Source organism: Hordeum vulgare, chromosome 7H (assembly GCF_904849725.1).
Source record: "Hordeum vulgare subsp. vulgare chromosome 7H, MorexV3_pseudomolecules_assembly, whole genome shotgun sequence".
In the NCBI taxonomy this organism is placed as follows: Eukaryota; Viridiplantae; Streptophyta; class Magnoliopsida; order Poales; family Poaceae; genus Hordeum; species Hordeum vulgare.
Window position 1 is genome coordinate 197,939,891 of NC_058524.1, and position 72,089 is coordinate 198,011,979.

The following is a 72,089-nucleotide window of genomic DNA, read 5'->3' on the forward strand; positions in this document are numbered from 1 at the left end:
GCTACCGTTTAGTGATAAATTAAAGAATTATATAGCGCCTAATCATTGACACGCGGGTCATACAATAATTAAATACAACCCTATGGCTCCTGCCGGTTGCCGTAGCATGGACATACAAGTCGATATTAACTATTACAACATGATCATCTCATGCATCAAATATATATCATCATGTGTTTGGCAATATCATATCACGACATACCCTGCAAAAACAAGTTAGACGTCCTCTAATTTGTTGTTGCATGTTTTACGTGGCTGCTATGGGTATCTAGCAAGAATACTTCTTACCTACGCAAAACCACAACGGTGATATGCAAGTTGCTATTTAACCTTCTACAAGGACCGCCTCTATCGGATCTGATTAACTTAAATTGGGAGAGATAGACACCCCCATCTTTATGCAACAAGTTGTCCGTCACTCGATGGAACCAGTCTCTCGTACGTGGATGAGTAAAGTTGGTCCGGGCCGCTTCATCCCACAATACCACTGAATCAAGAAATGACTGAGGGAAGCAATCTGAATATCACTGCCCACAAACTCCTTTGTGTTCCACTCGTGATGTCATCTACGCATATACCTAGCTCATGATGCAACTATTGGGGAACGTCGCATGGGAAATAAAAAAATTCCTATGCTCACCAAGATCAATCTATGGAGATCAACATCTACGAGAGGGGGAGTGTATCTGCATACCCTTGTAGACCGCTAAGCGGAAGCGTATGTAATGCGGTTGATGTAGTCGAACGTCTTCGTGATCCAATCACGATCCATCCCGCGGTCTCATCATGATGCATCCTATGATCCCATCACGATCCGTCCCGATCTAGTACCGAACGGACGGCACCTCCATGTTCAGCACATGTACATCTCAATGACATTCTCCACCTCCTTGATACAGCAAGCGAGGGTGGAAAGGTAGATGAGTTCTCCGTCAGCACGACGGCATGGCACCGGTGGTGGTGGAGCTGTTCCGGCAGGGCTTCGCAAAGCAATACCGAAACCTATCTAGAGGAAGAAGACGATCTATGGAGGAGAGGGCGGCATGTGGCTTTTCAGGTGGTGGCTACCCTCAAAACCTGCACTATATATAAGAGGAAGAGGTAGGTGGGCTGTCTTGGCCCCACCTCCAAGGAGGAGAGCTTAGGCCGAACCGAAGGGGGAGAGTCCTCCTTCCACAAGGGAGTTGGACTCCCTTGGGAGGACTCCTCCTCCACCTCCTCTCTTGGTCTTGGTGTATGGGCCTCTTGGGGCTGGTTGCCCAAGCCAACCAGGGGCCGATACGCCACCTCCTAGGCCCATGTAGCCCCCGGGGTGGGTGGGCCCCTCCCGGTGGACCCCTGCAACCCTTTCGGTACTCCTCGTACACTACCGGAAACACCCGAAACCTTTCCGAAACCCGAATACCACTTTCCTATATATGAATATTTACTTCTGGACCATTCTAGAGCTCCTCGTGACATACGGGATCTCATCCGGGACTCCGAACAACTTTCATTCACCAACATATATAACTCAACAATACCAAATCGTCATGGAATCTTAAGCATGCAGACCTTGCGGGTTCGAGAACTATGCACACATGACTGAGACACTCACCGATTGATAACCAATAGCAGGACCTAGATGCTCATATTGGCTCCTACATATTCTACAAAGATCTTTGTCGGTCGAACCACGATGTCAAGGATCCAATCAATCCCGTATGTTGTTCCCTTTGTCCATCGGTATGTTACTTGCCCGAGATTCGATCATCGGTATCTCTATACCTAGTTCAGTCTCGTTACTGGCAAGTCTCTTTACTCGTTCCGTAATACAATATCCCATGACTAGCTCCTTAGTCACATTGCTTGCAAGCTCATTATTATGTTGTATTACCGAGTGGGCACTAGAGATACCTCTCCGTCATACGGAGTGACAAATCCTAGTCTAGATTCACGCCAATCCAAAAGACACCTTCGGAGATACCTGTAGAGCACCTTTATAGTCACCCAGTTACGTTGTGACGTTTGATACACACAAGGCATTCCTCCGGTGTGCAGGAGTTGCCTGATCTCATGGTCATAGGAACAGATACTTGACATGCAGAAAGCAGTAGCAATAAACTGAGACGATCATTTGCTACATTCATAGCTTGGGTCTTGTCCATCACATCGTTCTCCTAATGATGGGATCCCAATATATAAAATGACAACTCATGTCTATGCCCAGGAAACCTAGACCATCTTTGATCAACGAGCTAGTCCATTAGAGGCTCACTAGGGACATGGTGTTGTCTATGTACCCACACATGTATTTGTGTTTCCAATCAACAGAATTATAGCATGGATAATAAACGATTATCATGAACGAGGAAATATGATAATAACTAATTTATTATTGCCTCTAGGTCATATTTCCAACAGGGTGGCAGTATCGCTGGAGTGGTACTACCGCTCCCCCAAAGCGGTACTTCCGCTCGAAAAAGAAGAAGGCCCTCCGGATGCTAGAAGAAAAGAATAAGTGGAAGAGAGGCTGGCAGAGGAGGGCGGCAGTACCGCAAGAGCAGTACTACCACTCTGCTCCAATGGTATTTCGTCTTGAGAAATAAAACCTGCCCACAACTAAAACCGCCATAACTTGCGCATACGAGCTCCGAATTGAGCAAACTCAAGCTTGCTTGATTCACGACGACAAGAGCTATCCAACTGAATACCCCCTTGGTCCTCATATAAACTCCTTGAAACCTACACATGGACTTCAAGAAGTGCCTATGGACCAATCCTTCGAATATAACTTAAGGCAACCATTAGTTCATAGGGATTATCATCAATTACCAAAACCACATATGGAGAAATATGCTCTAACAGTCATGGATATGTGATGCATGCCCAGCCATGTGAGAATATGACTCCAAATGCGGGTGGTGTAGCGGCATTGGAAAAGGAGATGGGCGACCGACTCTTGGCATTGCTTACAGAGAGGGCAGGGGCCATAGTAAGCCCAGCCATGACGTAGCAGGTGATCAGAAGTACAAATCCTATTTTGAAGGACTAGCCATGCAAAGAACTTGCACCGTGGGGGGCAAACCTTCCACACTGAGTGAACGAGATCAGACAAAGTTAGTCCCTCAAACTGCGCCTTGTAGGCAGAGGAGGCAGAGTACACCCCATCCTTGGTGAACTTCCAAATGATAGAATCTTCTATGTCCTCGGACAAGGTGATCATGTAAATCCTCTCCCAAAGGTTAGCAAACTGTTGAACATGTGCGAGTGACAAACCAATGGAGGTGTCAATGGAAGAAATCCAGTTGTTGTTGGTAAGGGCTTGCAAAATGGAGGAGTTCTTCCTACGGGAAATGGCAAAGATCCTTGGCGCTAAGTCTCGGGGGAACAAGTTGTTCAGACAAGGCGAGTTCTAGAATTTGGTTGTGCGCCCATTTCCTGTTGTAACCGTTGTTGCAGCCGCAAAAAATTGCGATCATCTTCGGTGCATGGTGATCCCATGCCTATCCAAGGATTGCATTTGTCCACCCATTCGAACCATAGCCATTGTAGGCGTAGGGCCTTGGTGAATTTGTTCAGATTGAGCATGCAGAGACCACCAAATCGGTTAGGCTTGCACACAAGGTCCCGATTAATCTTGCATTTTCTGCCTCAAAAATTTTCCGTACCGGCCCAAAGGTAAGCACGCCGAAGGCTGTCGATTGCGTTCAGGATCTCAATGGGGATATCAAGAGGTGTGAGGTGATAGATCACAATGGCCGTGAGGACTGATTTCATAAGAACCACACGCCCAACACTAGCAACATGTCTTCCTTGCCAAGGGGGGAGTTTGCCAGCGACCTTATCGATGAGGTGTTGAAAGTGAATATTCTTGAGACGTTTTACTAACAGCGGAAGGCCAAGATATCGCAACAGAAACACAGATCACGCCGCTAGGAAGGCATGCAGATTGTTGTCTAGGTTTATGTTATCACATCGAATAGGAGCCACCAGAATTTTTGCACAATTAGTAACCAGGCCGGTCACTTCTCTGAAGGTAGCCAAGGAGGTCGCAAGAAATTGGACGTCTTCTCTCGTGGGTTTGATAAAGATGGTAGCATTGTCTGCATATAACGATGTCCTAATGGTCGACGCTCTTCCACATATTGGGTGTAGCTGCCCTTGCATGGTGACCTTGTTGAGGAGGTGGTGTAGGGGGTCGATTGCTAGGACAAAAAGGAGTGGGGATAGTGAATCTCCCTGCCGGAGACCGCAACCGTGCTTCATTGGGTCACCCACTACCCCATTGATCAAGACCCTCGAGGTGGCCATGGAGAGGAGTGCCAAAACGCCCCCGCATTTTCTCCCAACTAGAATATCTCCCTCGTCTGCAATTGCAAAGGAAACAACAAACTTGGTTCCATGAACTTGAGCAATCTGGAGTCGTGGCTGACATCAAGTTAATACCATGTAGAACGCTTCGTGCCTCGGAGGATCGCATTTCGATGGCAAGGTAGTGTAGTACTGTGTAAGATAAGTATGAAAAAAATGCACAAGTCAGTTCTGTTAGCTGAAACATGTGTGGCTTCCTAACAATGTCCTAAACATTGCTTGGTCAAATCTTGAAATGCTAGCAAGATTTGGACCGGCCTTATGCAATTGGGTTTGTGAGGCCCCCACATTATCCAACCTAGACGACATGGGCGACTATCCCATCTACACCACCTCGGCCTCTGCCGTCTTCTCTTCCCCCTCACCGCTGCTAGAGGTCACCACCGGGCGAAGCCCGTGCGGTGGCGGAGGCGGCGGTGCCTTTCCTTTTTGCTCTGGCGGCAATACAGTGGTTGGTGGCTTCCCACACAGCCGCTAACGGTGTGTCAGCGTGCATCGAATCTTCGGTGCCGGTGCATGGGGAGACCACATCCATCCAAATCGGGACCAAGCAGGACTATTTGTCTGTCCTATGTGCGATCTTGGTGTGTTTCATGAAGCGTTCTAGGAGGCTACGATCCAGGTGAATGGCAATTCTTTCCCTGGGCTCTTTTCTAGATGTGATATGCACTACACCAGGTACGGCTCCTTCGATCCACCTGATTCAGCTCGGCCGACAGGCCACCAGGGTGCTTGCGGTGGGACGCGGAGCGTCCCATACTATGGGCATCTGCGCACCTTCGTGTTGTGTTCGCTTTCCAATCTGGCGAGGTAGGTCGCTGTCTGCGGTGCCTTCCAACTCTCAAGGCACACGTGTGGGCGGTCGGTCCCCTGGTCATGAGGGCGGTGACCGCCTGGCTGCGGCAAATTCTTCTGCCTTGGCTTGGACGGCCATGGAGGCCCTCGATGTGGATGTCATCGGTGCTAGATCTGGTCTCTACTCTATGCGGCGAGCTGGACCATAGATTCGATCTGGTCAACGTGCTGGGCTACTACACACGAGATGTGTGGTGGGCTCGACACAAAAGCAGTCCTCTTTGATCTAGCCATCGAAGAGTTCCGAACTTATTCTTCGAAGGAAAACAAGGACATGTGTATATGACATTTTTTTGGACACTTTGATTGGATAGGGACCAGTCGTGTGCAGTCATAACATCAACATAACCAGCTGCACGGGGCATCACGAAAGCTTTGCTTTTGTTGACACCTTGGGACATGTCTGCAATAAGATTTTCAAGGATTCAACACGTGTGGAGAATGCCATGGCGTGCTTAGAGGACCTAAAAATGGCGAAGGTGGGGTTTTGGATTCGATGAAGACTTTTCTTCACATGCCGTTGTTCAGACTTGGCTTGCGGGATATGTTCCCGTCCAGACTAGGCATGAGTTTCTGTGAGCATGGTGGCACATGGCTTGCAGTAGTAGCCTCCGCAAGTGGGGGCGGCAGCATTGGAGGACTTTTTTGTTGGTGTTATACCTTTACCGAGGCATGATTTCCAGGGTGAAAATCCAAGGTCTAGCCTTTATTGGTTGTGCCTGACAGGGACCTTACTGAAGGCATTATTTCGGAATGTGATCTTTCTTCAGGATGAAAACCTAGGATCTTTGATCAGGCAACGACAATGCTTGTGCATTGTTTTGTTCCTCGAGACATTGCTTTCAAAGAACCTTCTTTCTAGTCCACTTGTTGTCTTTGGTGGTGGTTAGGGTGCTGCTACTGCGGGTGATTGATCATCGTGGTAGGGTTGTTGTTGTTTTGGTTGTATGCATCCTAGATGTTTTGGGGCATTTTGTTGGTGCAGAGACCGGGTGTAATTGATATATTCTTGATATATTCCCCTTTTTAAAAATGGGTTTGTATTACTTAAGTGTATTTCCTTTGATATTTACTTTCCATTGCTATTTTGGATTATTTCTCTTAGGCCCTGCTTGGACTGAGGCCATTCTTTTATGTGCTCTTAAATACCGGAGAAAACACAAAAGTTACACTCAATCCAAGCATGTTGTTTATGTCTTTGAAATTTGTGCACAAACGCATCAAACTAATGTGTTGATGTATCTTTTCCATCCGTGCACGGACTCTACATTTCTATTTCCAGAGCTCCAATGGCACGCACATAATTTCATTTTAGAAGTTAGACATATCAACATATTGAAAACCATTGATATTTCATAAATATTATAAAAATTCATGAACATTTCTGAAATTCTGGGAATGTTTTTTGAAATTTGGAAACATTTTCCGAATTCACAAATATTTTTAAATTTGGAAACATTTTAATAATTTATCAACATTTTGTTTTTCAAATCCACAAAGTTATTCTAAATTCAAAATTTTATTTTTTTATTAAAATCCATGAACATTTTTTCCATAATATTTTAAATATTCTTTCTACATTTTTTAGTTTCCCTTCCTCTACATTTTTTTCTTTGCTTCTATGGATGGGTTGAGGCTCAGTAGGACAACCCGCGAGCGGACTGAAGCGAGCATCTTAGGGAGTGCACTTTTGGTTGTCCTCTTGATATGTCATGGGCTGAATAGGACCTCCCACGCGTGTAGATTACTTTGTTGTCGGGGGGAGGTGTGAACTGGTTTTCTGCTTCGTACATTTCCGAGGGGGTGGTGCTAGCTTGCTAGTTCAACACCGATCGACTTGATCGCCGTTGTCTTCTATTTGTCGTCGGGCTCCTCGGGCGCTGGATTAATGGTGAAAAATCGGCGTCATGTTAGCACTTGGGGAGCTAGAACATAAAGACCATGAGAGGGAGTCCAGGATTCTGGGTTCCTCGGGTGGGCCCATTGGGGCCGTATTGTAGAAGACCGGGCCTTATGACGACCTCTACTCTGGGAGGAATATCCTGAAGATTGGTGTGTACTTGAAGCTTGCAAGAACTAGGTCGGCTCATCTACCACCTTGTGGTAGTCGGTAACTTGTAAACCCTAGGCCCCCTGGTGTCTATATAAACTAGAGGAACTTATCCGTGTAGAGGAGGCTGAATTGTTATAGGGTTTAGCATATACGATCTCGAGGTAGATCTACTATGTAATCATCTTCATCAATATAATCGAGTAGGACGTAGGGTATTACCTCCATAGGAGGGCCCGAACCTGGGTAACACCACTGTGTCCCCTTCTTCCTGCAACCCATCGATCCGAGGTCCACAGTTCGGGACCCCCTACCCGAGATCTGCTGGTTTTGACATGGACATTGGTGCTTTCATTGAGAGTTCCACTGTTGAATCGCTGAAGCGATCGATGGCTCGTGTAATCGTCAACGATAGGATCATCAACAGGGACATCTTCGTCCCCGGACAGGTCCTCTCGTTCGGCAGCATCACGCTGCGTGCAGACTTGACTAGCCACCTTGGCCATATCGGAGGTTTTGCCCCCGACTATCAAGCAAGGCCAGGGAATCTCGAATTCCCAACCAATCCACGGGATGATCTGATCCCTGCAGAAATTCCGGTTTCACGCGATGAGACCAAAGACTCTGAAGCTTTATCTTCAGACTCCGCGTCCGACCAATTCCTCGGATCCCTCTCCCTCGAGGAGTCGGCCTCCAGATAGGACTCAATTTTGCCGCCTGGATCTCAGCCAGAGGCCAGCGCCAAACATGCCTTCCTAGCGGAACCATCTAGCAACTTACCCAGACGAGCCCTCAGTGTTAAATGAGGTGCTCGGACAGATCCAATCGTTGCACATCTCAACCAGTCCGACCTACTCATAGTACGACTTCGAGTCAGAATATGGGGACTTTTACAGCCCGCCCACCACCCAGTTGATAGCCACCATCGAAGACTTAACCGATGCATTGGACTACAGCTCGGACGAGCTTGAGGGCATGGATGACGAGACCAAGGAACCCACCCCCACAAACACAGGGCGATGGACTACAATCGCCTCGTACGATGTCTACATGGTAGACACACCCGGCAATAATGGAGAAATCACCCCCCAACCACACGATAAATCTTTGGAGCCATCAAAGCGCCGAAAGCAGCGTAAGTGTGCCAAGGCAAGAAAATGAAAGAACTTTGCTCACGGTAATGGGGAAAATAAAGCCCGACAAGACCACGATCACCCTGAGGTTCTAGATCACCCTCAAGAAGATCTGGACAAGCCCGAGGAGCAGAGTGACTCCGACGACGCCTTTAAGATGGACGATGATAACTACCCACCTCCCGTCGACAATGATATGGATGACGAGGACTTCGCGGTCCCCGAACACGTCGAAGATCACGAGGAACTTTGGCATCTTCTCTTGGCCACCACACGAAGCCTCAAAGCAAAGGAATGACAACTTAAGGCCAAACAAGATACCATAAATAGTAGGTGGAACAAGGTATTATCCGTCGAAGAACAATACGGCCCCGAGTGGCCGGATCAAAGAAAGATCTAGTCACGTCGCCTGCTACTCCCGCAATTCGATGATGATGCCTTAGATTAGAACCCACATCTCCAAAGCGCTCGGATTTTGACAAACCTGGCCGTCCACCTTGAGGGCGTGACAGAGCGGTTGTGGAGTCCGATTACAACCCCGGACCTCCCCGGGGAAAGGGGAAGGAGAAAGTATACCCCTAGGGTAGACATGACCCGTGGTTTATGCTGGACAACAGGACCCGTAACAGGTCTATCTATGGTTACCGGAAATACTCCCCCGCTAGATGGGACGGAGAAACACCCAGGGTCCCCTACTACAACAGGGACCGGGACTCATACCAGACTCAAGCCAAAGCTGATCTCCTACACAAGCTAGCCCGGACTAGAAGTGCCCCACACCCACTATGCTTCACGGACAAAGTAATGTAGCACCAATTTCCGGAGGGATTCAAACCTGTCAACATAAAACAGTACGACGGGACAACTGATCCCGCCGTGTGGATTCAGGACTTCCTTCTTCACATTCATATGGCAAGAGGAGATTATCTCCACGCCATTAAATACTTACCGCTCGAGTTAAAAGGGTCGGCTCGGCACTAGCTAAGCAGCTTGCCCGAGGACTCAACCGGAAGTTGGGAAGAGCTCGAGGACACCTTCCTATCCAACTTCCAGGGGACCTATGTTCGGCCCCAGGATTCTTCCGGCGCAAGCAACGTCGTCCAAAAAGCAGGGGAATCGGCTAGAGAATTCTGGAAGCGGTTCTTGACAAAGAAAAATCAAATCGTAGACTGCCTGGACACCGAAGCAATAGCCTCTTTTAGGAAAAATAGCTCATCCCGGTCCCAGGGCGGATGAGTGGTTGGCTCGCCAGCTCGGACAGGACAGACCGTGGACCATGTACGCCCTCACTTCCCTCATGACCCACTTGTGCACGGGTGAGGACAATTGGCTATCTTGGCGCAACCATAACTCGGATGACCCTGGAACCTTTGAGGTTTGGGACGGAAATGGCAAGCCGAGGAAAAATAAGAACAAGCGCCACCTCCGTATAGGCGATGTCGAGGACACGGAAGTAAATGTCGGATTCTGCGGCTCCAAACCAGGACAGCAAAAGAAACCCTTCAAAGGGAACAAGGATGGGCCAACTCAATGAGAAAAATAATGGAACGACCGTGTCAAATCCATGGCACCCAAGACAAGCCAACTAATCACACCAACCGTAACTGTTGGGTTTTCAAGCAGGCAAGCAAGGTGGCTAACGAAGACCAGGGCAGGAGCTCTCGAAGCAAAGATGACAAGGAGCCCCGTGGCCCGAACACTATGCCCCAAAAACAGTTCCCTCCCGAGACAAAAACGCTCAACATGATCTACGTGACCCACATACCCAAGAAGGAGCAGAAGCGTGCCCTCCGGGAAGTCTACGTTTTAGAGCCCGTAGCATCAAAGTATATTCCATGGTCGGCTTGCCCGATCACATTCGATCGCAGGGATCACCCGACCAGCATCCGTCACGAAGGGTCGGGTGCTCTCGTTCTACATCCCATCATAGATGGATACCACCTCACCAGAGTCCTCATGGACGGAGGAAGTAGCCTTAATCTGATTTACTCAAATACGATGAAAAAGATGAGTATTGATCCATCAAGAATAAAACCAAGCAACACTACCTTTAAAGGAGTGATTCCAGGTGTTGAAGCCCGCTGCTCGGGCACCATAACTTTGGAAGTAGTGTTCGGGTCGCCCGACAACTTCCGCAACAAAGATTTGATATTCTACATTGTCCCCTTCCGCAGCGGGTACCATGCACAGCTCGATCGCACCGCCTTCGCCCGGTTTAACGTTGTGCCTCACTATGCCTATCTCAAGCTCAAGATGCCCAAACCCCGAGGAGTCATCACCGTCAATGGAATACAGAACACTCTCTCGGGACCGAAGAACACACGGCCGCTCTAGCGGCCAAATGCGAGCACGACAGCGAAGCTCCAAGCTACAAGTCGATCAAGTTGCGACAGGCAAGTAAGCGAGCCCAAGCTCAATCACGCCCCCTGGAGTCTTCCCCGGCTACATGTACATAGGGTTACACCCTCCACAACACATCTCGAACACGCTCAAGGTATGTCCCTTGCGTACACAACTTCATTCTACACATAGCATGGGTGGCTGTGGGGTCCCTCGAATGAGTATCATATGTTTGCCTAGGCGACACCATGGTACCGAACATGTCCTCGGACACAGAAGGGACATCGTAAAGATACTCCCAGGCGTCAAGCCTTACGTTTTCGGTAGCTTCTCATGGCTCTTCTTGAAGACCCGTCTGCCATTCGCAACAACCTTTAGGGGATCGAACACCTCTCCTTTTATTATTGGGAGAATTGCTGCGGCCAGGAGCCAGGTGTACGTCAAGTCACTCGTAAAGGGCCGCAGCGGAGGCGTTACTCAATCATGTTGCTTAGAGTTTTGTAGTTTTTAAAGTCAATAGTTTCCTATACTCAGCGGCCTTGGTGCTAAAGAATTATAAAAATTTCGTGCCCATATCTGTCATAGATACTATTTTTCTTCCACATTACTTATTTTTATGCATGTTCGTTTATTGCGTGGCACTGACAGGACATACCTCTTTTACGCTCACTAAAGTGCGACCGGCTACTAAACCGGGGGCTGGATTAAATTCACCACCCCGAGCACTACACCGACACTATTTATTTTTGTATGTGTTTGGTTTCTCGGGATTTTTCTTTATATGCATCGGTTCCGAATTATGTCTTGGGTATATAGTTGGATTGCTCCGCTCCTGTGCTTACCCCTTTACGTTCCTCTAGTTCTTCTAAAGGGGTAAAAGGGAGAAACAATGCGATTGTATTCCCAGCTTACCTGGTTTTGAAATACCTTAGTGGAGAAAGCAAAAATTGACTGTCATAATGAGCGAGAACTGATCTACAATCCGAGATCATTTAAAGTCAATAGAGGCTATTCTGTGTTGTACGGATGGGTTTGTACTTAGCAAATCCCGCAGTAATCATTCCGACATTCAGGCTTTTCGATTACTGCAAAAATAGGGCTGGGGCTCGTCATGAGCCCCGGTATTAAAACATTCCTAAGGCTAAGTGAAAGTGATAAAGCCCCATAGTCTGATTGCCTCGTTCCCCCTTCCTACACTACCACCCTTGGGTGCCAATTAGTAATTGGATAAAGTGGGTGGCCGTTGGAATACCCCGAGTAGCATCTGCCTGGGGGCTGAAGCCGATGACTGGTAACTTTCAGATTAAAATGGCCAGCAAGGGAATTCAAATAATACAAAATCATACTCAAACTTAGAATTTGCATTCCATAAGACATAAGTTTGTGAGGTACATTAATACAAATTCATTCTAGAATTACATTTTTGAGCATTCGGACGCGGTCTCCCAAGCACCGTCCATAGCAACGATGAAGTACAACTCGGGCCGCATATGCTCCTTTCCAGCGGGCGGTGGATCGGTGGCCATCTTAAGGGGATTTATCCCCGGCAAGTGCACCATCATCCAGGCAAAAGCCATCCAAGCACCCTCTATACATGCAGGTCGCTGCAGCTGCTCAATCCGAGAAGAAGCATGGATGAGCTTCCGCACCAAGGCGTAGTAGCTGTTCGGCAAGGGCTCGGTAGGCCACAGCCGAACACACAAGTCCTTCATTGTGAGCTAAGCCATCCTATGAAGTTCGAGCAGCTGCTTCATCTAGTTTCTCAGACTAGGGTTAGCCTCAGAGTTCTCAAACTAAGCCCAGAAGAGCCGCTGCTCGAAATTCCCATCATGAGTCGCAAAGTATTTAGCGGCATCCGCTGCACTCTATGGGAGGTTGGTGAAGGCACGTGCGAAATGCCACATCCGCGTAAGATAGGCAAACATGTTCCCACCAAAAGCACATTGTAATAAATATGGCTTACCGATTGCCATACGCTTGGCCTGACGCACTTCCTCTTCATAAAACCTTCGCTCCACCCGCTCAGTTTGGAGCTTGGCATACAGCTTCGCTAGCTCAGCCACTTGTTCATTGGTATTTTGCTCCAAGGCCTCGTACTTCAAGCTCGCCTCTTTGTTAGAGCATATATCTCCATATGTGGTTTTGGTAATTGATGACAATTCCTATGGACTAATGGTTGCCTTAAGTTACATTTATAGGATTTGTCCATAGGCACTTCTTGAAGTCCATCTGTTGGGTTCAAGGAGTTTATATGATGACCAAGATGGTATTCAAGGTATTATCCAAAGAATGGTCATAGAGACACATGGTTGATCAAGATCTCAGACAAAGAGTAAATCAAGATGATCAACACACAAAGCGTACAAGATGTACCGAGAGGGATCAAGTGATCCCATGGTATGGTAAGCATTGTCCATTACGTATTTGTGTACTAACCCATGGTCTTCGTGAGAGTTATTTGTGGGGGTTAGGTGTGTTTCCATGGGCTTGCGTCAAAGGGAAGATCTCATACAACCCATGAGCAAAATCAAGATGATCAACACACAAAGCGTACAAGATGTACCGAGAGGGATCAAGTGATCCCATGGTATGGTAAGAATTGTCCATTACGTATTTGTGTACTAACCCATGGTCTTCGTGAGAGTTCTATGTGGGGGTTAGGTGTGTTTCCATGGGCTTGCGTCAAAGGGAAGATCTCATACAACCCATGAAGTATGACGTCAAGTTGTGATCGTCATCAAGATTGCGATGTGCAAGTTCAAGTGGATCAGCACGAAGATATCATGCTTGAAGCTTGCCGTCCATTGTGGTGGCAATGGACTTGTGAAGATATGCTGAAGAGTGGCTCACCCATAGTGAGTATGGGGGAGCAATCAACTAGTCTTCATCAAGCCAACACAATCAAGAAAGGTGGTCCATCTTGAGGAAGCCAAGATCATCATCATCTAGCTCAAGAGGACGAGGTGCAAGGTATAGGTTTGCCCTTGATAGGTTTTCTGTTTAGGATAGATTGTTGTACTATCAAGGGGGCTCTCAAGTGAGTAGCTTGATCGTATCATTCGTTGAGAGCTCAAACCATTTGCATCCTTGCATCATACTTCTTGGTTCTTGTTTGGTGTTTCTCTTTGTGAGTTTTAGATCTTATGGTCATCTTCGTGACAAGCTCGAGTTCATCGAAAACGGAGTCCATATGCATCTACTATGATGTTTTCGATGTTGGAGTTTTTGCCAGTTCTTCATTCATAGAGGACTCACATCTCTATATATTTGGCATTTTCATAACCGCATGGTCTTAAGATTTCCAACATCTGTTTGGATAGCCCTTGTCGTCCTGAATCCAACAAGCTTGGGTTTGCTCGATTCGGAGCTCGTATGCGAAAGTTATGGCTGTTTCAGTGGCGAGCGGTAGTACCTACCGCTGGACCTAGCGGTAGTACCGCTAGAGTTGGCGGTGGTACCGCTGGGCCTAGCGGTAGTACCACTGGCTGGCGGTAGTACCGCCCCTGGTCAGCGGTAGCACCGCTCCAGGAGCTTAGTACCGCCCCCCTAGCGGTTGTTCGTGGACGGACCTTTTTGCGAAGACTTTCTTGGCGGTGGTAGTGCCGTTGCACTACCAGGGGCCCAGCGGTAGTACCGCTGCAGCGAGCGGTAGTACCGCTGGAGCTCGGGCAGAAAGTGGGGGTAACGGTTTGATTCCTTCCCCCACTATATAAAGGGGGTCTTCTTCCCCCTTGGTCTTATCCATCCGTTGAGCTCTTGTTCTACCTCCATTGTTGACATTCTTAGAGCTTGATTACTCTATATCCCTCCAATGATTCTTGCTTGTTCTTGAGGGAAAAGAGAGAGGAGATCTAGATCCACATCTCCACCAATCACTTTCTCCTCTATGTGAGGGGAACCCCTTGGATCTTGATCTTGGAGTTCTTTGTGAGCTCCTTGTTCTTCCTCTCATATTTCTCCATAGCTTTTGTTGTTGTGGAGGGATTTGAGTGTGAGGGACTTGACCACTTCGTGTGTTCTTGCCATTGCATTAGTTGCATCGTTTGAGTTCTCCACGGTGATACGTGGAAGTGAGAAGTTGAGAAGCTTACTACCTTTGGTACTTAGTACCCTTGATATTGTTCTTCGTGGATGCTTTGGCGTCCTAGAAGCTTGGTGGTGTCTCGGAGCTCAATCATTGTGGTGTAAAGCTCCGGGAAGCATCGGGGTCTCCAATTAGGTTGTGGAGATTGCCCCGAGCAATTTGTACGGGTATCGGTGACCCGCCCCCAAGGGTTGCCACGTGTACGGGTTCGGTGACCGCCCCCAAGGGTTGCCATTTGTACGGGTTCGGTGACCGCCCTCAAGGGTCCCTTAGTGGAATCACGGCATCTTGCATTGTGCGAGGGCGTGAGGAGATTACGGTGGCCTTAGTGGCATCTTGGGGAGCATTGTGCCTCCACACCGCTCTAACGGAGATTACCATCCGCAAGGGTGTGAACTTCGGGATACATCATCGTCTCCCCGTGCCTCGGTTATCTCTTACCCGAACCCTTTACTTATGCACTTTACTTTGTGATAGACATATTGTTTATTGTAATATATGTTGCTATCACTTAGTTGTTTATCTTGCTTAGCATAAGTTGTTGGTGCACATAGGTGAGCCTAGTTGTTTGTAGGTTTTGTGCTTGACATATTAAACGTTAGTTTTATTCCGCATTTGTTCAAGCCTAAAACTTAACTATTTTAAAGCGCCTATTCACCCCCCCCCCTCTAGGCGACATCCACGTCCTTTTCACTCTTGAAGCTCTTGCTGGACTTCCTTCACCCTGCCTTCATATCGCCCGCTGACGGTTTTGAGGGTGTCCAGTTCGGCAGCCGCCTTGTGGGAAGCAACCTCTTGTTTGGCCCTCTCCACCTCGGCCCGGAGATTTTAAAGCTCTTTGTCTTGGGCTGCTGATTAAAGATAAAACGACAAAGGTTAGATGGCACTGCAAGGACTTTTCGTCAGATAAGACTAAGGGACAATGCTTTCATGCAAGCTTACCATGTTTCTCATCGAACCGGGCATTGATTTGATCAAGCCCTTTATCGGATACTTCCAGTTTCTGATTTAGTTCGGCTATTTCCAATGCATTAGAATGGGAAGCCGATGACAAGGCCTACAAAGTGCACAATTTGTCAAGCACGAGGTTTTTCCTATTGAGGTAACCCTGATCGGCCAAATTTCTTGAAAACAAACAGACTAATCAAAGTCTTCAGGCAATTTTTCATATATTCCCTTCTTTGAGCCACATGTAAGCTTTCTCAAACTCACCCCTACCTAGGGGGCTATTATACCACTAGAAATATAAGTTCACATATATAAAATAATATGAACAAACATACATGGTTTACCTAAAAACCTGTGAATAAGCCGGTACAGGATTCATTCAATCCGCTGTTAACGGACTGAATGCTTCGCAACACCATACCCATTAAGGTGCAATGTTTGTCAGCAATCGAGACGTTAGATAGGATCTCCTCCATCTTTGCCAACCCCTCGACTCATACCCCCTCTAGTATGGGCGGGGTTGAGGGGGCGCTTCTAGAAAGGCCGGTCTCCTGGGCTATGTCAGCCGGAGAGTTAGCCTTGGCCAGGACCTCCTGGTCTTCAGCAGCATGCACGTCTTTTGTAACCGGGACCTCGTGGTCCTCGGCTTCCGAGGCATTCATCTCGGCCATCACCTCCTCGCTCCTCACATTAAACGAAGCTGGGTGGGAGGCCACCTCAATGGCCTCCTCAAAGGCTTGGGGAAGGGAGGTGCGGGATGCGTTCCCACACTCCGCCAACTCGGTTGGTAGTGAATCTCCCACCGAGACCTGATTTGTTGGTAGATCTCAGACGGGGCTGTCATAAGTAAAAAATGTATATGCCAACCGATTAAAATAGGATTCGGTATAAGTGCACTTAATAAAGTCATCGGAGCTCATACCTTCGAGCCAGGGGTTTAACCCTGGGGGCTCGGAGGGGAACGATCTCAAATTCCCCGATCTCGTCGTCGGAATCCGGACATGTGCCAAGAGAGGCGGCCTTGCCTTTGCAAGGCCTCTTCGGGGCCCTAGGAGGCAGGGCTTCTTTCTCCGCCTCTTGCAGCGCTCTCTTCTTGGACTGGGAGGAATCCATATCCTCCTCCTCTTCGCCTCCTCCACCTCGTGGGTAGAGGAAACATGTGAGTCCTCGGACTTAGTGTCCGGGGGACCCCTAGAACGGAGACCTTCGCGGGTATCCTTATTCTTCGGCTCCGATGACTTGTACGGCTTCGGAACCAACATTGCAGCCAGTAGCTCTGACCTTGGCTCTTCAGGTAGAGGAGCTGGTCCGTTGATGTTCTTGCCCATGTCCAACCACCCCTGTCAAAATCATTTGGGGAGAGGTGAGATCTCTGTAAAGGGGATCAGAACTTTGGGACAGGAATAATATTCGGACGTACCTCGAGTGGAGGAGTCTGGTCATCTAAGCCTCTCTCTCGTCCTCGGCCGACCGCGCTTGTTGGAGCTTGAACAAAGCCCGCCATACGTCCGCATGGGTCGTCCGAAAGAACTCCTTTATGACCTTGGGATCATCGGGCTTGTAAACCCACATCGGATTCGCCCGATGCTGAGACGGTAGGTTGCGCCGATGTAGAGAGACTTGGGTCATTTCTATCAATTGGATGTTTGCATCCACCATTTGCTTGATTCATTTCTGCATCATCTTCACGTCTGTGGAAAACCCCTAATCCATGTTTTTCCTGACCCAAACGGTTAGCCTCTCCAGAGGGCTGGACCTGAAATCGACAGGTGCCGCCCAGTTGCCTCCCATGGTACGGTGATACAAAACCACTCCTTCTGCCAACCCTTGATAGTATCTATCAAGGTGCCATCCAGCCATGTCACCTTGCAGAGCTTGCTTATCACCACCCCACTGCAATCAATGTGCTGGCTGCTTACGGACTTTGGCTTGACGCTGAACGTCTTAAGCCAAAGCCCGAAATGTGGGTGAACCCGCAAGAATGCTTCGCAAAGGATGATGAAGGAGTTGTTGTGCATAATGGAGTTGGGAGGGAGGTCATGGAAATTCAACCCATAATAGAACATAAGGCCCCTAACGAAAGGGTGAAGGGGAAAACCTAGACCTTGGAGGAAATGGGGAATGAACACTACCCGCTCAGCCGGTTTGGGAGTCGGGATCGCCTGGCCTGCCTCCGTTGCCCGGTGGGCAATGTCAGAGGAGAGGTATCCGGAGCCCTTCAGCTCTTGGATGTCAGCGTCAGAGATGGTCGACACCTCCCACTTGCCATGGGAACCGGCCATGGTGCAGGCTTGAAGACGACAACGGAAGAAGAGAGCGAAGAAAGGGTTAGATCTGGGCACTTGAGCTTGGAGGAGGCAAGAGAGAAGCTGAGGATGCAGGTGGTAAAGATCTTTGGATCTTTGTTCCTTTTTATAAGGGACTATAATACCAAGGGTCCCTTTTACTGCGTCGATTGCTCCACCACCAACCTCCAAAAAATTATTGAGTCGTTGTGCGCGTGGGTAAGCCTGTGCAGTTATTCGAATCCCAGTAAATGCGGAGGCATGATCTCCTCCAGAGGACGTGTCCCTTGAAACATGGCCCTGACCCACGGTTCGAGGCGACCATTCATCAGGAAAGTCTGTCAATCGAGGGGCTATTCACACATGGGCGTTTAAATGCCTTTGTTGAAAAGAAAAATATGTCAGTTTTAAAGATGTATAGGTTACTGAAGCGATCAAATCAGAGTCAGCCGATCATGGGTGGAACTTACCTTGCAAGCCAATTACTATCGATATAAGGAGCAGCCGAAGACTGAGAAAACCAGCGTTGAAGGCTAGTTTGGGGGCTACTGAGGGAGTCCAAGATTCTGGGCTCCTCGGGCGGCCAGTTAGTCAGTACCGGGTGGGCCCATTGGGGCCGCATTGTAGAAGACCGAGCCTTATGACGACCTCTACTCTCGAAGGAATATCTCGAAGATTGGTGTGTACTTCAAGCTTGGAAGAACTAGGTAGGCTCATCTACCCCCTGGCGGTAGTCGGTAACTTGTAAACCCTAGGGTCCCTAATGTCTGTATAAACCATAGGACCTTATCCGTGTAGAGGAGGCTGAATCGTTTTAGGGTTTAGGATATACGATCTCAAGGTAGATCTACTATGTAATCATCTTCATCAATATAATCAAGCAGGACATAGGGTATTACCTCCATAGGAGGGCCCGAATCTGGGTAAAACCACTGTGTCCCCTTCTTCCTGCAACCCATCGATCCTAGGTCCACAGTTCGGGATCCCATACCCGAGATCTGCCGGTTTTGACACCGACACCATGCGCGGGAGATTCAACCAACATGAGCACCTATCGGTAAGCCGTTGTAGTTAGACATGTAACAGTAGATTTAACCTCGGGGTTGGAAGGCGACTAGGTTGAGAGATCAGGGTCCTTTTGGCGATGAAACAAGTGTGAGAAGAGTGATTTTGAGAGGCAGGGGCACGAGTGAATTGGGTTGTGTGGGAGGGGTGCAACGTACATGGGCTGAGGGTGATGCCTACACGTGCCAGCAAAGTAGGGAAGTTAGAGAAAAAGGGATCCATTTTGTTGTACATGGTCTAGTGGTCAAGTCAGTTTATGTAGGATGGAAATTGATGGTATGCCCAAACAGAAAACAACTAGTGATGAAGACACCTAACCAAACACCATAAACTGAATAAATCAGAAATATCGATCAGTTCAATTCAATTCAGTTCTTTAGTTTTCAGTATAAATTGCTCACCTCTGACTGTAATAAACAAAAAGGACTTAACTCATAATCACGAGGAATGTTGTGCTAAAGGGCGTATCGCCCTCTATTTGTACATTAAATGTTTGCAAAAGTTGCCTCCAATAATGTGTTTCTTGTGCAACTACCAAATCAATATCACAAAACAAACTTTCATCCACTTTATAGATAAAAATATAACTGTCTAAACGATACATGGTATTGATAAAATCCACACAAGCTGATCAAAGAAAAATACACGACAAAACTAGTTGAGAATCCTAAACCAAATACATGAAGCAAGCCGCTAAGAAGAAGCACATGAGACCCATCGTCATGTTTGAGGGGCCACCACACTCACCGATGACACGCTCGAAAGGTACAAAACGCAAACACCACTACCACTGCGTCAACCGGAGTGGACGAATGTTTTCACCCTCAGTGTCGAAGAATCGGTAGAGTCAAGGCGTCACCCTAAGAGGAGGGAAATACTGAAACATCCCAAACTTTCGAATGTTATATTAATAATTGAATGATTGATTGTTTGAATGAATTTGAGTGAAATTTGAAACTTCTTGAAAATTTTGAATGAGAGGGAATAAAATGACTTTCCCTTTTATTTTGAATTTCAAATTGATCCAATCCAAACCACTGAGAGAAGATAACATGACTTCTTCAAAATAAAGGATTTGGAAATAGGAGGATTTTGAAAATAATCCTTTTGGGGAATCTACTTCATATTTGGTCTTATTTAAAAGTTTGAAGGAATCCGAAGTTCCATTACCCCAAATTCAAAAAAAATCTTGAGAGGAGAAATATGACACTCCAAACCAGGGGCATTGAAATTTTATTTGCACTTATAAAAATTCAGAAGACTATTTTGTGGATATTTCATATTAGGTTTCAAAAACAATTTTTGAAGTGGTTTTTCAAATTTATTTTTCTCCAAAAATAAAATACATGGAAAATAGGGTAAAATGATTCCCTTCAATATAAAAATGGAGAGAAATGAATTTGAATCCATTTTGGTATTTTCAAATTGTTTACTTTGCATTTTATTTAAAAGAGCAACACTGTTTGAATTTTTCTAGTTTGTGAGATTTTCATTTGGCTTCGAAAATATGTTCATCTTGTAGGACATATTTTTTCTACAAATTTTGATATATAATATGTCTATATAAAAGAATTATAGTTTTATTTTATTTAACTTCTTGTTTTTGTTTTGTTTAAAAAAAATCTTTTAATTAGGAAAAGGCCCGGGCCCACTAGCGTCAACGGCCCAGCCCCAGCGTACACCGACCCCGTGCCCCTTCCAACTGGGTGTCTGACCTCTTTCCTTCTCCCTCCCCTCGCTAACGACCCGACCCCACCGACCGCTCCCCCTCTCCACGCGCTCACCTTCCTCCTCGTGCCCCTCTTTCATTCCCTCGTCGGATCCTCGCCGGAGCCCGATCCCCGGGTCAATCCCTTGCCATCTGGACGACCCCGAAGCCGCCTATAAAAGCCGGAGCCACCCCGAACCCCTTTTCCCCTAAAGCCCCCTCGCCCGACGCCCTGCCACGCCACCCCCCCCCATAACCTCGTCGGAGCTCGCCTCCATCCTCGCTTGAGAGCTCCTAGCGCTCAACCGCGCCGCCCCCGACCCCCCCCCCCTGACGCCACCTGCGTGCTCGCCTCGCTCTCGTGCGTCAAGCGGTGCCCTCCGCCGTTGTAGAAGACCACCGGAGCCCCAGCCCCGATCACCGCCGACGACCTCGTCGGAGCTCCACCAACCCCCGTTTTGAGCTCTCTTCCCCCCCCACAACCGCCAGATCTGGATCGAACGATCTAGATTAAAACAAATAAAGCTGAATCGTTTTATGTTAGAAGTCGGTCGTCCACTCGTTTAGCTAACGCACGCACACCTCTCAGCCACTCACGAGACGCCACGTGGCCCTGTCCGTTAGTTAGATTTTTTTTATTTTCTGTTTTCTGTTTTAACAACATAATAGTTTTTGTTTTTCCTTTAACTTTTATGTTTTAACTCCAAATTAGATGATTATTTTTTGCATCATGTCACAAATTTTATGTAGTTTTTGCATATATAAAGTTTGACCATGTTTGAATATTTTAAATTTGAATTCAAACAGATTTGATTCAAATTTTGTTTTGTGAATATCTTGCGTTTAAAAATAGGTTTTGAGTTGATTCTTTTTGCTTCTCGTCACTAGTGATCATATTTATCAGTAGGTATGATTTCGGAATTTTTAGAATATTTTAAATTAGGATTTTAAGTAAAACAAATTATGTTTTAGTTCTTTTTAGGTTTATTGCTATTTCTTTTGTTATAATTGTTTTTAATTTTTTTTCTTTTGTACTTGTGAAAAGTTCTACCTTGTTTTCTGTTAGTTAACACTAGCTTTTCAACAACAACAAAATTTTAGTTTATTTATTTTTATTTGATAGCATGAAATCAATTCTAGTTCTGTAATAATTTGCAAATTGATTTCATTGCTAGTTTGATTTCCTATTTGAAAATACTTTCAAATATTATTGTTTTATAAGTTTTATTTTGTGTTAACTTTAGTTTAGACCAGAAAAATTTGTATTAAAGTTGATTTTTTTTATTTAATTCAAGTTAACCTTGTTTAGTTCATAAGTAGAGTTGGATAAAAGATTTTCCATTAGTTCTTTTGCTAACAAAATTTGATGAAAAATACTTTCTGTTATCTTAGTTGTTTTATATTTTTGTTTTCTCTTATTTTACTATTCTAGTGTTTTTCTTTGCTGTTGAGTTTAATTAGGACAAAAACTATTTTGTGTTGTTGTAGTAGAAGACTCCATAATTTTCTTTGAAGTTTCTTTTGGATTCTTGTTTGATTTTTCTTATTTATTTATTGGATAAATTTTAATTGTTGTTTGTTATATTGATTGTTAGAATGATTGCTAGTATAATTTCTTATGTGAATACTATGTTTGATTATATAGATTTCATCGGAGAGTGACGAATAGTTATATCAAGCTATTTTCTGTGAGCGATATCTACCTTCATCGACCTTACCAGGCAAGTTCGCATTGATCATCTTGTTACCTATGGTTTTATTGCATTAGTTCAACCTCCTCCACCCAGTGCATGCAAAGTAGGTACTTGGAAATTTGGTTCTTGATGTAGTATCATGTGGTAGGCACTCATAAACCCTAGTTACTTTGGCTGGGACGTTATTTTGCTATGCTTCTAGTTGATGGGTTTGGTTGAGTGTTTATCTTGAGTGTTGTGAGAACTTAATAATCAATACCTGAAGACTTCAATACTTTCAAGACCTCATGATACAATACACCTCTGGGTGAAGGACGGTTCAGATGGGCACCCTGGGGAAGCGAGTGGATGACCCGGGATGCATGGAGAAGCGCCATGACATCTTGTGGAAAGCTTCACCCAGGCACAAAGAGATGGATGGATTCTTCAAGACCCGAGGCTTACCTGCACAGCCACAAGTCATTATGGGCTCTGGCTTGGTTGGACATTGTGGTGAGTCTGGACGGGCGGTGCTACGAGATGTAGAAGAACGGTAGGATTGGATGGGCACCGACAGTGTCTCAGAGGAACACTTTGGAAGACCATGTGTCGGGGATATTGTGCACCCTGAAGTGCGAGGACTTCAACGGAGGCGATCAAATCTCATGGGGAACGTGTGCAAAACTCTGCAGAGTACACAAACCTAATCGATTAGCCGTGTCCACAGTCATGGACAACTTGAGCCACAGGACCTGAAGCTATCAGGAATTCTCAATACCAATAACTTAATGATGTGGGTATTATTTATAACTTGGGTATGAGAAATGGTTGGTGGAACCTTCTCATTAACAACCAACTATGTAGTAAATTTTGCTTTTCTCTCTCTCTAGTTGTAGGAAAATATTGCTTTACGCAAAACTTAAACTACAGCCCCACTTGCCATATATGCATATAGTATAGATGATATTTTCACCCTCTATTTTGTGACTTCCCGGCATATTCAATATGCTGACCTACACGGCTGCAACGTCTTATGTTGCAAATATGTTCTACGATGAGTAAGAGTACGATTCAGGGTTACGGTCTACACTCAACCTGCCGTTGGTGTTTATTGGGACTCCACTCCCTTTGACTGTTTCCGCTGAGATTTTGAGGTATATATCAGTTTTACGTTATTTATATGTGATTGCACTTTGATATATACATTGATGTAATGTGTGTGTCAGCATACTGATCCAGGGATGGCACAGAACACACAGAGGCTTGACTCGTTTTGAGTCAGGTCGCTACAAATACCCTCGGGCAACATTGTCACGGTGCAAGGCATAGAGCTTTCACTCGACCTTCCCTACCTCTCATGTCGTGGGATAGGACACCACGACGGGGACCCACCAAGCAGACCAAATCCTTCCAATCCGGCTCAGTACAAGGCTGCCCACCGCTGGCGATAACTTCGCCAAGACCACTCACCACATCACATTTTGCCACCCGCATGGCCAAAGCACACCGCTAACATCTGCTACAACGTTGACCGTCGATGAGCCACGTGTGAAGCCTCACCATCTAGGGTCGTCACTCGTGGATCCAAGATTGATCCACCACCATTGCCATGAAAATAGGTCGTGAAACCACATACATAGACACATACCGCACGTAGGTGTAGCTATCGTGACATAGCATCCCATGTCCAGGACCGACGAACACCGATTCGATCCACGTGTAGAGTAACACGAACATAGGTTCCGGTTCCCACCTAGATCCAGTCCCTACTTCGTCTGAGGGAGCAAATCATCAAGATCAACTAGCATCATCACTAGGTCGACCTTGGATGGGCCACCAACGTCGTTTTACCCTAGCCTTTGGGATGATTAGGCAAGGTAACAGCAGGAAAGCCACATTCTCGACGCCTTTGGATTGTGACTCCATCAAGTTCTAACCTGGGACCATCGGCACATTCCGTCTGGCGATTCAAGTAGAAGAATTCCCAAAAAAGGGAACAGTGGGCTCTATTTCCAAGTATGCTTAGTAGAAAACTTGACATTGGCATCAATTGTTGATTGAGTTGGGCCCCTGGTCTTGAGGGTGAAGATTGTAGAAGTGCAGGGCGTCTCGAAAGAATTTTGATCCAGGGGGAGCAAAACCTCGTTCAAGGTGATCGGTGAAGACCACAACTTCTCCTTCGACGGGCTGCGCACGTACTTCTCCAGCGGCGGCTCGCCATCCGATTACTTCCTTAGGAGAGAAGACTCCTACAATTACACATTCCTGAAGAGAGACGTCAGAAATTTCTAATGGCAGCCACTCACATTTGGAAGGCTTTGACATACTGGAAGGTTCAGGAAGGAAAAGAGTTGCAGGAATATGTTGGCGGGTTATCTGTATGGACAGGATTTGTTTTGAGAAAGCAAGGGACTCGAGAAAGAAAGTAGCCTACAATGTTCAAGTCGCCCTAACATAAATACGGTTTACCTAGATGGCGAGTTACGATCATATCAAAGGAGCTGGTGTGAGCATAAAGGTGGCTTAAAGGGGAATACTGACTTTAGTTTCTGCTAAGTGTGAGACAACCCGATTCCTATTGATGGGCATAAAAATATGGATCTACCAATAGTTTCATAAAAAGGAAAAATTCACTGGCGCTTGGGTGACAGTACAGTACGGAACAACATCAGTTCATTATTTGAGTCCAGATCCCGGAACGCATTTCAGACCAATTACAAGAAATGGATCCCTACATTTACCACAACATAAACAGTTGGGAAAGTTTTCATCAAAGAACTAAGTAAATCTGTAAAGGTGATGAACTCCGACAAACCCTATTAAACCATGGTGGATTCACAAATGAATCTAAGGAAACAGAAAACTTACCTGACAGGCTGATGGCGACGGAGAAGACCCGCGACTCGAAGGAGAAGTCGAATGGCGAAAGACTCCTTGACCAGATCAATTGATGACGGGAGTTCTCCAGCGCCGGCACGGTGAAGGTATGGGCTCGAGCAGGAAGAAGAAGATGGGAGCAAGGTAAAACTAAAAGATGCCCTCGTGAGTATTTAAAGGCCAGAGCTGAAGTGAAAAGGTAGGCGCGTGAATCCAGGAGGCGCAGTAAATTTTAGAATTGATGGCGCCTTGATTTTCGGGCTAAGAAGATAAACCAAGAGATCCGTTGGAATGACGTCATTAAGATCCCTGAAATCTTGGGGTGGGTGACGTCACAGACAAACCAGGGCACGAGCTTCAGGGGATATTTGAAGCCGACATTTCTGCCTTGAAAGGTAAGACCCGGGTTGTATATGAGCCGCCAAGATTAAGGAAAAGTCTATTGACGTGAATAAATTCAAGTCAATCTGGGGCCTAATGTTGGGAATATTATCCCGCCATATGACCCACCCTAAGAGGTCGGGTTAAGATGGTGGCGGCTCAACATCCATACCCAAGATGGGCCCTGACCTACAAAGCGGGAGGCGCAAGGCAGTTTACCAAAGAGAGCTGGTAGCGGCCCAAGACACGAAGATGACGGGCCATGGCCCACAAGGGAGAAGGTCGCCGGGAGTTTTCCTTGCTTAAGGAGCAAGGCGAGTTAGAGACATAACACGTCACGGGTCATAATGTGACCCAAACTCTTGTAAACCTAAGGGTCTCGGCCTGTATATAAAGGCGAGACTCTAGGGCCGTAGACTTAAGTTACAATCAATCGAGAGCTAGGTCAGGCAAAATCGCACCCTTGTAATCGATTTCATCATCAATACACACAAAGCAGGACGTAGGCTTTTACCTTCATCGGAGGGGCCGAACCTGGGTAAACTCGTCTCTCGTTCCCGATCAACCCCTTTGAGTCGCCACATAGTTGCGATGACTTCAGCACTAAGTCCTTTCACGAGGACATCTGTCGTGACAAAACCACCACACATACCCACTACCGCCACCCTACCACCTGGTGGGGGACGCCACAACCAACATCGTCTGCAAGCACCATTGCCGCCAACTGCATCATCCCGACCAGATAGGGCTATGCCCGCCCCACCGCCGTCGGGCCAACCAAGGGCTCGGCGGTGAAGGAGGGGATGGGACTGAGGGTGGCAAGGGTTTCATCCCCATCACTCAAGATTTTTTCCTTGCCGATACGCCACCAAATCAATATCAAAGATTTTTTTTTCGATTTTATGGAACATTTTAAAATGCGATATGGCTGCAATGCACCGGTAGCACGAGATACATTCCCTAACGGTAGAAACTAGCACCAAGCAGCTGGTGTCGAGGATTGCAACAAGAGACACCTCCTGAAAATGGCATTACAAGTCACACCATTAGGTTTATGCAACACGACTGTAAATTCCGGTATTTGGTGCGAGGAGATGATTTCACTAGTTGTTGAGGCCTGCCGTTTCGGGTCGCTTGAGAGGAGGTTGTGTGCACCATACATTCGTCTTGAAATTAAAAATATATATGTACGTCATGTGAACATCACATCCATCCCAAAAATAAAAAATAAACCTAAAAAAACTTTTCTTAAAAAGAAAAAGAAGTCTCACTTTCATGTTGAAAAGAACTCTAAAAAAAATCAAAAACTTTCTCACTGCGGCCAAACAACATGCGCCACGTGGCGTAGCTGACTGGCCATCATTCTAGCGATGCTTAATGTGTTTGATAGTTATCTCGTTCGCCAAAGACCTGTTCTCAAAGCAGTCACTGCAGGACCAGGAAACACCGAAAGAAATTCCATAGTGGGAGCCAGCTCAAAATAGATATCACGACTTCTTATATGATCCATGCCACAATGGTTGCAAAACAGTTCAATTTCCTTGAGCTTCGCACTGGTCATCTACTGAATCCGAATGAATGTGTAGTGGCCCTATATCCGGGACTTCTTCAATACCTTCAGCAGGCTGAGAGCGAGAGAAACTCCGTTATAATCCCATCAATCTCCGGAAAATGAGAAATGCCTAGGTAAAAAAAGTTACCTGCAGGAATTCTAGAAAGCACCACACAAGGTAATTTATGATCATAACGAGGCAAAACAGTTTGCCTGCCCAAGCTCCACATGTAAGGTATCTACACAATTATGGAAACACAACGTCAGTGACTTCCTTTTGTGTTTGCATGCAAATCTGTGGTGGTATTGCCCACACTTTGACAAGTAGAACTAATCATTATACGGAATATAGAAAATATATAGAGAGTTAACACTTTGACAGACAATATATGTAAGGATGGAGATCCAAAGGGAAAAAAACCGATATCTTCAGTTATAACTACTCTGAATGAGTGGTGGAAGATGAATTTACAGTCTATGTTCTGCCTTATACTCACCGGGGAAGACGATTTAGCAAATTAGTGTTTGATGACTGCATTGCACGATCGTAGACAATCTCTGTTCTTTTGGCCACATCATCCCAACTGTAGAGTTTTTTCATCTACAATGCACATTAAATTTGAATAAGCCCAAGAGAACTTGCATGCCAATTTTCTACTAAAGGGAAAGCTGGTGCAGTAAGGTCAGCCAGGTGCATAGAGTTGAAACTCACCCGGCGATGCATAATTTGAGGATCAATACCAGGAAGTATGTCAATAGCTTGCCTAACGGCCCGTACCATATCTTCTGGATCTGGTTCTGCAAGTACTATCATGTCATCTGGTAGAACCTGAAAAGGAGTAATCTGTCTGCAAATTGTCCAACCAGCTGAAATTTATGGCTCTCTACAAAAGAAACTTTGAAATCTTAAAAGTGCATACCTCTGGAACCCCTCCAACTCTAGTGCTTACAGTCAAAAGCCCACAGCTTGCTGCTTCCAGAATGGCTATGCAAAATGCTTCTGTAAGCGAACTACAATAGCAAAGGTTAAGTTTCACGTGTCAGTATTTGTTATAGTTAATTGCACTATGCACCACTGTCATAAACAAGGTTAAGTTATCGACCTTCTAGTTTCCAGATAATATTATGATTATGCAAGTGAAAAAAACCCGAAACCAAAAGCTCTTTTCTTTCTGTTTGCATCAGATCCATGAAATATATAATTTCACAAAGAAATACTCCCACGACATCAGTATGTTTTATCAAATGATATTCTACATGCATGTTGGAAGAACCAGAGGCTCACAGGAACAATTCAATAATCTGGTACAGATATAACCAACAGCAGAAAAGATCCAACAGATCCAAAGCTGCTCAAAACATCTGTTCAAGGAGAGCGCTAATCATTTCAAACATTCCAACACAACAATTTTAGCTACTCTGTTAATGATGGTGATCATTGCTACATAAGCCTCGTGTTTTTAGAATTCAATGGACAGTTTGGTAAAAGCAACTTCCTTTGTCGCAACAAAAAAACTTCAAAATGGAACCTGACAAGATATCTCAACACACCAGAGTATACAATAATCGATGGTAAAGTAGAAATACAGTAAGAACAGAAAAGGTCACATATATAACGAACAGTCTAGATATTTTGAGCACAAAAGAATGAAAACTCAGAAAGGTACCTGTTAAGAAATATATGACCAGATATCAGAACAGATCGTACTTGAGCATGAGGTACAGCCCCTAACATCTCAACTCTATCCTGAAGGGAGAACTTCTCCCTCATCTCTTCAAGTCGCACACGTTTTGGACCATCACCTCCAACAATAAAGCGGACCTGAAAAATCCATAGATTTATTAAATGAGGGACATAATCCACTATAACTCCAAAACAACATGGAGTAAGAAAGTAAAGATGCAAGATGATAACATACAAGCCAAAACATTCTAACAAGCCGAACTTTCAAGCAATTTATTATATGTACCAGAAAGGATCACAGTGATCAAAACAGTATGTCTATATGCTGAATTACGAACTTGTTCGGCCTTTGAACATACATGCAGTTAACCTTTTCTTATTTAATGCATGACTCATGCAAAGAGTGCTGTAGTTATTAGCTATAACCCACCTTTGGAAATAGACGGCATACTTCTGGAATGATTTCAACGAGAAGGTCAGCACCTTTTCGATATACCAATCTACTTATCACAACAATAATAATTTCGTCACAGTTTAAGCGGTTGGAGGAGGGAGTAAACATTGCAGTATCCACTGCATTAGGAACCATGAAAACCTTGTCTGGAGATATCCCTGATCTCAAGACAGTGTTCTCTTTGCTTGTGTGAGACACACATATGGCCTGATCAATATCTGCAAGAGTAAACTGCAGCACCTTATTCATGTGAATGCTCCCAACATCAGCAAAACCATAAAGCGAGTGGTCTGTGAAGACAACTTTGTACCCCATCGTCCTAGCATGCATCAACGCTTCGTGGCACAGTGTTGAAAAGGCCTGATGTCCATGCACAACAGATATCCTCTCACGAATAAGAATGGTCCTTATGATTGGAAATGTCATGAATAATGTAGGTAGCGTATTCTGCATCAGGAATGGCCTCCACGGCACATAATAAACCTTCAAGCCACCAGTAACATATCGTACTCCAGAACGTTTTCCATATGCATGTGTCATGACAACCACCTATAAAACAACAAACTGAATTCGCTCAAAAAGCTTGTACAACCCAGAAATAGTAGCATAAAGTTACTTTGTACAGACTTATGCTCATTGTGTTCAAAAGAAGGTAAGGTCTCCAAAGCAGTACATCCTCAAACAGAAAGTCCAAAAATCCCGTAAAAATGATGCATTCATGCAGAGTGATGAGAGTGGACAAATGAAATGCATACCCAGTAGCTTATCTTACATTCCCGAACCATAAATGATGAAAGCAGTAAACAGTTTATTCGGGAAAGACCTTATGACCAAGCTTAAGGAGGCATTGCGATAGATAATAGATGTGGCTTTCCACACCGCCAAAGTTTGGGAAGAAAAAGTCGGACACCATCAAAATCCTGTGCTTTCTGCTTTGCCCATCCATTGCGTGTGAGATCTGAAATAGCAAAAGCCGTGTAGAGTACCATATAACCGATTCAATAATGGAAAAGAGAGTATACACAACGCAAGCCAGTGAACTTTAAATCAGACTCATATTGTCCATAACGACACACCAGCCTCCTTTTTTGACACACCACACCTAATCACTGGCGTAATTGGGAAAAAATGAACATGAAAAGGTTTTAAATTACAATAATTTTGAACATGAAAAGGTTTTAAATTACAATAATTTATTTATTTTATTTTATTTTTATTTTTTTCGAAAGATCCAGCTGATGGCTGGCATATATTGAGATAGCAGATAGCATGGCGAGAATACAAAAAGTGGGGTTGATCAGTAGATCAAAAGACATAACAGGAAAATCATCCGAAAAAGAGGTGGAAAAAAAGGTAGCCTGGCACAGGCGCCGGACTCCTCACGTAATTTCCCTAAACGGGTGCTCAAGAAAAACTGCTCCTGCTTGCCTCCAAAACTCAAGAGCTGTTGTGATGGAGGTGGATATGTTTGCTGCTCTTGCTGTTTTGTTTCTAAAAGTGCACTCGTTTCTTTCCTTCCAGATTTCTGACAGGATCAGCACGATCATTGTTCTGGTTCCTTTTTTGTACTCTGGTCTTGCCTTGCTTATCATCTTGGAGATGATCTCTCTGGTTGATCTTTTGTGAGTCCAAATTGTTGGGCTTAGTGAGGCGCATCCGATGCGAGATGCCGCCTCGATCCATACTGTTGTTGCCACGTTGCATTCCCAGAAAAGATGAGTTGCTGATTCTAGATTTCTGAGGCATAGCTGGCAGAAGTAGCTGTTTTGCCATCCCCTCCTCTGCAATCTGTCGTTGCACCAGAGCCTATTTTTTGTCAGCAGCCATATGAATATCTTGAGCCTTTGCGGTGCCCAAGTTTTCCATATAAACTTGCTGATTTCCGATGCTGTCCGTCCTAGGAATTGAGCTTTGTATGCTGAGTTGGCAGTGTAAATCCCCGAGGCCTCATGTCTCCATTTGATTTGGTCACTTGATTGCTCTATGAGCTGGACGTCCGCGTCCTAAATCCATCTATGCAGGCGGAGGACGTCCGCCCAAAGGTGCGTTGTATCTCCATGCGCGAGCTCGGCTATCCATGTGTTGCCTTGTAGCGCCTCTTTCACAGACCTATTTTTTCTACGTGAGTGCCTGAACAGCGTCGGGTATGCCGTCTTTAGCGCCCCCGAACCCGTCCAGGGGCATTTCCAGAAGGAGGCCGTGGCCCCATCCCCCAGGGTGACTGTCGTGGAGGCGCTGAAAAGAGCTCTGTCATCGGCATCGCATGGCAGCTGCATGCCGTTCCATGGCCTTTGCGGACTTGTCCATGACAGCCATAGCCATCTTAGCCGGAGCGCTCTGGAGAAGCGATGCATATCCAGCACCCCTAGCCCACCGCTCTCCGTTGGGGAGCATACTATTGGCCAGCTAACTTTGCATTTCCCTCCGCTGATATCTTCTTCGTGTGCCCATAGGAAACAGCGCCTAACCTTGTCAATCTCGTCGAGGAATTTTTTGGGCGCTCGCAGGACAGCTAGGGCGAAAGTTGGCAGCGCGGTGAGTACGCTGCGAACCAGGACCCGTCTCCCTGCGATGTTCATTAGCTTCCCTTTCCATCCTGCTAGCTTAGCCCTAATCCTATCTAGGATGAATTGAATGTGTACCAAACGGATCCTGTTAAGGGTGAGTGGTAGTCCTAGATACTTTATTGGGAAGCCTACCCTCTCCCCTCCGAAGGCTGCAAGCACAGCGTCGAGGTCTAGGTCTTCACAGCGTATTGCCGAGACAGTAGACTTGGCAGGGTTGATATGCAGACCCGTGGCATTTCCGAAGTCTCTTAGGATGCCCATAATCAAGTCGATTTCTTCCTGTATGGGGTTTGCGAAGATCACGGCATCATCCGCATAGAGGCTAAGCCGTAGCGAGATATCTCTGCCCGGCAGTGGCTGGAACATGTTCATCTCAGTGGCCCTACACAGGAGCCTGTGCATGGTGTCGATGGCTAGGATGAATAAGAGGGGGGACAGCGGGTCTCCCTGTCGCAGGCCCCTTTTGTGCCAGATAGGTCTACCCGCGGAGCCATTTAGCATTACCGTAGACGATGCAGAGCTAAGGAGTAGTGCTATCCAATCCCGCCATCTTGCTGGAAACCCTAGATGCTGCAGTAGTTCTAAGAGGTATTCCCAGGAGACGTTGTCGAAGGCTCTTGCGATGTCTAGCTTCAGCAGTAGCGCGGGGGTCTTCTTTCGATGGAGAGATCTAACGGCATTTTGTACGTAGAGGAAGCTGTCTTGCGTTGACTTGGCACACAAGAAAGCTGATTGTGCTGGCGAGATTATGATGTCGATGACCGTAGCTAGTCTTCTCGAGAGGACCTTAGCTATAAGCTTGGAGATCGAATGAATTAGACTTATCGGTCTGTAGTCCTGCACCTCGGAGGCTCCTTCCTTTTTTGGCAGAAGGACTATCATGGCGGAGTTAAGCTTGAAGAAGTCTCCTCTAGTCAGGTGATAGAAGCTATGAAAAGCCTGCATCACGTCGTCCTTAATTAGAGGCCAGCACGTTTTGAAGAAAATCCCCGTGAAACCATCCGGTCCCGGCGCCTTCTCCGAAGGTGATGCCTTGACCGCGTCCCACACTTCCCCTTATGTAAATGGGTTGTCCAAACCTCTCCCATGAACTGATGGTAGATCTAATGAAGCCCAGTCTATTGTGACGGTGCGGGTAGCTTTTTTCCCTAACCCCTCGTTGAAGTGCCTATAGATGACTTCTTCTTTGTGTTGGTGTGTCGTAGCTATGCCGTCACCAGCCTTTAAGGTGTGGATGAAGTTTTTCCGCCTCCTTGCTCTCATCTTGATGTGGAAGAATTTTGTTCCCGCGTCGCCCAGCCTTAGCCATGTGAGTCTAGATGCCTGTCGCCGTCGTGCACGCTCGACCGCGGCGAGGCCGAGCATACGTAACTTGAGTAGCTTTCGAAGATCAAACTCTGCGTCTGAAAGACGCCTGTTCTCTTGTGCTACGTCAAACCTAAGGACTAATTCTGCCGCCATGTGGAATTGTAGTTTTGCATCGCTGAAAAAGGATTTGCTCCAAATCTTCAGGTCCCGTGCAGTGCCGTCATTTTTGTGAGGAGACGACGGAAAGCGCAGGTAGACTGCACTGGTCTATTCCAAGCCCGTTCAACCGTGTCGTGGAACCGCGGGAACCTAGGCCAGAAATTTTCAAATTTGAACTTGCCTGGGCGTGGAGTTGCTGTTGTGTCAGCGAGTACTAGCGGGCAATGATCGGAGGTGGCCATGGATGCCGCATGCAGTGACGCCGAGGGGAATCGGCATTCCCATGGAAGGTTGCAGAAGAACTTGTCGATGGCGTGGAGTTGCTGTTGTGTCAGTGAGTACTAGCGGGCAATGATCGGAGGTGGCCATGGATGCCGCATGCAGTGACGCCGAGGGGAATCGGCATTCCCATGGAAGGTTGCAGAAGAACTTGTCGATGCTTACTAGCGTCGGGTTTTGTCGCTCGTTGCTCCACGTGTAGCGGCGGTTTGTACATCTAATTTCCTTCAACCCGGCAGTGTCGATGGCCTGCCTGAATTTGCCCATGAGCCTCCGGTTGAGGTTTAGGTTATTTTTATCCCTAGCCTCGTAAAACAGGTTGAAATCGCCGTTTATAAGCCACGGCTCCGCAGGCTGTGGCGTAGAGAATGATAGCTCGCGGAGGAACGCCTCCTTCCTGGCGTCGTCCGCTGGTCCATAGACCGAGGATAGCCAGAAAGGCTGGCTCTGTCCTAGCAGGGTGACCTTGGCAGTGATAGCAAAAATTCCTACCGCATGCGAAACTATTGTAGTGAGCTCTCTATTCCATAGGATTGCCGCCCCGCCGCTCGTGTCGATCGCCGGTAGGGCGATGCATTCCGTGAGTTGGGTTCTTCCTATCTCCTGCACTAGTTGCGGTGTCCATGCGTCTATCTTCGTCTCCTGGAGGCACAAAATTGTTGCTCGCAATGATTTTGCCATCTCACACACTGATGCCCTCTTTGCTGGTTGGTTTAGTCCTCTTACGTTCCAGCACATGATCGGTAGTAGCTTGTCACTCATGGGGGAAACTAACAAATCTCCGGTGACTACATCTATTTGGCCTTGGGCCCAGAACAAACACCTCCAACATAACCGGGGATCGCCGTCGCCCACCAATAGGCCCCAAGCTACGACGGCGATAGGATACGGCCTCGCTAACCTTACACAAAGAAATGAAACCTAGCTCTAACCGGCTGTCCGCCGGACGCCACCGGAGAAGTACAAAGTTAACTCTTAACATAACTAGACTACGGCCTTCTCGGCCACTACGTCGGGGCCGGCCATGCGAGCCATGACCGTCAGGGCCTCCCCGTCGAGGCGGGTGAGCTTGGCGATGACCGCAATGTCGCTGTCTGAGAGAGGCTCATCGAAGCGTCGAATAAGGGCCTTTGCTACGTCTTCAGTCATCTTCTCCTTTGGTCCTAGCAGCCCTAGCTCCTTCACGAGACGGAGGGAGGCACGCTGTGCGACCGGGACGGTAGACGTGTTTGCTGCCTGCCGTGCGCTGTGCCTAGTCGGAGTAGCCTGCGCTCTGCTCTTCGGCGGCGGCACGGACCGCCTGGTGGGTGGCACGGCCAGCAGAGGAGGCCTACATTCGCGGAAGAGGCGAGGCTCCTTGCAGCCGCTTGCCTCGACGAGCTCGAGCTGGCTCACACGGCTGGTCACAGCTCCCAGCTGGACCTCCATCGTGCGCGCGGAGGAGGGAGTTGCCCTGTTGAAGTGGCCGTAGTCCGACAGCGTGGGGCTGAAGGCGTCTAGTTGCAGCGCCTCCCCTGCTGCCTCTAGCAGGGATCCTTCGTCGAACTGCAGCGGCTCGGCCAGTACCGCGTCTGCGGCCGCCTGCACGTCGGCCGCCATGCCGTCGACGACGAGGGAGGTCATCGGCGGCTTGTTTGCTGTTTTGAAGAACTCGTCCACCGGGTCCTTGCCCGTGGTCTCGTCGTGAGCCTCTCGCGCCTGTGCTGGCCTGACAGTGGGTGGTGGCGGAGGCCTAGACCTGCCCCGCTGCGCGTGATGACGCCTCCCCACCGAAGCCCCCCTCTTGTCGCGGCGTCGGCCGGAGGAGTCCCGTGACCGGCGTCTTGGCGCGGGAGAGCGGCTGCGCTGCCGTGGAGCCGGTGGTTGTGGGGGGACGACCGAAGCGCGGCTATGGCGGAGAAGAACGTCCTTCCAGGAGCGGTGGTCTCCCCCCCTCGGGTCACCATCCCCGTCACCGTCTTGCTCCCGGCCGCCGCAAGCCATACCCCGGCAGCCGACGCTGGCCACCGACGCGCGGGCCTGGGTCTTCTTCCTTCCCCCATGATGGCCGTCCTCGGTTCCCATTGTCCAGGACGCAGGTGCGACCGCCGGGAAGGGGGCGGCCTCGCCATCCGAGTCGGAGGACGGGATTCCGCTCCGCTCGGAGTGGGAAGAACGGGGGGACGGCGGAGTCCAATCTTCTGCCCGATCGACGTGGATGAGCATGGAGTACTCGGCCGTGGCCGGGGGTGGAGCTACTCTTCTGTCTAGTGGGGAGAACCCCACCATCTCCTCGACGCGGCCTGCTCCCCTCGGAAGGATCCCGAGGCAGTGCTTGGTGGGAATGTTTCCGACATCGTCGGTCCAAACCCAGCACACAAACGTCTTGGTGTGGCCGCGCTCGAGCGTCCTGCTGTCGAGGCGATCAACTCTTACCCGCCTCCCGAGGATCTCCTCCGCCCCCTCGACAGACCAGTAGTGCATGGGGACGCCCTCGATGACGACTCGGACATGGAGCAGCAGCGAGCCGAAAGAGGCGTGGTCGTGCTCGTGCCAGGAGGCGACGTTGAAGACGGCTCCGTCGACCCGGATGGAGGCCCGACGCAGTGCATTGACCTGCTGTGCCGGCTGGGTGAAGATCACCAGGTAGTGCTCCGGGTGGTGCGCCATGACGCGCAGCGAGTGCTCGGGCACTGCGAGCTGCGCCTCCAGGGCCCTTCCCACCGCCATGGGGGATGAGGCGTTGACGCCGTCGGCTGCAGACAGGGTGACGACGTGGCTTCTGAGGAAGAAAATGGTCTGGTCTACTGCCGGCGAGGGGACGGCCACCGAGCGGCTCTCCCTAGGCCGCCTCGCAGGGTCGATGTGGTGCAGCATCGCAGGCCTCAGCGGCGGCATGTGTGAAGCGACCGGGGGCGGAGGGAAACAGACGCGCGCTTGTAGCGGCTGGCCAGGAGCGGGCGGGCCGAGCCAGCTGCGAGCCGAGACCGGCGCCCCCGGAGGGAGGTGGCGCAGAGGGCAGCTCCTAGCTATGTGGCCAGCTCTTCTGCAGAGAACGCAGTGTATCGGGTCTCTGCACTCTGCCCTGCGGTGCTTGCTACTGAGGCACCGAAAGCACCTGCCTCTGAACTGGCTTAAGAAGGCGGACGGCGCTGCAGCTAGGCCCGAGAGGCGGTTGGGCCTATTACCCGCACGGTGCTGCCCGGCGACCAACGGGTCTGACTAGGCGCCGCGTCCCCTCCGGCGAACAACCTCTGACCATTGCCCAACCTTTCCCGAAATGGCAAGCGGAGGGGCGACGACTATGGACCTGAGGCGACGGGACGGCATAGGCGCCGCAGCGACCGCGGGGACCGAGCACGGCGCAGAAACGGCGGGCCCTGGGGAGTGCGCCATCGGCCGGACCGGCGGGTGCGAGAGCGCAGAAGGGCGGGGGCGCGCTAGGACCGTAGTGGAAAGGGGATGAGCCTCTGCACCGACGAGGAGCATTCACCCCGCAGCAGGATTCGCGGAGGCGTGGGTGGATCTCGCGAAGACTCGGAAGCCGGAGAAGCCGGAGGAGACGCGGCCCGACCCGCGGATCCCGCCCCGCGTGAGACGACCGCGCCAGCAGTCGAGTGACCGGTGGATCCCGACGAGCACCTCGGGGCCATGAAGGCTGGTGGTTGGCCGCCGCGGCCGGAGTGGCCCGCGGAGGGGAGGGGAGGGGCTCCCTAGCTCATGCGAGGCAGAGAAGCGAGGTCGGATCTATTTTTTTCGGTGATCAAACCCTGCGATGCTGCAGCAGGGCAAGTCCATTACAATAATTTTGAACATGAAAAGGCGTGAAATATCTAATGATTGTTGCCAACCAAAATAAATAGAGGTTTGGCTGCACGATCTAGGGGATAGGTGGAGAAGGAGGAGGCTGTGCTCACCGGTGATGTGACGAGTACCTGAAAGAAGAGGAGGATGCGGTGTTTGCGTTGGTGGATCTGTAGCGACGAGCTCATCAGTGTGGTGCCGGATGAAGACGGATAAGCAAAGGGTGGTGGAAGAGGATGAGGGGGCTGGTTAACCTTGGTCGACGAAGGAGGACGAAAGCAACCGCCGGCCCGTCGCCGTCACCGGAGCCGGAGCGGACAGGAGCTTGGATGGGTTGTTCCGGCCCGGGGAATAAGCGGGGATCCCTGGTTACCTGGGAGAAATGCGTTGGGCACCGCACCGCTGAGTGGTGTGACCATTCTGCCAGATCAGAGCCGTTCGGAGCGCATCGGACGGTGGGCCTTTTTGGAGCAATACCGCATAACTACTTCTTCCGTTCCTAAATATAAGTGTTTTTAAAGGTTTCATCAGGGACTACATACGATATATAAACATACTTTATAGTATACATTCATTAATTTTGCTTTGTATTTGTCTGTTAGTAAAATATCTAAAAAGACTTATATTTAATAACGGGAGAGTATCATTTAAGGGACATATAACCCCTCATGTTTAAAACCACAGACTTAATCCCCTGAACTATGTCGAACCACACAAATCACCCCTAGTCCCATGTGGAATGGTTTGAGAGGGTTCTTTTGCCTAGGTGGTGACTGGGATGAGCCCATCGACCAGCCTGGTTCGGCACTAGCGTTTCTCACCCATCAAACTAGTATTTTACCTTTCGATACAGAAATCCCAAAAGATCACCACACGCCCATTCAGTGCCCTGGTATTGGACCGGCCCATCCCAAGAATTACATCCGAAACCCTACGACACTGTGGTGAGAGGAAACGCGAGCTTCCCCTCGCGAAAATCCTCCCCGACACTAACGGTGTCGCGCCCTTCAACCTCGGCTCCCTCCGTCGTCTGCCCCCTTCGTCGTCCGCTCCCTCCGCCATCCATCCCCTCCACCGTCCGCCCTCTTCGCCGCCCGCCCTACGCCTTTCGATGTTCGTCGCCCTCCGCGCTCCTCCGAGCAAGCCCACCACCTCCGGCGCCCCCTCACCCGAGCGAGCTCCCCCTACACGTCGGACGGCGACGTCCAAGGACATCCTTTCCCTCCCCGGTCTCGCTGGCAAGCTCATCTTCCTCCTCATATCTGTCTTCAATGTTCTTACTACAGATTTGCTGCTGGATAGATGATGAATGAGCTACTGCTGGATACGAATGATGTTGTTAGTTGATGGAGATTTGGTAGATGATCTACTCCTAGTTGTTTGCTTGATAAATGTATGGATGCTGCATATGTAGTTTTTTCTAGAAGGCTTGCTACTGTCAATGGTCAATAGATGGATGTATGAATGCCGATGTTACTTCCTAGATGGTTTGCTACTGTCAATGAGATCTCTCATTCTATTTTCTTGCATTTGTATTGTACTGTACTCCATCTAGAGATTTGCAAGTTTAAAGCTCTGGATGGTCCAACCCTTGTTACTGAATTATTTGCACTTGGAGTAGATGGTTCAGTCCTGGTTCCTTAATTATTTGTAGTTGATTAACTGGACATCTTGGAGTACTTAATTGTTTGCTCAATTCATTAACCTGAAGCAATCACAAAGTAAAATAACATCATGGTCATGAATCACCTGTTTATAGTTGTTTAATCACTTATCACTATCAAAGTCGTTGTCTCCGTCACCATGGGAAGTTGTCGTCCGGAGATGGCCACCCTGTTTATCTGCTATGCATGTACTAGCAGTTAGTTACATCAGGTTGTGACCTATTTGTTCAATTAATTTACCTGAAGCGCATGAACTATTGGTAGCTGTTTAACCAGTTTTCTAATCTATGCAAGTATCAAATTGTGTAGAGTAGATCGAATTGCACACATGTTGGTAGTTGTTGATCTGTTTCTAGCAAACACTAGCATCTAGATGCATGCTAATATGATTGGTTCTATAACTATGCTCCTCTGCTAAATGCTTGTGACATCTCGCTTGTGTGGAATATTTCCCTGATTGATGCGGGTAGTAGAAATGGCAGTCATCAACTAGCTAACGGTACGTGGCCATGGTCACAAGAAGTGCAGATAAATTTAAATTGGGGATGAACATTAAGAATTGCAGTGGGATAATTGTTGTGTTGGTTGAATGAGCTGCAAGATGCATTCCCTGCTATATTTCAATACATTTCCAGATATTCCAAGAGTTTTCTGCTATATTGATGATGGTCGTCGTACTCCTAATATTTGTGGGATTTTCTGAATTAAGCTCGGTCCTAAATCAGCCCTTTCTTATAGGTACCTGCGCCTTGGTTTATAGTGGGAGTGGACGAGCTGCCACCTTCGTGGGATCCCGTTAAGACGCCAAAGTTTGGTATGCCTTGTATTTACTAGGGCTTGTTAGCTCTCTAAGTCTTGTTAGCTTTCTAATTCTTGTCATTGTTTCTTGAGTCTAGATCGTATTAGGAAGAGAAGGGAGGAAAAAGATGATGAGATGGTCCTTTTCATTCTTCCATTATTGCACTCGTACTTAATGGACAGTAGAGGACAGGGTGAAAAAAAAAGGCATGGCTCGATCCTTAAGGCAAGCAGCGTGTTGACGAACTTCTTGAAGGACATGTGAAGAATTGCTTGGTAGCTTTTAGGATGGAACCATACATCTTTAAGTCTTTAGCATCATATCTTAGAAGGAAAGAATTGATAAAAGACGCAAGACTCTAGGTTGAGGAGAAGTTAGCATTCTTCCTGTACATGTTGTGACATAATTCATCATATGAAGATACGCAACTGGAATTCACACATAGTGGATCCACCTTTCATGAGTACATGAACGAGTTCTTTGATCTCATCAGTGTCCTATGTACCTGCTTTGTGGAGCCTCCATGCAATGACGAACCACATCTAATAATTGCTACTGATGAACAATTATATCCATACTTCAAGGTTCTTATATTGACACTTAAAAAAATTCTTACCTTTCTCCATTAAAATTTCAAAAGTTAATTAGTAGTTTTTTTACAGAAGTGTATAGGTTCTATCGATGGATCCCATGTTCCTATTACCATTACACGTGAGAGTGTTGTCCCATTCCAGAATAGAAAGGGCACCTTGAGCCAAAACATAATGATTGCATGTGACTTTGACTTGAAGATCACATTTATATCATCTGGCTCGGAGGGATCTGCAACAGATGCTAGGGTTCTTCGATCTGCAATTAACTCTGGTTTTAAAGTACCCGATGGGAATTTTTACCTCGTCGATGGTGGTTACGAAAACACCACATCCTTCCTTGCATCGTATCGGGGTGTGAGGTATCACTTGAATGAATTTGGGCATGGCCACCATTGTCCACAGAACCACACAAAATTATAAAACCTTTGACACGCTATGTTGCGGAATCACGTGGAAAGGACCCTAGGAGTTCTTAAGAAGTGATTCCCGATTTTGAATGTTGGGACATTACATTCAATTAGGAACCAAGCGAGGATTCCAGCAGCTACCGCAATCTTTCATAACATCATCAAATTGCATGCCGGTGATGAGGAATGGCTTGACAACTAACCAGATATCATACCTCTGGCTTTGTCAATGTACCCAATGACAATGATAACTACCAAGGGAACAATACCCAAGGCAATGCTTTGCAAGATGAAATTGCAATGCATACATGGAATGATTTCCCACATAACTAACTCTTTGTAAGTTTGCGGATGTAATTGACTCTTTCTAATTCAACTGATTAATTGTCTTCGGTTTGTGTGTTAATTTTTTATCTAAACAAATATGTATGCAAAATGATCTCCTAAATTTAACTTGGCGCAGGCTGCTGCATTATTAAGAAAGAAAGGTCTTCTTGGTGCTTGAATTCACCAAATGTTACCAGAAATAGTTCTCCAAAAGGTATTCTTGCTTGTCACTACAAGAATAATAGCATTGTTGTACTAGCTATCATGTTGGATAATACTGTTTGTCACTACAATTTCTTCATGTCACAAGTATTTTTATGCGCATAGCCATTTGATCTGAATCCAAATTTTTCAAACATTATTATTAGTCTTGTGCTTTAATTGGCTTGTGTAGTTGTTGAACAAAGAGCACAATGGAGTTTAGGACTTGCAAAGGTTTGGTGGAGATACTTATGGAGCACGATACTCCTTACCATCGAGGGCAAAATGGATGGAGCAAGGAAACTTGGAACTTGATGATGACAAAATTCCATGCAAAACACAAACATGTGAAGTTCTCGAAGCCTCAAATTCAAGATAAGTAGAAGGAGATCAAAAGAGAATACATGATGTTAAAAGAAGATCGAAAGCAAAGCGGTGTTGGATGGGATGACAAAAGATGTATGATAGAAGCAGACACCGACCTTTGGGACAATCTGATGATTGCAAGTTCTTTAATTCCACCCTTCAATATGGTTACAATTTTATACCATGCTAATACTCAGCTATTAGTCTGGTTCTTTGTAGTCATATCCAAGTATCAGGAAATTCAAGAAGAAATATTTTCCTCTCTTTGATTTGTTAGGAGAACTCTATGATGGTAAGTTTACCAACTTCTGTTGCTACCTCTTAACTTTTAACTCCCCCTATTGCTTGGTTACTTACATGCATTTTGCAGCGCATACAACAATGGGTACCTGTAATTTCACATCCATTGCACAACCATCACAAATTGAGGAAGACTTTGAAGATGAAAGAGAGGTTGAGGAAGTAAAAGAAAGTGATGACTTGGAGATGATGAATCAAGTGCAACATGATGAAGATGACTTGCAAATTCTGGATAAAATAGATGTTTCACATAGGAAGGAGGATGTCAATCCAAGTAAAGAAGTGGGTCGTAGAATGACTGGTTCAGGAAAGATGCCCCAAAAGAAGCCCAATAAGGAGACGCCCAAGAATAGTGAAGATGTGATTGCTCAAGCATTAGAGAAGTATATAGAGTTGAAGAAAAGGCAAGTAGATGATGAAGTTGCATACTTGGCCAATGAAAAAGGCAGAGGCGGCAAAATTACATGACTCCTCTATCACCAAGTGCATGGATGTGTTGAAAACAATGGAGGATGTCACCCGCATCGAGAACATCAAAGCATTCAACATCTTCAAGGATGCTGTAAAACGTGAGATTTTCATAAATGTCGCTGATGATGATAAAGAGACTGTTGTTATGTGGCTTTGGAGCCAGATGTCCCCATGAGGTATGTTCAAGTTTTGAACTCATAAATTCAAATCCATAGGAATCATAGAGCAGTACCTAGAGCTATGCAGGGCTTACATGTGGATGAATATTTTGCAATTGTTGTTTTGCCATGTGTTGATTGTTGTGTGTGTGATCTTTGTCACTTTGCAATTAGAATTCAGTTAATTCCAAGCGATTGGGTGGTTGTTTTGCTATAGATATATGTGTTACTTCATACCTAGATGGCTAGACGTGTCTGAAACTGAAACTGCAAACGATTACAGACCCATCATAGTTTGGAAATGTTGTAAGTGATCACTAAGCCATTTCCTAATCGAATGCAATGGCAGAATCTTAAATGGCAAACTTAAAATAAACAAAGGAAAAGAAGTTTGAAATCCAATTCGTCTCTTTGGAGCATATGCTCGTGCTGATCAAAAATGTTATTTTAGCAAATGTTAAATTGAAAAATAGGTGTGTTCATTGTTAAATAGCGCCTACAAATTTTTAGGAGTGTTAAAATTTTACATGAAGCAGACTAATTACATAGGAGTATATGATATGGACCGATGACTCCTGCTAACTGACACGAGCTACCACAACTTCTCTTGCGAGTGTAGTGAGAGTATCATGAATGACACCATGACTTATATATTTTTGAGAAATGAATGACACCAGGACAGTGTAGCTGATCAGACGACCGGGGTGGCTTTTTTGACCGACCATGCTTTGTGGCCCATTTTCTAACCTAGAGCAGGCGTGGTTTAGTTTCAACTTTTAGCTTTTGCTTGACAAAGGATGTGACATAGTACTTTGAAATTATTTTCTGAAATTATCATGTATCAGCCATGGATTTTCTGAAATGATTTTCTTACTAAGCATAGCCTCATATTAACATGATTTCCTGATTTTTGTTTCGAGTATTAAAATGTATGTTCAACTCTTTTGTTATCAAGTTCTCAGGCATCTGAGGAACCAAGACTAGATACGTTTGGCCACTCAAAAACTGGATGAACATGACATCAAAAGAACAATTCATCTTCATTATAACATCATTCTCATCCTTTCTTGGTATGTAATAATGGCATGGCCATGATGAAGTGTTGTTGCTACGATGAGATGATTCCAAGTCATGCAAAATTAAGTTGTTACTTTGATGATCCGGAAAGATCAGATTTTTAATTTTATTGTCTAATTATATTTGTGGAAAATTTATGTCGCCTTGCGATGAACTTTTGTTGCTATGAGGACATAATGAAGTCATGCAAAATTATGTTGTCTTTGTTATGGCTGCAAAAATCATATTTTTATTTTGATTATCCAATATTACAAAGACAGTCCCGACATGTCAAACAATATTTTTATGTGCAAGGGAATATGAGGGATTGGGATGGGAGGGAACATGGGGGGGGGGGGGGGGGGTTAGGGGATTGGGATGGGAGGGAACGTGATGGATTTGAGGGGATTGTGTGAAAGGAAGGGGATCACCAAATCCCCTACAATCCCCAACCTTTTTGGGCCTGAAAAACCCTTGTGCCAAAGAAGGCCTTAAGGGACAAATAACACCCCCCACCATGTCTAAAAGTAGAGACTTAATCCCCTCAACTATGGAAAACCACACAAATCACCCCTTAACCCCATATGGAGTAGTTTGGGAGGGTTGTTTTGCCTACGTGGCGACTGGGACGAGCTCACCGACCGGCCACGTCAGATAGGGGCGGGTTTGGTGGGATCTAAATGAACCCCTTGAATTGGTTCAGCCCAGTTTCCCAAATCAATTCTGCCCTGCCCCTTCACCTCCCTTCTCCTTCCAACGTTGGCAGCGACGAGGTCTAGCAACGAGCCATCAGCGACATGAACTAAGCATCAGTCTGCGGCGCAACAACAGGTTAGTCACATCGATATGGAGACCCATATGTACTAACTGAAATCCTTCATTTCTTCTTTTATCTTAGGTTGGAGTTTATGGGGTTTGGGGGGAAGGGGAATTCAAAATCATCTAGGATTTTTGCTTTTTCTTGTTGCGGCATATGTAGTGGTTGATTGTGTAAGTACGACCCTTATGTTGCTCCATTTTCCCTAAGATTAGAGTATTTAGGGTTAATTTATTTATGTTTGAACTAAAAGGAGGTTTATTTATTTAGATTTTTTTTTCATTTTTGGAGCAGATTTGAGGTATGGATCCTTTGGAGGAACATCTGCATCATTTGGAGGAGGAACAACACAGAGAGGAGCAACTGCAACATGTACAACATGGAGATGACTAGCAACCAAATGCAGAAGGACAACACAGATTTTAGAGAAAGATTGGCATCATACTGCAAATGCAGAGGAACAACACAATAATCCAAATGTAGATGAACATATATTAGAACGAGAAGCTTGGCAATACTCCAATATGTATTACCAACTTAGCAGTACCAATGCTAACTTGCTAGTGAAGATAGGTAACATCCAAATGTAGGACAAAGGAAAATCACATTTAGATGAGGATGAAGAAGTATAGAGTTAAAGTGATGGCTCATCTGACAGTGACTATGCTATTCCCCTTGTAGAGAGCAATAGCTTAGCATCTGATGATGAAGTGATAGAGTTGAGAAAATATGCTAAACAACTGTGGGACAAAGTCACAAAGAACATGTTGAGAGAAGAGGAGGACAAGCCATGCAATGTACCTGATGAGTATTTTGTCCCAGAAAAATTTAAGCTAGATGATTCAGATGGAGAAGGTGTTGGAAATAGGCCCTAGAGGTAATAATAAATTAGTCATTATCATATTTCCTTGTTCATGGTAATCGTTTATTATCCATGCTATAATTGTATTGATTGGAAACTCAAATACATGTGCGGATACATAGACAACACTGTGTCCCTAGTAAGCATCTACTAGACTAGCTCGTTAATCAAAGATGGTTAAGGTTTACTAGCCATAGACATGAGTTGTCATTTGCTAACGAGATCACATCATTAGGAGGAGGATGTGATGGACAAGACCCAAACCTTAAGAATAGTGTTTGATCATATCCAGTTCACTCCTATTGCTTTTTGCATGTCAATGTATCTGTTCCTATGACCATGAGATAATGCAACTCACTGACACCGGAGGAATGCCTTGTGTGTATCAAACGTCACAACATAACTGGGTGACTATAAATATGCTCTACACGTATCTCTGAGGGTGTCTGTGGAGTTGGCATGGATCAAGACTGGGATTTGTCATTCCATGTGACGGAGAGGTATCTCGGGGGCCACTCGGTAATACAACATCACAACAAGCTTGCAAGCAATGTGACTAAGGAGTTAGTCATGAGATCTTGTATCACGGAACGAGTAAATAGACTTGACGGTAATGAGATTGAACTAGGTATGGAGATACCGACGATCGAATCTCGGTCAAGTAACATACCCATGGACAAAGGGAACTCCACACGGGATTGATTGAATCCTTGACATCGTGGTTCGAGTGATTAAGATCTTCATAGAATATGTAGGACCCAATATGGGCATCAAGGTCCCACTATTGGTTATTGACCATAGAGGTGTCTCGGTCATGTCTGCATAGTTCTCGAACCCGCAGGGTTTACACACTTAACGTTCGGTAATGATATAGATATAGTTGAGTTATTGTGTTGGTGACCGAAGGTTGTTCGGAGTCCCGGATGAGATCTCAGACGTCACGAGGATCTCCAGAATGGTTCCGAGGTAAAGATTTATATATAGGAAAGTGGTATTCAGGTTCCGGAAAAGTTTCGGGGGTTTTCCGGTATGGTATCGGGAGTGTCGAAAGGGTTCCGGGGGTCCACCGGGAGGGGCCCACTCACCCCGGGGCCACATGGGCCTAAGAGGTGGTGCACCAGCCCCTCGTGGGCTGGGCAGGTGACCCCAAAGAGGCCCATGCGCCCAAGTGTAGGTGGGGAGGTGCCTTGAGGAGGAGGGACTCCTCCCCTTGGGCGCCCACCTCCCTTGTTGGAGGTGGACTCCTTCCCACTTGGCTGGCCCGCCCTCCTTGGAGGAGGGGCCAAGGCTGCGCCCTACCTACCCCCTCCTCCTATATATATAGAGAGAGAGAGGGAAGCACCACCCCCAAAGGCATAGGTGCAACCCTACCTCTCTCCCTAGATCGATTTCTCCTCCGAAACGCATATGCGGCACCGCTTGGTGAAGCCTGCTGAGATCACACCACCACCACCATGTTGTTGTGCTGCTGGAGAACTCATCTACCACTTTTCCCACACTCGCTGGATCGAGGTGGTGAAGGCGTCACCGGGTTGTACGTGTGTTGAACGCGGAGGTGCCGTCCGTTCGGCACTTGATCGAGATGTTCGTGATTGGGTCGCGTGACAGATCGTGATTGGACCGTGAAGATATTCGACTACATCAACCACGTCTCTCAATGCTTCCTCTTAGCGGTCTACAAGGATATGTAGATGCACTTCCCCTCCCATGCGACATTTCCCAATAGTGGCATCATGAGCTAGGTCTATGCGTAGATGACATCACGAGTAGAACACAAAGGAGTTTGTGGGTGTTGATATTCAAATTGCTTTCGTCCTTAGTCTTTTCTTAATTCAGCGATATTATGGGATGAAGCGGCCCACACCAACTTTACTCGTCCACGTACGAGAGACCAGTTCCATCGACTCACATGTGACTTTGTTGCATAAGATGGCTCGCGGGTGTTTGTCTCTCCCACCTTAGTTGAATCAGATTCGACGAAGGCGATCCTTGTAGAAGGTTAAATAACAACTTGTATATCACCTTTGTGGTTTTGCGTAGGAAAGAATCGTTGAAAGGATCGATATGGTTGACTAGAGGGGGGGGGGTGAATAGGCAACGACCAATTTTTAATTAATATTAGCAAGTTAGGGTAAACAACATACGGGTTCACAAATATAACAACAATGTGGTGAACCCTAATGAAGCTAACAACGAGAGCTACTAAGACAAGTAAGAGATAGACGACAACATAAGCATACACAAAGTAAAGGTTAGAGATAACCACAAGTGGAACCGATGGAGACGAGGATGTGTTACCGAAGTTCCTTCCCTTTGATAGGAAGTACGTCTCCGTTGGAGCGGTGTGGAGGCACAATGCTCCCCAATAAGCCACTAAGGCCACCGTATTCTCCTCACGCCCTCGCACGATGCAAAGTACCGTGATTCCACTATAGGTGCCCTTGAAGGCGGCGACCGAACCTTTACAAACGAGGTTGGGGCAAACTCCACACAAAGCTTGGAGGCTCCCAACAAGACCACGAAGCTTCACCACAATGGAATGTGGCTTCGAGGTGACCTCAACCGTCTAGGATGCTCAAACACCCAAGAGTAACAAGATCCTCAAGGTATTGGTGGGGGAATCAACTTTTCTCTTGGTGGAAGTGTGGATCTAGGCCTTCTCAACCACTCCCTAAAGAATCAACAAGTTTGATTGGCTAGGGAGAGAGATCGGGCACTTTTGAGCTTAGGGAGCAACAATGGAGCTTGGGAGGCTAAGAGATAGGGTTCCACAGCTAGAAGAACCCTTTATATAGTGGGGGGAAAATCCAACCGTTTTCACACTCACAGCCCGAGTCTAGCGGTACTACCGCTGGATGCAGCGGTACTACCGCTGGCTCTCCAGGTACTACCGCTGGGCCCCCGGTAGTGCATAAGTACTACCACCGCCAAGAAAGTCTTCGCAAAAAGGTCCGTCCATGTACAACCGCTAGGCAGGTGGTACTAAGCTCCTGGAGCGGTACTACCGCTGGCCAGGGGCGGTACTACCGCCAGCTAGCGGTACTACCGATGGCTGCAGCGGTACTACCGCTAGCACTCCAGCGGTACTACTGCTAGGCCCAGCGGTACTACCGCTGGGGGACCATTTGCAAAGAAGAAGGAAACACAAAGGCGGGAGCCACTCCAAAGATGTCGGCAAGGGGGAAAATATGTGAAGTGTGCGCGTGCAAAGATTGATTCCACCCAAACCTTTCCAGTACGGTTCCCCTCTTAATAGTACGGCTTTCCTATGACTGAAATAAAGAGAATCGTAGAGAACGCCGGCCTTGTGTTCCACGAGCGAGGGGGCGAGACGTCTTGTGCCGTTGATGTGTGTTATCTGAAATCTTAACACACATGGTTAGTCCTTTGCGATACTGTCATCAATCACCAAAATTACTTAGGCATAAACTATGCCCCAACAATCTCCCCCTTTTTGGTGGATTGATGACAATACCGGATTTGCACAGAGAATAATATGAGAACTAAAAGGTAGAGATATATGATAATAAGGAGCATATGACTCACAGCATATGATGGAAATAAATCTCACACAAGTTTATGTCTCACAAAAGATAGCAAAATAGAAGCAAACCAAGTTCGAAGCAAAACACGAAAGATAAGCAAAGCAAAGCAAAGTTCGACTCTCAAAGCAAATCCAGCTCCTAGACTCTCTCCCCCTTTGGCACAAGACACCAAAAAGGGGCACACCTAACGCCACAGGTGGTTACTCCTCATCCTCAGCATCGCCAGACTCGTCCGTACCCTCCGGATCGTCCTGCTCCTCCTCTTCCTCCGCAGCGCCAGACCACTGGTAACCTTGAGCCCGCATCCAAGCAGCCTCTGGAGTGATGTCGTCCTCTGATCCGCTGGAGATGTCAACATCAAGAGTCCTTAGGACACGCTTGTGCCTCTGACGGTTCTCCTTCTGAGCCACATGCGTCTGATACTGGCCCTTAGCCTGCATACAGAAGAGAGTCTTCATCTTATCCTGCAGTTTCATGGCCCAAGATGGCATGGCAGAAGAGCGGGACTGAGAGGCGGTTCCTCTGTCAGCAGCAATCTCTGTGTCAGTGTCCATGTTCTGAGAGGAAGTTGATGGGTTGGCCCATTTATCCTTGACGCGAAGCTTGACAGGATCGTGCACAATGTAGTCAGCCTGAATGTATAACTCCTCCTATGGATAGGTGTCTTGCCATTTCTGACGGATATAAGAAAACATATAGGGCCCGTAGATGGGAACCTTGCGCATCATGATGCAGTTCCAGAGCTCAGTGAACATCACATCAGAAATATCAAGAGGGGCAGACTCCTTAGTCATAGTCTCCTCACAGAGCAGTAGCATCTCAGCCAGAGAGCCATGTACCTCGTCGAAGTTGCCAATGCGAGGAAAGAGGGTGTTGCGGAAGATCCGATGCATAATGTCCAGATGCCTGGGGAGCACACCTTTCTTCACATAGAGTTGTTGCAATCTGTCCTTGACGGAAGCCCTATCAGTGGGAGCTGCGGCATGAGGACGCGACCCAAGTGGAGTGTCAGCGCCCTGGAAATCAACCTTGAGGAATGCCATGAATTCACGCCAGGTACCGGTCATCTTCTGAGTCCCAGTCATCCACACCATGGAGCGCTCGTCATCAGGCGAGAAGTGAACCGTGACATAGAACTGGGCAACAACATTGGGGTCAAAGTCTGTCTTGAAAGATATGATATCCTTGATGCCCAGTTTGTCAATCAGAGGGAGAGCATCAACAAAATAGTCCATGTTCCGCTGAAGGTGAGCCAGGTCAATCCACTGAACGGGGACAAAGTTCTTCTTGAAATTGTTGACGATATCACGATAGATCCTGCAGTGATCCCTTGCCCAGACATGCTCGACATTCTTGATCACAGCCCGCTCTTGGAGATAGTGGTTTTGAGTGCGGAACCGCAGAAGGTCCTTAGGGGGCATGGTGCGGACGTTGATCCCCTTGTCCTTGTGAGCGGTCTTTCTAAAGGCCTGCTTTTTGGGTTGCAGACCTGAAGTGGCGGAACCCTCTGGAGCCTCTGGATTGCGAAAATGCTTGGACTGTGTGTCCCGTGGGGGGTTCGAGCGGCGAGCACCACCTGTGACACAAAACACACACCGAAAAAGAGCGACAAAGAGGAGTCAAGGCAATGAACAAGAAAAGGCAGAAAAGTAAACACTCATTGCCAAGCACATGAGAAGAGTACACAGAGAGTCCTCCTGGCGGTAGTACCGCTACCCCTGGCGGTAGTACCGCTGGGGTCCTGGCGGTAGTACCTCTACCCCTGGCGGTAGTACCGCTGGGGTTTGATTTTTCAGATCTGAAAATATGAATACAACTCATAGAGATGGCTACATGGATTTTACGAGGGCCATGGGCTGTGTACGATCACTAAGAACTCCACCACAGCCCTAACCACATGAGGACCACAAGTATCATCTAAGTAAGCACATGCCTAGTCAAGAGAGTGCAAGTTTTAGATCTAATCCAAACATAGTTCAAGTGCTTGATCTAAAACATGTAAATCCTAGGGCATGGAAAAATAAACAGCAAAGATTCATAAGACCTACACTCCCCTCAAATATCTCCTTCATGCCATCCAAGAACAAGGCAAAGACATGGATCCAAACCACCAATGCTCCTAACCCTAGAACAAGAACATCAACCAAGAGAAGAAGGAGAGGAGCTTTACCGGGGTCCATGGCACTTGGAGGAGGAAGGAGAAGTGGAGCAAACCCTCCAACTCAACGGAGAGAAGGGGCTCCACGAATAGAGATCGAAATAGGAGGAGTTCGGGGTTGGGGAGGGAGGAGCCACGAGGAAGAAGAAAGAGGCAGCAAAAAAACGGGCTCCCCCTCCTTTATATAGCCCAAGGGTACGGGCCAGCAGTAGTACCGCTGTGGTCCTGGCGGCAGTACCGCTACCTGGCGTTAGTACCGCTGGCTGCAGCGGTATACCGCTGGGGTCCTGGCGGTAGTACCACTCCCCCTGGCGGTAGTACCGCTCCCCCTGAGACAGCCCTAAAATTTTCCTAGTTAGGTCGTGGTAGATTGGGATCCTCGCGGTAGTACCGCTATCCCTAGCAGTAGTACCGCTGGGGTCCTGGCGGTAGTACCGCTACCCCTGGCGGTAGTACCGCTAGGGTCCTGGCGGTAGTACCACTACCCCTGGCGGTAGTACCGCTGCAAATGTCACAACGGGACCTAGGAGAAGAGAAGAACGTGGGCAAATGACAAGTAAGTGGAAAAAGAAGATAGTACCAGAAATATATACTGACTTGTCATTTTGTATCCTTTCTTCTATATGAGAGAAAGGTGGGGGCGGTGGCCGAGGCCACCTATGTTTGAGACAAAGGTATGACACCGCGAAGAATTATCCTTGGGTTCATGACCAATGCTCGTCTTTGAAGCACAAGTGCCATTTGACAATGGCTAAAGTGAAAGACTAGATCGATTTATGCATAATGGGGGGAGGAAAAGTTCATTGAGAGAACAACACTCCCCCTATGTCCATGCCTACATCTAGAACAAGATAGAATGCATAGTGAGGTGCAACTTGCCTAGCTTCAATCCACATTACTTGAATCAATGATATTTAGCTCATGCCTTAACTCCTCGAACCTTGCTTCATCTAGAGGCTTAGTGAAAATATCTGCAAGTTGCTCTTCAGTGTGGATGAAGTGAACCTCAATATCACCTAGCTTGATATGTTCACGAATGAAGTGATGGCGAATATCAATATGCTTGGTTTTGCTATGTTGCACTGGGTTGAGGGAAATCTTGATAGCACTTTGATTGTCACATAGAAGAGGCACTTTGTCACAAGTGACACCGTAATCCTTTAAAGTTTGCCTCATCCATAGCAATTGTGCACAACAACTTGCAGTTGCCACATACTCAGCTTCGGTGGATGATAGAGAGACGCAATTCTGCTTCTTTGAAGACCAACTTACCAATGAGCGACCAAGGAATTGGCATCCTCCAGAAGTTGACTTCCTCTCCACACAATCTCCTGCCCAATATGAGTCAGAATAGCCAACTAGATTGAAGTTTGCTCCTTTGGGATACCAAAGGCCAAAGTTTGGGGTATGAGCCAAATATCGAAAGATTCGCTTAACAGCCATATAATGACTTTCTTTTTGTGCGGATTGAAACCGTGCACATATCCCTACACTCAACATAATATCCGGTCTAGATGCACAAAGGTAAAGGAGGGATCCAATCATGGAGCGATATACCTTTTGATCCACTGCTTTACCATTGGGATCACTGTCAAGCTTGCATCTTGTTGGCATGGGGAACTTGACCGGTTTGACATCTTTGAGCTCGAACCGTTTGAGCATGTCTTGAGTGTACTTGGCTTGTTTGATGAAGGTCCCTTCTAGGCCTTGTTTAATCTCGAACCCGAGGAAGAACTTCAACTCTCCCATCATGGATATCTCAAATTTCTCAGTCATTAGTGCAGCAAATTCTTCATTGAAGGAAATGTTTGGAGAGCCAAAGATAATATCATCAACATATAGTTGGCATATGAACAAATCCCTTTTAACCCTCTTAGTAAAAAGAGTGGGATCTATCTTCCCAATTTCAAACCCACGATCTTGTAACAACTCAGTAAGATACTCATACCACACACGTGGGGCTTGTTTAAGGCCATAGAGTGCCTTATTAAGTTTGTACACATGATTGGGAAGCTTGGGATGTTCGAATCCCGGGGGTTGTTTGGCATAGACCAACTCATTTAAAGGACCATTAAGAAAGGCACTTTTCACATCCATTTGTTGTAATTTGAAGTTATGATGAGAAGCAAATGCAAGCAACATGCGAATAGATTCTAGACAAGCAACAGGGGCAAAGGTTTCACCGTAGTCGATACCCTCGACTTGGGAGTAGCCTTGAGCCACCAATCTTGCCTTGTTTCGAATCACAATCCCATTGGCATCTTGCTTGTTCTTGAATATCCATTTGGTCCCGATGACATTATGTTCCTCCATTGGCCTAGGCACTAAATCCCAGACTTGGTTGCGCTCGAAGTTGTTAAGTTCTTCATGCATGGCCATAAGCCAATCCTCATCATCGAGCGCTTCCTGTACGTGTTGAGGTTCACAATACGAAACAAACGCGTGATGCTCACAATAATTCCAAATCTGTTGACGGGTGGATACTCCCCTTTTTAAACTGCCAAGTACATTCTTCATAAGATGTGACTTGACTCTCAGCTTGTTTGCAATCTTGGCTGCTCGATGCTCCAAGAGTTCTTCATTGGATAACGGGGGAGCATCGACTTGTTTACTTTGCTTGCCCTTGCGTCGTGAGCCTCCCTTGGCACCGGCTGTTGGTGTTGCAGAAGGGAATTGAGAGACAGTATCCTGAACATCTTGTCCTTCGACTTGAGCAGGTTCACTAGTTTGTTCTTGTATTTGTGGTCGCTCTTGATCTTGATCTTGTGCTTCTACTTGGTCTGGATCTCGTGGTTGCACTTGATCTTGATCATGAGCAGGTTCAGAGTCTTGGGAGAGTGCTTGAATATCATGAGACACATCATTATTGTTGGGCAGTTTATCTTGACCTTGAGCTTGTTCATTTTGTTGAGAGTCTTCTCTTTGTTCATCGGAAGCGTGTGGGGCTTGTGGAGATGATGGCTCCACTTGAGTAGAGCATTGTCCTTCTCCTTCGGCCACAAGGGGTTCCTCAATGGGGAGTATTTGACCAATCCCCATTCTTCTTATGGCTTGGGGAGGAATTTCATCACCTACATCACAAAGACCACTTTGCTCCACTTGGGAGCCATTATTTTCATCAAACTCCACGTTACACGTCTCCTCAATGAGTCCGGTGGACTTGTTGAGGACACGGTAAGCATGAGAGTTTGTAGCATAACCAACAAAGATGCCCTCATGTGCTCTAGAATCAAATTTAGCTAAACGTGCACCTTTCTTGAGAATGAAACACTTACAACCGAATACCCGGAAGTACTTGAGATTGGGTTTGATTCCAGTTAGAATCTCATACGGAGTCTTGTTCAAACCTTTGCGGATATAGAGCCGATTGGACGCATGACATGCTGTGTTGATGGCCTCTGCCCAGAAGTTATATGGAGATTTGAATTCTGCCATCATTGTCCTTGCAGCGTCTATCAAGGTCCGGTTCTTCCTTTCTGCCACGCCGTTTTGTTGAGGGTTATATGGTGCTGAATATTGGTGTTTTATTCCCTCATCACCTAGAAACTCATCCAAGGTGTAGTTATTGAACTCGGTGCCGTTGTCACTTCTAATCATCAAGATATTTGCTTCATTTTGACGTTGGGCTTCATTAGCAAAGTTGATGACAGTTTGTTGAGTTTCACTCTTCTTTTTGAAGAAATATACCCAAGTATATCTTGAGTAGTCATCAACGATCACCAAGCAATACTTTCTGCCTCCAAGACTATCAAATGATGGAGGGCCAAACAGATCCATATGGAGAAGCTCCAATGGCCTCTTAGTGTAGATAAGAGTCGTTGGACGATGAGCGGTTTCATGAATCTTTCCTTCAATGCAGGCACTACAAACACGATCTTTAGCAAAACTCACATTTGTTAGTCCACGAATATGGTCCCCTGTCAGAAGACTTTGCAAAGATCTCATATTGACATGAGCTAAACGGCGATGCCAAAGCCAGCCCACATCAACTTTAGCCATTAAACACGTCGCGGTCTTAGTGGGTCGCTTTGAGAAGTTCACCACATAAAGACCATTTTCGACATATCCAACATAGGCTACTTTAAGAGTCTTGCTCCTCAGGAGGACCACAGTATCAAGATTAAAGAATGTGGAAAAACCCATAATTGCAAGTTGACGAACCGAAAGTAAATTGTAGGAAAGTGACTCAACAAGCATGACCTTCTCAATAGATAACTCTTGAGAGACGACCACCTTACCAAATCCCAATACCTTTGACGAGGATGCATCAGTGAATTGGACATGGGTGGGCATAGATGGAGAAGGATGCACATCCACCACTAAGTCCTTGCTTCCGGTCATATGATTTGTTGCTCCACTATCGAGCAACCATGACACCCCACCGGAAGCAAACTCCTGCAATAGATCAAGACTTGGTTTTAGGTACCCATTTTTAATGGGTCCTTTCATGTTAGAGACAAGGGTCTTAGGAACCCAGATAGCCCATTCAATATACTCATCGTAGGAACCAACAAATCTGGCATAAACATGCCCATCACTAGCACGACATAAGACATAAGAAGAATTGAGTTTGTCGGTTGTGTTAGTAGGAATGGTTTTGCCCTTCTTGAGGTTTCCATAGTCCACCTTGTTCCTGTTCACCTTCTGAGTCCCCTCACCCTCTTTGACAAAGATGCCCATGAGGGTAGGAGATCGTTTGTTCCTGTTCCTCCTTTTACCTTTTGACTTGGAGGTAAGTCCAAGTCCCTCCTTTCCTACAACACCTTTTTGAGTGCTCAAGATGTCGTTCAGGCTCTTCTCACCTTGTATGCATGCCACAAGGCCCTTCTCAAGTTTCTCCTTTAACTTGGCATTTTCCTCCACAAGATGTACATGCTCACAACAGGGATTAGTTGCACAAGCATTATCAATTACCACAAAGGGAGGACAAGTAGAGATCTCCTTGGTAAGCTTTGCTTGGAGTTGATCATGAGACTCTTTCAGAGAGAAATGAACACCTTTCAAGACCTTGTGGGCCTTGTCAAGTGTGTCAAACTCCTCTTTGAGTCTGTCATGGCCAATCCCAAGAGCATACTTTTCAGACTTAAGCATACGAGTAAGAACGACATCATGATCTAGTTTCTTTTGCATTTTGGCACAGTCATCGTTATATGACTCCTCAAGAGCCAAATGAAGAGTGCGCTCCTTTTCTAGAGCAATAGATAATTCAGCAATTTCATCGGCATAGTCACGACTGTGTCCCTGAAGCTCGGAGATGGTCTCCTCATGAGACTCAATGAGGTCTGTGGCCTCACCCAGTTGTTCGAAGAGAGCAACAAAGTGCTTCTTGGATTCTCCTTTAATAGTGCACAGAAACTTATCAAGATCATGCTCATTAAGTTCCCCAACATCACTATCATCAACACAATTTAACAATGAAGGAGCAGTAGCAATGTTGGTCTTAATGATGGGAGTTACCTGATTGATACCTTTTGCCATGAGGCACTTGGTGATGTGGTTCTCGTTGGGGGCGTTGAAGAGGGACACCTTCTGGGTAGAGGTAGTGGCAATAGCAACAGTTGTCGTTGCCACTGTATCATCATCATCATCATCATCGGAAGGGTACTCTTCAAGGGCCACCATCCCTTTTGGGTGGGGTTTCTTCACAAAGTTGTTCTTGATTGGAAATGATTTGGTTTTGTCTTTGCGAATGAGCTTTCCCCCGTTGTCTTACCTTTTCTCATAGGGACATTCGGCCACGAAGTGACTCACGTTACCACAATTATAACATGTCCTTACTCGTTGTTTGGGTTTGAATCCACTCAAGTTGTTCTTGGTGAAGGTGGGTCTTGAGTTCCTCTTGTTGCCCCAGAATTGCCTTGATGCAAGAGCCATGTGCTCATGATAGGCATACTTTGTGTCTTCAGGGCAACTCTCCTCTTCCTCATCCTCTTCTTCTTCTTCAAGCATTGCTTTTGCTTTCAACGCAAGGTTGGGTGAAGTTGTCTTTGAGCGAACACGAGCAAGTGCATTGTCGGCTGTTTAGTTCATGATTGACATTGCAATGAATTCATCCAACACCTCACTAGAAGACAAGGAGTGGAGGTCTGGCCGCTGACGAATGACAGATGACATGGCTTTGTTGAAAGCCACGATGGCTTTGAGAAACTTGCGCTTGACCCATGTATCATCCACATCCTTGCTCCATGATCCTTGAGTGCCACAGCAATAGCGGTCACCCTCCGTAGAGATCACGAAGGTCCTCGTCTTCCTTCATCACAAACTCATCGGCCTTATCAAGTATCACTTCATAGTTGGATCGTTGAATGCTTGAGCTTCCCTTGTACAACACCATAATATGCTCCCAACAATCCTTGGCCAAAGTGAAGGGACGCAAGTGAGGAAGATCTTCAGGTGGCACTGCGGACTGGAGAATAAACAAAGCAGAGTGATTGTATTGATTGTCTGCATCTTCTCTTGGAGTGAGGTTGCTTGGATCATGGGGATAATATCCTTGCTCGATGATTCTCCACAAGTTTGTTGAGCTGTGGTTCAAATGAGACTTAATAGAAAATACCCAGTTAGCAAAGTCACCTTTTACAAGCTTAGGAGGAGGACCAACAGGATTAAGACGCGGTGCGGGAACGGATCCTCCATAGACCATGGGGGTGGAACTGAGGCATATGTTCCAGTCCCATCCTTTTCGTGAGATGAGGAAGGTCGCATACCTTTAGCCGCTTCCTTAGAGGAGTTGGCCTCCGGATCGGTGACGGTGGGTTTAACCACTATCGCCGGTTCGGGTGAACTTTTAAATCCCTCAATTAACTCTTTAAGCATGGTCTTGACTTCGTTCGCCAAGGACGTCCTGAGGGCGGCCATAGCCGTATTCAAGTCGTCCCTTGTGACCGAAGTCAAGTCCATGGCCTCGGGTTGCCCATGGTTAATTCCATCTTCGCCTTCCATACTCTTCGGGTGGTTAAACCCTTAATAAAGAGACGTGGCTCTGATACCAATTGAAAGGATCGATATGGTTGACTAGAGGGGGGTGAATAGGCAACGACCACTTTTTAATTAATATTAGCAAGTTAGGTTAAACAATATACGGGTTCACAAATATAACAACAATGGGGTGAACCCTAATGAAGCTAACAACGAGAGCTACTAAGACAAGTAAGAGATAGACGACAACATAAGCATACACAAAGTAAAGGTTAGAGATAACCACAACTGGAACCGATGGAGACGAGGATGTGTTACCGAAGTTCCTTCCCTTTGATAGGAAGTACGTCTTCGTTGGAGCGGTGTGGAGGCACAATGCTCCCCAATAAGCCATTAAGGCCACCGTATTCTCCTCACGCCCTCGCACGATGCAAGGTACCGTGATTCCACTATAGGTGCCCTTGAAGGCAGCGATCGAACCTTTACAAACGAGGTTGGGGCAAACTCCACACAAAGCTTGGAGGCTCCCAACAAGACCACGAAGCTTCACCACAATGGAATGTGGCTTCGAGGTGACCTCAACCGTCTAGGATGCTCAAACACCCAAGAGTAACAAGATCCGCAAGGGATTGGTGTGGGAATCAACTTTTCTCTTGGTGGAAGTGTGGATCTAGGCCTTCTCAACCACTCCCTAAAGAATCAACAAGTTTGATTGGCTAGGGAGATAGATCGGGCACTTTTGAGCTTAGGGAGCAACAATGGAGCTTGGGAGGCTAAGAGGTAGGGTTCCACAGCTAGAAGAACCCTTTATATAGTGTGGTGGGGGGAATCCAACCGTTTTCCCACTCACAGCCCGAGTCTAGCGGTACTACTGCTGGATGCAGCGGTACTACCGCTGGCTGTAGCAGTACTACCGCTGGGACCCCGATAGTGCATAAGCACTACCACCGCCAAGAAAGTCTTCGCAAAAAGGTCCGTCCACGTACAACCGCTAGGCAGGCGGTACTAAGCTCCTGGAGCGGTACTACCGCTGACCAGAGGCGGTACTACCGCCACCTAGCGGTACTACCGATGGCTGCAGTGGTACTACCGCTAGCACTCCAGCGGTACTACCGCTAGCTGCAGCGATACTACCGCTAGCACTCCAGCGGTACTACCGCTAGGGCGAGCGGTACTACCGCTGGGGGACCATTTGCAAAGAAGAAGGAAACACAAAGGCGGGAGCCACTCCAAAGATGCCGGCAAGGGGGAAAATATGTGAAGTGTGCGCGTGCAAAGATTGATTCCACCCAAACCTTTCCACTACGGTTCCCCTCTTAATAGTACGGCTTTCCTATGACTCAAATAAAGAGAACTGTAGAGAACGCCGGCCTTCTGTTCCACGAGCGAGGGGGCGAGACATCTTGTGCCGTTGACGTGTGTTATCTGAAATCTTAACACACACGGTTAGTCCTTTGCGGTACCGTCATCAATCACCAAAATTACTTAGGCATAAACTATGCCATAACAATCGTTCTTGCTAGATACCCATTGCAGCCATGTAAACATGCAACACCAAATTAGAGGACGTCTAACTTGTTTTTGCAGGGTATGTTGTGATATGATATGGCCAAAGACATGATGAAATATATTTGATGTATGAGATGATCATGTTGTGTAATAATTATTTTCGACTTGCATGTCGATGCATACGACAACCGATAGGAGCCATACGGTTGTCTTTAATTATTGTATGACCTGCATATCAATCATTAAGCGCTATGTAATGCTTTACTTTATCGCTAAACGATAGCAATATTAGTACAAGCATGGTTGGCGCGACAACCCAGAAGGCAAGATGGTGATGGAGATCATGGTGCTATGCCGGTGACGATGGAGATCATGCCGCTGCTTTGGAGATGGAGATCAAAAGCACACGTTTATTGCCATATCATGTCACTTATGATTTGCATGTGATGTTAATCCTTTTATGCATCTTATTTTGCTTAGGACGACGGTAGCATTATAAGGTGACCCCCACTAGAATTTCAATATAAAATTGTGTTCTCCCCGAGTGTGCATCGTTGCGAAAGTTTGTCATTTTGAAGCACCACGTGATCATCGGGTGTGACAGACTCTACATTCACATACAACGGGTACAAGATAGTTTTGCACATGCGAAACACTCGGGTTAAACTTGATGAGTCTAGCATGTACAAACATGGCCTCGGAACACAGGAGACAGAAAGGTCAAACATGAGTCATATAGTAGATATGATCAACGTGGAGATGTTCACCATTGAAACCACCTCATCTCACGTGATGATCGGACTTGGGTTGGTGGATTTGGATCATGTCACACTCGAAAAACCTGAGGGATGCTGAGTTGAGTGGGAGTTCTTAAGTAATATGAGTAATTGAAATTGTTATTATGAACATAGTATAAGTTTTATTTACAAAGTATGTTGTAGAACAATAGCTCGCGTTGTAGCTCCCCTGTATTTTTTATGCGTTCCTAGAGAAAACTATGATGAAAGATGATAGTAGCAATTATGCAGACTAGTCCATAAACCGAGGATTGTCCTCATTGCTGCACAAATGGCTTATGTCCTTAATGCACCGCTCACTGTGCTACCCCCCCAAGCATCATATGTGGATGTTGCGAACATCTAACATGCATGATTTGATGACTACATGATAGTTTAGTGTGTCATGATTTATGGCTTAAAATTGATGCTCCAACGATGTTTTGAATGTAACGGAGCATATAAGATGTTCCAAGAGTTGAAATTGGGATTTCAGGCTCATGCTCGTGTTGAGAGGTATGAGACCTCCGACGAGTTCTTTGCCTACAAGATGAACGAGAATAGCTCAATCAGTGAGCATGTGCTCAGATTATCTGGGTACTACAATCGCTTGAATCAAGTGGGAGTTGATCTTCCAGATAAGATAGTGATTTACATAGTTCTCGAAAGTCACTGCCACCAAGCTAGTGGAGCTTCATGGTGAACTATAACGTGTCAAGGATGGAGAAGATGATCCCTGAGCTATTCATGATGTTTGACACCGTGAAGGTAGAAACCAAGAAGGAGCATCAAGTGTTGATGGTTAGAAAAACCACTAGTTTCAGGAAGGGTAAGGAAAGAAGGGAAACTTCGAGGATCACAAGCCAGTTGTCGCTCCAGTGAAGAAACACAAGATTGAACCCAAACCCGAGACTGAGTGCTTCAGCTATGAGGGGAGTTATCACTCGAAGTGGAACTGCCCCAAATACTTGGCAGATAAGAAGGTTGGCAATGTCAATAAAGGTATATTTCATATACATGTTATTGACGTGTGCCTTACTAGTGCTCGTTGTAGCCCCTGGGTATTTGATACCGGTTGAGTTGCTAATATTAGTAACTCGAAACAGGAGTTACGGAATAAACGAAGACTAGCTAAGGGAGAGGTGTCGATGTGTGTTGGAAGTATTTTCAAGGTTGATGTGATCACCATTGCACACTCCATCTACCTTCGATATTAGTGCTAAACCTAAATAAATGTTATTTGGTGTCAGCATTGAGCATGAACATTATATAGATTTTGTTTATTGCAAGACGATTATGCACGTAAGTTAGAGAATAATGGGTTATTCTTTTTTACATGAATAATATATTTCACGATCATGCACCCAATGTGAATGGTTTATTGAATCTCAATCGTAGTGATACACACGTTCATAGTATTTATGCCAAAAGATACAAAATTAGTGATGATAGTACGACTTACTGGTGGCACTGCTGCTTAGGTCATATTGGTATAAAATGCGTGAAGAAACTCCATGCCGATGGATCTTTGGACCGACTCGATTTCAAATCGTTTGAGACATGCAAACCATGCCTATTGGTTTAAAACGCATGAAAAAACTCCATGCTGATGGATCTTCTGGACTCACTTGATTTTGAATCGCTTGAGACATGCAAACCATGCCACATGGGCAAGAAGACTGAAGGCCTCGTTTTTCAGTGAGATAGAATGGGCAAGTGACTTATTGGAAATAATACACTTTGATGTATGCAGTCCAATGAGTGCTGAAGCATGCAATGGATATCGTTATGTTCTTACTTCATAGATGATTTGAGTAGATACAGGTATATTTACTTGATGAGTCACACGTCTGAAATGTTGAAAAGTTCAAGAAATTTGAGAGTGAAGTTGAAGTGTCTACAATGTGATCGTAGAGGTGAATATCTGAGTTACGAGTTTGGTATACATTTAAAACAATGTGGAAATTGTTTCACAACTCATGCCACGTGGAACACCAGTGTGATGGTGTGTCCGACGTCGTAGCTGGGCCCTATTGGATATGGTGCGTACTATGATGTCTCTTACTGATTTGCCATTATCATTTTGGGGTTATGCATTAGAGATAACCACATTCACTTTAAATAGGGCACCATATAATTCCATTATGATGACACCTTATGAACTATGATTTGGCAAGAAACCTAAGCTATCGTTTCTTGAAGTTTGGGGTTGCGATGCTTATGTCAAAAGGCTTCAGCTTGATAAGCTCGAACCCAAAGCAGATAAATGTGTCTTCATAGGATACCCAAACGAAACAGTTGGGCATACCTCCTATCTCAGATCCGAAGGCAAAGTGTTTGTTTCTAAGAACGAGTCATTTATTGAGAAAGAGTTTATCTCGAAAGAATTGAGTGGGAGGATGGTGGAACTTCATGAGGTTATTGAACCATCACTTCAGCCAGAGACTAGTAAGATGCAGGAAGATGTTCCCATGGTGCCTACACCAGTTGAAGAGGAAGCTAATGATGGTGATCATGAAGCTTCGGATCAAGTTACTACCAAACCTCGTAGGTCGACAATGACACGTACTACTCGAGAGTGGTACGGTAATCCTGTCTTGGAGGTCATGCTGTTGGACAACAATGAACCTACGAGCTACAGTGAAGTGATGGTGGGCCCGGATTACAACAAATGGCTGGAGGCCATGAAATCCGAGAAAGGATCCATTTTTGAAAACAAAGTAGAAAGCTTTTAGAAACTGCGCCACTACTAAACATGTGTATTTCTTTTTTTATATTTATATTGTATTTACACACGGTTATACATATTAATATACAACATCAATAATAATTGTGAAAGGAACAACATTTAGATAAAGTGGATGGATGCAAGTGACCAACTTTAATCTAATATATGTCATATAACTTATCATCATCTTAATCATCTAGCAACTCATCATACTCTTAATCATCTAACAACTCATCATCCTCTTAATCATCTAACAACGTATCATCATCTTGATTATCTAATTAACAACCCATCATCATCTTAATCATACAAAGTTAAAATATCATAAAACAGAAAAACACCATAATAATCATCATCCTAATCGATCATGCCAAGTTAATATATGGCATATAAACTAGAAAAACCTCTCTCTCATAGGACCTAGTCCTCTCTCCTAGGTAAAATGTCATAAAACAAAAAAAACACCTAAGTCTCCGTGATGAAGCAAAGAGATCCAACGGTCTCCAACTTGTGACTTGCGACCCTTCTTTATTTCTCTCCATGCTTCAATTTGGAATTTTTTTCTCATGGTTTGAGATCAGTCGAGTATTGGAAAACGAAAGGGACGCACGTATGGCTTATAATTGCCATCTCACCTTCACCATGCATCAACAGAGGCACAACATCATTTGGCAGTTTCTGTTAGAGAACATAATAGTAGCCTAGTTAGCAATGAAATTTCATAATAGTAACATAATTAGCAGTGTAATTTATGTAATAGTAGTGTAGTTAGCAACCCTTACCAAGATATTTGCGCGAATGTCATCATCCCTCAACCTATGCACTAGTGGCATGTATAATGTATAATTTGGAGCAACTCCATAATGTGTGTTGTCCCTAGTAGATGGGCAACCATTAACAAAGGTGACAAGAGAATCCTTCTCCACCCAAGTTAGATGTGATTCATAAGTGTAGCGTGTCCTGTCTACTATCTTCCGCGTTTCACGCGAAGAAAGGAAATAACTTGTCAATTAAAAATAAACAAGTTAAGTAGGGATGAACACCAACTATTTTTAAATAAACAATGCAATTACTTAACAAATATGGTTGACAAACTCACATAGAGGTAAAACTGGAAGCATATCGACATCCACCCAAATGTCGATATTACCTTCAATATCATCTTTAGTACGAATATCGAAGGTTATTTCCATATCCTCCTGAAACCCATATGCCTTGCCTAGAGCTTCCAATTTGAGAACCCAAAATGCGAGTACTTAACTACATTGTATAGTTTCACCAGAAATGTGAAACCATGTGTTAGAGCATATTTCTCCATATGTGGTTTTGGTAATTGATGACAATCCCTATGGACTAATGGTTGACTTCAGTTATATTCGAAGGATTTGTTCATATGCACTTCTTGAAGTCCATCTGTTGGTTTCAAGGAGTTTATATGTTGACCAAGGTGGTATTCAAGGTATTATCCAAAGAATGGTCATAAGGACACAAGGATAATCAAGACTAATACAAAGAGTAAATCAAGTTGATCAACACACAAAGCGTACAAGATGTACCGAGAGGGATCAAGTGATCCCATGGTATGGTAAGCATTCTCCATTACGCTTTTGTGTACTAACCCATGGTCTTCGTGAGAGTTCTATGTGGGGTTAGGTGTGTTTCCATGGGCTTGCTTCAAAAGGAAGATCTCATTCAACCCATGAAGGATGACATCAAGTGGTGATCGTCATCAAGATTACGGTGTGCAAGTTCAAGTGGAGCATCACGAAGATATCATGCTTGAAGCTTGCCGTCCATTGTGGTGGCAATGGACTTGTGAAGATGTGCTCAAGAGTGGCTCACCCATAGTAAGTATGGGGAGAAATCAACTAGTTTTCATCAAGCCAACGCAGTGAAGAAAGGTGGTCCATCTTGAGGAAGTCAAGGCCATCATCATTTAGCTCAAGTGGACTATGTGCAAGGTATAGGTTTGCCCTCGATAGGTTTTTACATTTAGGATAGATTGATGTTCTATCAGGGGGGGGGGTCTCAAGGAGTAGCTTGATCGTATTGTTCATTGATAGCTCAAGCCATTTGTATCCTTGCATCATATTTCTTGGTTCTTGTTTGGTGTTTCTCTTTGTTAGTTTTAGAGCTTATGGTCATCTTTATGACAAGCTGGAGTTCATCGAAAACGGAGTTCATGTGCTTCTTCTATGATGTTTTCGATGTTGGATTTTTTTGTAGGTTCTTCATTCATAGAGGTTCCACATCTCCATATCATTGGCTGTTTTGATAGTACTTGTCGTGTGCTATTCAACAAGCTTGACTTTGCTCAATTCAAGCTCATACACGAAAGTTATGGCAGTTTCACCGCGAGAGCTATCCTCTTGATTCTTGGTAAGCAGAGGTACCGCTGGGAGTAGAGCGGTACTACCGCTTGGGCGGAAGTACCGCTGGGAGTTGAGCAGTACTGCCGCTCCCTACTTCTGGCCTCACTTCCGCTTATGTTTCCCGTTTTTTCGATTCTGTTTAGCAATTATGTTTGAGCGGCACTTCTGTCGGGACCCCGATCCTAAGCCATAGGAATCTAGCCTCTAACACATCGCATCCCTTTGTGGTCTCACGCACGGTTAACTCCACGGCTGCAGCCTTACCTTAGCCGGGACCGTTTGCGTCTTTTGACTCACGTATGCGATAGTGTCGCTAGCAATCCAATGTCAAAGAACCCGGATCGACATGTCTAGTCATAAACCAAAGTGGCAGTACCGCACAAGGACAGGCATACATGACCCAACGAAGCAGGTGTCGGTCATCGACGAATGTAGACGAGTCGTAGCAAGCTACAAGGACTCCATTACATCGCGTGACATTTCCCCAAAGGGGACAGACACAGCAGCTAAGAAGGACACATGCCGGTCAACCAATGTGTGCGGAGCAGTAGCGAACTACCAAGGCTCATTGGATCACAAAGGGGCATTTCCTTGTAAGGAGTGCTACTAAAGTTCACGACTAGGTATTCGAACCCCATACATATCAAGTACGACACACGTACGCATGGCATACCGATATGTATAGATACATCGATGGCATCACAACATAACCATAAACATACAAGCTTTATTTAAGAGGCTCGGAAGAGCCACACACATAATATTACACATTAAGGGTCTCACGACCCATAATAGCAGTCATACAATACAAGCCAGCGGAAGAGTTATAAACTGTCTGGGTACACACAGTGCAGCTAGAAGGCACATGGCTTGACTATACTACAGAGCCGACGTAGGGCCAGATCGTAGCTGGGACACCAGCTACTCGTCGTCGTCGATGTCTACGAAGAACCCTCCGTTAGGGTCATTAGAACCTCTGCAACATTTATTAAGCAAACATGAGTATGAAGGTACTCAGCAAGACTTTAGGAGAACTAACTACTCATGCAAGGTATCAAAAGGTATTGTGGGGTTTCAGGCGGAAAGCCAGCATTTGACTCGTGGCTAGACAACTTGCACTTTGAAATTAGTTTTGACAACTTGATTTCTCGCACACGAGTCCACTAACACCACAACAATACACTATCGTGGAATCATTCTGTCTCCATACGGAAATGCCGTCCACGACACTCACGCTTATCTTGACAATTTTATGAGTAACCATTGAAGTTATCTATGAACAACATATGTCTCCAAGTAGTCCATATCCGCGGACGCGGCTATTCGAATAGATCATAACCCTGCAGGGGTGTACTTCGTCACACACGCTCTCGCCACTTATCACCATGTGCACGTCATGCACCTCGGCAACCTTCGAGCGGAAGCCCAGCGAGGGAGTCGTCCACGACCATTAACCACACTAGTACCTAGTCCAGGTTTATCGCCTATCTGAGAGTAACCCGTACGGAAGTCCGGCCGGAGTTTCCGCCACGGCCTCAAACGATGTGCGTAGGGTTCCCAAGCCCACCATCCGGGTGCCACTTGGTACACCATGCCACTGCCTACCGCATCACGGTCCACCTCTCAGGTCAGCACCATGCACGGCCTCCAGCATTACTATAAACACCAGAAACTACTTGCAACTCTTGGACCGAGTACTACGCGATTAATAGGCCGAGCGGGGTCATATTTCAGGGCCCAGCATGTGGTAGTATCTAGTCTTGGATTACATACACGGAACTCAGTTCCTAAGGACGGTTCCAATGAAACAACCCGCCATGTACTCCTACACAGCCTTTCACCGGTACCTTTACCAAATCAAGTTCAACACACAACCTTTTCTCACCGAACACATTCCTCATTTCTGTTCATCTCCCAGATGACAGACCATACACAACTCTAAGCATAGCATGCATAGCAGGATAAGGCACATCATAGCTCAAGCAACTACCAGGTATGCTAGGTTGCAAGGTTCGGCTATTTACTGTGACAAGGTTAAGTCATGCAAAGGAAGTGGGTCCAACTATCGTGGAAAAAGCAGTTGAAGCATTTGATCCTAATGCAATAAATAGGTGCAGGAGCAAGAACATAGGAGTTATCGGGATGATCAAAAGGATTGCTTGCCTTGTTGCTCAGAGGAGGAACGATATCCGTCAGACGGATATTCGATGGAATCCGGGGGTGCGGAGCCTACCGAAATGAATGGGAACATTCAATAACAATCATATGCACTCAAAATGATGCATGAGCATGGCATGAGAATGCAAGGTGATAAGTTATTATTTTCAACATGTAACAGGTTTAGAGTTGATTTGAATCACATTCGAATAGCAATTTAAACGGGTATTCTCGGATACCGGTTTAATTGATTCGACCTGATGCTCGGTTCATCTTGATGTTAACATGCAAGAATTGTCATGTTATGATACTGATTTGTATCTAGGGCAGTGTGTGATCATTGCAAATATAATGAAATTTGAATATTTTTGCAAATTCCATTTATAAGGTGATTAAAAGAATTGAATTATTCCTTATTTCACAATTTAGGGTTCTGTAGCTTCTTCAAACATAGTTGAAAATAGCATAATGAGAATCCTTGAATTTTTTTGATACTTTTTCATATATAAATTATTTTCATTGGGGTTACAGATTAATTTCTATGATTTTTTCAAATTTTAGCAATTTCCTGAATTAGTTTTAAACTGGAAATTCTATTTATTGCATCAGGCTGACGTCAGCAGGTCAGCCGACCTGTTCAGGTCAAACCTGACAGGGGGGCCCCACTGGTCAGCCTCTCTGGGACTAATCCCGCGCTGACCAGCCCCTAATTGGGGTTTGACCAGGCGTGGGGCCCTCTGGCAGCGACTGAGGGGAGGGCGATTACGCCCTAATGGTCGGCCACGTCGACGGCCACCGGAGGGTGGTCGCCAGCGACCAGACCCGCGGCGGAGGGCTCGCCGGAGGCGACCTAGACGGCGCTGCACAGCACCAAAACGCACGCGGTTGGCAGCTACAGCATGCTCGCGAAGTGGCCGATCTGGCAGGACCATCTAGGGAGGCTAGGGTCGCCGGAAGAGGCGACGGCGACGAGCCGGAGCGGCGGCCGAAGCTCGGGCGCCATCGGGGTCTTTGAATTAGGGGAATCTACGCTCGGTTCTTAGCTAGCTGCTACGGCATCTACGCGTCGTCCTGGAGCTGCTGGTGCCCTCGGAAGGACGAGCTGATCATCGGAGGGCTACCGGCGATGAGCGGCAGCGGCGGTCCTCGTCGGGTTCCGGTGAAACTAGCGCTAGAGGAGGGGATCGACGGGGGAAACTTAGGGGAAACGACCGCATGCTCACGGGGAGTGCAGAGCAGAGCTTAGACGGTTCGGGGAAGGCCTGGGGGCGACGAATCGACGGGAGAGGTCCGGCGGCCGGAGGTGGAAGACGACGGCGTTGCGGGCATTGCAGGGCTCGAGGAAGCTTCGGCTTCTGCAGGGACGACCAGGGCGACGAGGCGGAGCTAATGGCGTGCTCTGGGAGGGGATCCTATGGCCAGGGGCACGGGCAGCTCGAGCTAGAGCTCGGCTCTAATGGCGGCAGCAAGGAGGAGGAGGAGATCCGGGCGGAGGAGGAGAACCGAGGCGGGGAATGGATAGGGGAGGCTCTGGGGAGCTTGTCCCCGTCGTCGCCAGCGCGAACCGGTGGCCAGGCAGGCACGCAGGTGCGTGGCCGCGCCGGAGGAGGCGGCGGCCACCTCCTGCTGCCTACTGGCGCGAGGGAGGGGACGAGCGGGGAGATGGGCCGGGCCAGGCTTGGGCGACAGGTAAGCTTTTTCCCGTTTTCTCTGTTTTTGTTTTTCTGTTTTGCTAAATATTGTATTGCTAATTAATTCAGCTCCAAAGCAAAAAGTAAAAACTATTTTAGACCTCCTGAAATATTTGTTATAATATCCCCACTCATTTCCAAGGTTTTCAACATTTTTGGAAAATTATAGTTTCTGATTTCAATTTTTAAATTTGAAACCAGTGGCTTTTGCATTTATTTAAAATGCCTAAAGTGTCAAGAAAATAGTTTTCTCCAATGCTCATTTACTTTCATGATTTATCAGAAAGTTTGAACATTTCTTGAAGCCATTTTGGGTTCATTGATTTTGAACTAGTTGAAATTTCCTTTAATTGAAATGGTGGCTAGGGTTTTGAGTTTTTCCTTTGCCACTTTGTTCTTTTTGTTGAAACTTCTTAGATGCAAATGCAAAGAAGACATGAGCACAATGCTATCTTGCTTAAGGGTTAGGGATGTGACAACTTCTTAGCTGTTGTACCGCCCACACAGGTACTATTGCTTATTGTTGGGTTCTGGTGTCTTACTGCTTCCTAGCGGAAGTACCGCTAGATAGGGCGGTAGTAGTGCTCCGGCGGCACTACCGCCTCGATGTTTCTGCCGTTTTACTCGTATTTCCTTGAAACTTCCGTTCCAGGGGAAGTACCACTTGCATGAGAGGTACTAATGCTTGTGCACATGCTCAGTGCATAACGGTTGGATTTTGAGGGAACTATTTAAGGGAGTCTTCTTCCCCAATGGTCTTTCATCCATTGATATCATATTTGCCCCCCCATTCTTGACCTTCTTTGAGCTTGATAACTCTCAATCGCTCCAATGATTCTTGCTAGTTCTTGAGGGAAAAGAGAGATGAGATCTAGATCCACATTTCCACCAATCACTTTCTCCTCTATGTGAGGGGAACCCCTTGGATATTGATCTTGGAGCTCTTTGTGAGCTCCTTGTTCTTCCTCTCATATTCCTCCATAGCTTTTGTTGTTGTGGAGGGATTTGAGTGTGAGGGACTTGACCACTTCGTCTGTTCTTTCCATTGCATTAGTTGCATCGGTTTGAGTTCTCCATGGTAATACATGGAATTGAAATTTTTTGAGGAACTTATTACCCTTGGGTGCTTGGTACCCTAGAGATTGTTCTTCGTGGATGATTTGGCGTCATAGAAGCTCGGTGGTGCCTCGGAGCTCAATCACTGTGGTATACAGCTCTGGGCAAGCATTGGGGTCTCAAATTAAGTTGTAGAGATTGCCTCGAGCATTTGAGGTCATCTCGGAGCAACAATCCAAGGTGGTGAAGCTTCGTGGTGTTGTTGGGAGCCTCCAATTAAGTTGTGGAGATTGCCCCAACCTTGTTTGTATAGGTTCGGTGACGACCCTCAAGGGTCCCTTAGTGGAATCACGACATCTTGCATTGTGCGAGGGCGTGAGGATATTATGGTGGCCCTAGTGGATTCTTGGGGAGCATTGTTCTTCCACACCGCTCCAAACGGAGATTAGCATCCGCAAGGGTGTGAACTTCGGGATACATGTCGTCTCCGCGTGCCTCGATTATCTCTTACCCGAGCCCTTTACTTATGCACTTCCATTTGTGATAGCCATATTGTTTCTTGTTATATATCTTGCTATCACTTAGTTGTTTATCTTGCTTAGCATAAGTTGTTGGTGCACATAGGTGAGCCTAGTGTTTTAGGTTTTGTGCTTGACAAATTGAACGTTAGTTTTATTCTACATTTGTTCAAGCCTAAACTGTAATTATTTTAAAGCACCTATTCACCCCCTCTAGGCGACATCCACATCCTTTCACCATGTTTAGTCTTTAGGTGAGCTCTCCTCGTATCCATATTATCCATTTCTTAGAAATCGAGATTCTCCAAGACATACGACCTTGCATGGCAGGGAATGCACTAGTCGAATTGTAAAAGCCATAAATTACACATTGAAGCAAAGAAGCAAAAATAGTTGTCATCGTTGAGTACCGTAAAAACACCAAAGGTCTTGTCAAGCTTGATGGGCAAAGAGCCTGCCGTTTCACAGGTGAGGCCCGTCGTTTCGCAGGTGAGGCCTGTTGCATAGACCCTTATCTTTGCCGCAATAATCACACTCAGGGATCCCCTCGTCATTACACGACATTTCCTATGTTCATGAATCGAAGATTAAAATCGACGACGACTATTGGTGTATATGAAAAATTAGCATGGGTCGAGTTTCGGTCTCTCGAGTCTTCCTTTAAAAACTCTCATATCTCATGGTGTATATGGTGCACACTCTCTCAAACTGATATGGTGGTATATGTTGGTGAACACTCCCTCACACTACTATTTCGATCATCGGTGATGATCGCTCCTCCCTTCATTCTCGCGTGAACTACCAAAATCTCTAGCACACGGGAATAAAGGAGGAAGTGACTCCCACGACAACGATACATCTCAGTCATATCTATAATTTTTGATTGTTCCATGCCAATATTATACATCTTTCACATATTTTTGGCAACATTTTATATGATTTATTGGACTAACATATTGATCCAGTGCCAAGTGCCAGTTCCTGTTTGTAGCATGTTTTTTGTTTCACGGAATATCCATATCAAACGAAGTCCAAACACGGTAAAAACTTTACACAGATTTTTTTTGGAGTATATGTGATTTTTGTGAGGTGGAATCAATGT

General features: G+C 46.3%; 2 protein-coding genes and 2 long non-coding RNA genes across 9 annotated transcripts; 2 read left to right on the plus strand and 2 right to left on the minus strand.

Annotated features, from left to right (window-relative positions):
- Positions 1 to 26,900: 26,900 nt before the first annotated feature.
- On the minus strand, positions 26,901 to 37,958 carry LOC123413366 (phosphatidylinositol N-acetylglucosaminyltransferase subunit A-like). 6 transcript variants are annotated; one of them, XM_045106310.1, is made up of 10 exons: positions 37,793 to 37,911; positions 37,670 to 37,708; positions 30,266 to 30,400; positions 29,419 to 29,991; positions 28,972 to 29,126; positions 28,225 to 28,315; positions 28,017 to 28,133; positions 27,802 to 27,905; positions 27,453 to 27,543; positions 26,901 to 27,377 (listed from the first exon to the last, which is right to left on the minus strand). In XM_045106310.1, the coding sequence occupies exons 3-10, from the start codon at positions 30,386 to 30,388 to the stop codon at positions 27,285 to 27,287; spliced, it is 1,347 nt and encodes a 448-aa protein (XP_044962245.1). In that variant the 5' UTR covers positions 30,389 to 30,400; positions 37,670 to 37,708; positions 37,793 to 37,911; the 3' UTR covers positions 26,901 to 27,284. The 6 variants fall into 6 exon arrangements, with proteins under 6 accessions (XP_044962245.1, XP_044962244.1, XP_044962243.1 ...); XM_045106309.1 differs by having other exon boundaries at positions 37,652 to 37,708; XM_045106308.1 differs by lacking the exon at positions 37,793 to 37,911 and having other exon boundaries at positions 29,419 to 29,673; positions 29,746 to 29,991; positions 37,652 to 37,785.
- Positions 33,518 to 34,517, minus strand: LOC123413368. The gene is made up of 2 exons (XM_045106311.1): positions 33,906 to 34,517; positions 33,518 to 33,778 (listed from the first exon to the last, which is right to left on the minus strand). The coding sequence occupies exons 1-2, from the start codon at positions 34,515 to 34,517 to the stop codon at positions 33,518 to 33,520; spliced, it is 873 nt and encodes a 290-aa protein (XP_044962246.1).
- A 1,981-nt stretch (positions 37,959 to 39,939) lies between the features above and the next one.
- Positions 39,940 to 44,106, plus strand: LOC123413369. The gene is made up of 5 exons (XR_006613735.1): positions 39,940 to 40,016; positions 41,465 to 41,542; positions 41,723 to 42,187; positions 42,266 to 42,842; positions 43,780 to 44,106. It is a non-coding gene; the product is annotated as an uncharacterized LOC123413369 (long non-coding RNA).
- A 211-nt stretch (positions 44,107 to 44,317) lies between these two features.
- LOC123413370 lies at positions 44,318 to 45,497 on the plus strand. The gene is made up of 2 exons (XR_006613736.1): positions 44,318 to 44,870; positions 44,992 to 45,497. It is a non-coding gene; the product is annotated as an uncharacterized LOC123413370 (long non-coding RNA).
- The last annotated feature ends 26,592 nt before the right edge of the window (positions 45,498 to 72,089 follow it).

What these genes read in the sequence shown, in the direction of transcription:
- LOC123413366 (XM_045106305.1), bottom strand. Translation starts at nt 36,632, where the DNA reads ATGCCGCCGCTGAGGCCTGCGATGCTGCACCACATCGACCCTGCGAGG.
- LOC123413368 (XM_045106311.1), bottom strand. Translation starts at nt 34,517, where the DNA reads ATGAGTGACAAGCTACTACCGATCATGTGCTGGAACGTAAGAGGACTA. An exon ending in CGCTAGTAAGCATCGACAAG is followed by an intron (nt 33,779 to 33,905) that starts TTCTTCTGCAAC and finishes GCCATCGACAAG; the next exon opens with TTCTTCTGCAACCTTCCATG.